At 40.5% G+C, this 60,948-nt stretch overlaps 2 protein-coding genes across 3 annotated transcripts; both read right to left on the reverse strand.

The window, feature by feature from the left end:
* Window positions 1-13,226: 13,226 nt before the first annotated feature.
* CH25H (cholesterol 25-hydroxylase) lies at window positions 13,227-14,615 on the reverse strand. The gene has a single exon (XM_507901.8). The coding sequence runs from the start codon at window positions 14,576-14,578 to the stop codon at window positions 13,760-13,762; it is 819 nt and encodes a 272-aa protein (XP_507901.3). The 5' UTR covers window positions 14,579-14,615; the 3' UTR covers window positions 13,227-13,759.
* Window positions 14,616-20,817: 6,202 nt separating this feature from the next.
* Window positions 20,818-59,362, reverse strand: LIPA (lipase A, lysosomal acid type). 2 transcript variants are annotated; one of them, XM_003312752.6, is made up of 10 exons: window positions 59,039-59,362; window positions 54,913-55,024; window positions 53,048-53,165; window positions 35,459-35,657; window positions 34,151-34,260; window positions 32,335-32,471; window positions 30,928-31,074; window positions 29,749-29,820; window positions 23,185-23,256; window positions 20,818-22,308 (listed from the first exon to the last, which is right to left on the reverse strand). In XM_003312752.6, the coding sequence occupies exons 2-10, from the start codon at window positions 55,021-55,023 to the stop codon at window positions 22,075-22,077; spliced, it is 1,200 nt and encodes a 399-aa protein (XP_003312800.1). In that variant the 5' UTR covers window position 55,024; window positions 59,039-59,362; the 3' UTR covers window positions 20,818-22,074. The 2 variants fall into 2 exon arrangements, with proteins under 2 accessions (XP_003312800.1, XP_521552.3); XM_521552.9 differs by having other exon boundaries at window positions 59,009-59,266.
* Between the last annotated feature and the right edge of the window lie 1,586 nt (window positions 59,363-60,948).

The raw sequence follows: 60,948 nt of genomic DNA on the forward strand, positions 1-60,948 counted from the left end.
CTGTGTTCATATATATATATAAAGGGGAGTTTATATATAAACTGATATATATATTAGTTGTGTCCCTCTAGAGAACCCTGATACATAAAGTGATGCTAGATTTTGTCTAATGCTTTTTCTGCATCCATTAAGATGATCATGTGATTTTTGTTTTTAATTCTTTTTATGTGGTATATCACAATGATTGACTTGTGTACGTTAAACCATCCCTGCATCTCTGGTATGAAACCCACTTGATCATGGTGGATTATCTTTTTGATATGCTGTTGGATTCAGTTAGCTAGTATTTTGTTAAGAATTTTTGCATGTTTGTTCATCAGGGATATTGGTCTGTAGTTTTCTTTTTTTGTTATGTCCTTTCCTGGTTTTGGTATTAGGGTGATACTGGCTTCATAGAATAATTTAGGGAGAATTCCCTCTTTCTTTATCCTGTGGAATAGTGTCAATAGGATTGGTAACGATTCATCTTTGAATGTCTGGTAGAATTTAGCTGTGAATCTGTCTGGTCCTGAATTTTTTTGTTGGTAATTTTTTTATTACCATTTCAATCTCGCTGCGAGTTGTTGGTATGTTCAGGGTTTCTAACTCTTCCTGATTTAAGCTAGGAGGATTGTATCTTTCCAAGAATTTATCCATCACCTCTAAGTTTTTTAGTTTATGTGCATAAAGTTGTTCATAGTAGCCTTAAATGATCTTTTGTATTTCTGTGGTGTCAATTGTAATATCTCCCGTTTCATTTCTAATTGAGCTTATTTGGATCTTCTCTCTTCTTTTCTTGGTTAATCTTGCTAATGGTATATCAATTTTATTTATCTTTTCAAAGAACCAGCTTTTTGTTTCATTTATCTTTTGTATATTTTTGTTTGCTTCAGTTTCATTTAGTTCTGTTCTGGTGTTGGTTATTTCCTTTCTTCTGCTGGGTTTCAGTTTGTTTTGTTCTTGTTTCTCTAGTTCCTTGTGGTGTGACCTTAGATTGTCTATTTGTGCCCTTTCAGACTTTTTGATGTAGGCATTTAAGGCTATGAACATTCGTCTTAGCACTGCTTTGCTGTATCCCAGAGGTTTTGATAGGTTTTGTCACTATTATTGTTCAGTTGGAATAATTTTTTAATTTCCATCTTGATTTCATTGTTGACCCAATGATCATTCAGGAACAGGTTATTTAATTTCCATGTATCGGCATGGTTTTGGAGGTTCCTTTTGGAGTTGATTTTCAGTTTTATTCCACTGTGGTCTGAGAGAGTATTTGATGTAATTTCAATTTTCTTAAATTTATTGAGACTTGTTTTGTGGCCTATCATATGGTCTATCTTGGAGAAAGTTCTATGCACTGATGAATAGAATGTATATTCTTCAGTTGTTGGGTAGAATGTTCTGTAAATATCTGTTAAGTCCATTTGTTTCAGGGTGTAGTTTAAATCCATTGTTTCTTTGTTGACTTTTTGTATTGATGACCTGTCTAGTGCTGTAAGTAGAGTATTAAAGTCCCCCACTATTATTAGGTTGCTGTCTATCTCATTTCTTAGGTCTAGTAGTAACTGTTTTATAAATTTGGGAACTCCAGTGTTAGGTGCATATATATTTAGGAATTTAGGATTGTGACATTTTCGTGTTGGACAAGGCCTTCTATCATTATATAATGTCTCTGTTTGTCTTTTTTAACTGCTGTTGCTTTAAAGTTTGTTATGTCTGATATAAGAATAGCTACTCCTGCTCGCTTTTGGTGTCCATTCACATAGAATGTCTTTTTCCCTCCGTTTACCTTCCAAAGATTAAAGTTACGTGAAATATATTTTCTGCCCACAAAAGAATTAAATTAGAAACCAATAACAAAAAAATTTAAAAATTCACAAATATGTGGAAATTAAATAATGTTTATAGATTACAAATAGGTCAAAGAAGAAACCACATGGGAACCAGAAAATTATTTGAGATGAAAAAAAATGGAAGCATGACATGCCAAAGTTATCATATGCAGCAAGAGTGCTCATAAGGAAAATTATACCTGTAAGTTTCTACATTTTAAAAGGAAAAAGAATAGCCGGGCATGGCGGTATGCACCTGTAGTCCCAGCTACTTGGGAGGCTAAGGCAGGAGAATTGCTTGAACCCAGGAGGCGGAGGTTGCAGTGAGCCGAGATCGCGCCCCTGCACTCCAGCCTGGGTGACAGAACAAGACTCCATCTCCAAAAATAAAAAAATAAAAAATAAAAGGAGAAAGACTTCAAATCAAGAACTTTACACCTTCAAGAACAGGAAAAAGAGGAGCAAACAAAAGCCAAAGCCAGCAGAAGACAAGAAGTAATAAAAATTAGAATAGAGATAAATGAAATAGAGAATTAAAAAAGAACAAAAAAAGGAAACTGATGAAGCCAAAACATGATTCTTTGAAAATATTAATGAAATTGAAAAATCTTGAGCTACGTTGATCAATAAAAACGAGAAGACTAAAATAAGTAAAATAAGAAATAAAAATGAAGATATTACAGCCAACTTTACAGAAATAAAAATGATTATAAGAGAATACAATGAACAATTTTATGACAACAAATTAGATGACCTAGATGAAATGAACAAATTTCTAGAATCATACAAACTACCAAAACTAACTCAGGAAGAAATAGAAAATCTGAATAAAACTTTAACAAGTAAAGATAATGAGTTAGTAATCAAAATATTCCAATAAAGAAAAGTCCAGGTTCGAATTGCTTCACTTGTGAATTCTATCAAACATTCAGAGAATAATTAACACCAAACCTTCTCAAACTATTCCAAAACATAGATGAGGAGAGAACATGTTCTAACTCAATCTAGAAAGGCAGCATAATTACCCTGATGCCAAAGTCAATACAGAAAAGAAAACTGCAAGTCAAAATCCCTTATAAGCATAGATGTAAACATACACAACAAAATACTAAGTAACCAAATCCAGCAGCATATTAAAAGGATGATTATGCATCATAACAAAGTGGATTTATTCCAGTGTGCTTCAACGTCAATCAGATTAAATTAATAGAATAAAGGGGGAAAATCCTACACGATCATCTCAATATATACAGAGAAAGCATTTGACAAAAATCAAACACCCTTTCTTGTCAAAAACACACAACAAATTAGGAACAGAGGGACCATGATAAGGAGCATAAAAACCCCACAGATAACATCACACTTCATGGTGAAAGACTGTAAGTGCTCTCCCTAATAATGAGACAAGGAGGTCTAATCTCATCACTTCTATTCAACATTATATTTGAAGTTCCACACTGTTTTATCAGTAAGAACATAAATAGGCCCGGTGCAATGGTTCATGCCTGTAATCTCAGCACTTTGGAAGGCCTAGGCAGGTGGATCATCTGAGGTCAGGAGTTTGATATCAGGCTGGCCAACCTGGTGAAACCCTGTCTTTACTAAAAATACAAAAATTAGCCAAGCATGGTTTCGGGCACCTGTAATCCCAATACTTGGGAGGCTGAGGCATGAGACTCACTTGAACCTGTGAGGCGGAGGTTGCAGTGAGCCAAAATCGCACCATTGCACTCCAGTCTGGGCGACAGAGACAGACTCCGTCTCAAAATAAATAAATAAATAAATAAATAGATGCTCAACATCATTAGTCATTAGAAAATGCAAATCAAAATCACAATGAGATACTATTGTCCCATCAAAATAGCTATAATATTTAAATTATACTATTTTTAATAAAATGGCAGAATAAATAAAGCCATAGAGGTAGAAAGATTAATGTTCCCTACTAGAAACTAGCAGGAGCAGTGAATGAGGAGTAACTGGTAAGGAGTATGGATTTTTGGGTGGGAGTGATGAAAATCCTCTGGAATTTGATAGTGGTGACAGACAACTTTGTGAATATACTGACATCTACTGAGTTGGGCACTTTAAAGTAATTTAAATGGTGAATTTTATGTTATGTAAATTTTATCTCAATTTTTTAAAAAAACATACAAACTATGGTCTCTGAACAAAATGGAATTAAATTAGAAATTTAATTCTAATTTAATTTCTAACAGAGAGATATTTGGAAGCTCTCCAAATGTTTGAAACTAAATAACATACTTGACATGGTTATGGGACAAAAAATAAATCAAAAGTGAAATTGGAAATTATTTTGAATTATATTAAAATGAAAACACAACATAACAAAATTTTTAGGTTACAGCCAAAGCAGTGCTTGTAGGGAACTTTATAGTGTCAAAATATCTATATCATTAGAAAAGAAAATATTAAAGCAATGACATCAACTTTCTCCTCTTAAATAGCACTTCCTGGAAGAGGCCTCCCCTTATACCCTTTGGGCAGGAACTCTCCCTCACCTCCAGTTCTTCTCCATACATCAACCCAGTTCATGTTTTAAGAACCTACAGAAAGAAGAGCAAATTCAAATCAAAGTAAGCTGACTACAAGAATTAATATAGATGAAAATAGAAATAAGTGAAATATAAAAAGAAAACAATATAAAATATAAATGAAAGCAAAAGCACATTCTTTCAGAAGACCAGTAAAATTGATAAACCTCTATTTAAAGTGATGAAGGAAAAAAGACACAACTTATCTATGTTAGGTATGGGTAGGTGAGATAAATACACATTCTACAGATACTACGAGGATAATAAGAAAATTTCATTTTTAACATTATATCCATTTTTTATTTAAAACTCTCAGAAAGCTAGGAATAAAAGGGAATTCTTCAATCTGATGGAGGTCATGTACAAAACATTTAGAGATAATTTCAGACATAACAGTGAAACAATGAGTGTTTTTTCTCTAAGATTAAGAACAAGGCAAAGATATCCTCTCTTATATTACTTCTAGTCCATTTTTACTGGAGGTTATAGCCTTCTAGCCAGAGCAAGAAAGCTAGAAAAAGGAAAAAAAAAAAAAAAAAAAAGGCACCTAGATAGAAAAGGAAGAGGTAGAATGTCATTATTTGCATACATAATTTATTTGCATACTTCCATTCCATTCCATATCCCAACCTGTCAGAGTTTAGTTATCTTTATTCTGCAGGCTGGGATCTGGGATGGAATGGAAGCTCTTCAGCCCCAAGGGCATCCTACAGACACAGTGCCTCTGCACAAGGCATGTACAACCCTAGTCCACAGTTACTACGGAGGCCGGATACCGCTTTAGAAGATAATCTTTAACTAAGGATAAAACCTGTTATCCTTAACAACTGGCTAATGAGCTTGAACCTGGAAAATCAGAGGTAAGAGAGAAATGGATAACAGGAAAGGAATTTGAATGGCAATAGCCGGAAACAAGGAAGAACCCTTGGACAGGTGAAGCAATGGCAGCTGAAAGAGGGCACGACATGCTGAGTGAACACATTGGAAGAGACTGGAGCAAAATGATAGGACCACCCTGGGCCCCAGCTCTGGCTTTTACCATAGAGCTATTTGATCTTAGGCAATTACTTTAAACTTTCCTTCTTGTCTGAGAAATAGGAATGAACACACAACCTACTTCACCTGGCTGGCTCCCTCTTGTCATTCAGGTCTCCTCTTAAACATCACTTTCTCAAAGAGGCCTTCCCTTATCCCCCTTCTGCAGGAACCCTCCCCACCTCTCAGGTCCTCTCCATCATATCAAATCAGTTCACTGTTTTTCATAGCATTAACATAATCTGAAATTAATTTGTTTATGTATTTGTTTATCATCTGGGGTGGATCTTTGAGGTGAGTTAATAAAGGTATTACTTAACCAAGCAGATTGTTGGCTTTGAAAATAAGATTGTTTTGGCCGGGTGCAGTGGCTCACGCCTGTAATCCCAGCACTTTGGGAGGCCAAGGCAGGCAGATCACCTGAGATCAGGAGTTCAAGACCACCCTGGCCAACATGGTGAAACCCCATCTTTACTAAAAATACAGAAATTAGTAGGGCATGGTGGTCCATGTCTGTAATCCCAGCTACTTGGGAGGCTAGGCAGGAGAACTGCTTGAACCCAGAAGGCAGAGGTTGCAGTGAGCCAAGATCGCGACACTGCACTCCAGCCTGGTTGACGGAGTAAGACTCCATCTCAAAAAAAAAAAAAAAAAAGAAAGAAAAGAAAAGAAGGTTGTTTTAAGGATGAAAAGGAATCATATGTGCAAAGCATTTAGCACAATACCTATGAGCTATAGTCAGTAATTGTTCTATAATAGCCATTATTATCATTATTCTTGTCACTGTTATCATGATTATTTATTATCACACTGTAGGTGCTCATTAAGGTGTTGGTTGAATTGAAGTGCTGAGCATTAGGCCAGGGAGGCAACATAGAGTAGTTTTGAATGGCCTGATGTGCTGGGCTCTGTGCTGGTAACACTGTCAAAGCCCTCAACCAGAGCAGCCCACTAGGAGGGTCAAACCAGAAAGAAGTCCCAACCTTGGACAACCAGACCACAGCTCCTGGCTAGATGCACAGCTGGCTGGCTGCACAGCTACCAGGTCTGAAACCCACCTCTGCAGTCCCTTTCCCATCCCTCTTCATTGCCCTTCAGGAGGTCTCCACCCCATCTGACCAGAATAATGTATGTTATACCTGCACTGTACACAAATTTTTTTTTTTTGCAAACTTTTTTCATTTATGGTCCACTTTTTTCTTTCATCGATGAATACTAGTCCTTCTATCCAATCTCATACCATCCCCGTGAGCAAGTCCAGTAGTGGGTTATATGGAAAAAGCTGCCTATGGTCATATCCCTTTGAATGGGTTGATTCACAGTCTAGCTTCTTGTTATGAAAATATAATCTGTGCTTGTAGCAACTCACCTTTTCCTTGCAGAAAAAGGAACAAGTTCTCAAAGACAAAACTCTTCTAAGCAAACTTTGATTCATTTTTCTATGAGATCATGAGAAGAAGATGTGACAAAGAAAAACTGAGCTCCTGAGGGGATGGCAGAGTCCAGTGATGACAACTGATAAGGGCAGGTTCCAAAAGGGTGTGCCTGGTGTGTACCATGGCTCTGCCACTTACTAGCTAAAAGATATGAGATGAGTTTCTGAATGTCTCTGTGTCATTCATGGGTTGCTGTTAGGAATTAAATGAGTTACTGGATGTAAAATGAGTTGAGAGAATCTTGTACCTAGTGAGCATTTGATAAATGTCAGCCAAGAACAAAACAAAAGAACAAGGCAGCAAAAGAGACACAGCTGGAAACAAACACACTGAGACAGGAAAAATACTAAGAGGTGTCAAGATGTGTCAAATGGAAAGTTAGCCCAACAGAGGAAGTCAAGGTGTGTATTAGAAAGCTGCTAGCATCCGCCGGGACCTCAAACCCATGGAGAACACAATGTGGCACTATAGGACCCATTACCCATAAGAGGTCTGCTAGGAAATAAGGATATGCCCTCCATGGGAAGGATGGGATTGAGATAAAGTTTGGGCTTCCAATTAGGCTTTGGTTCAAAGTCTTTTTTATGAGACTTGAGATGTCTTTAGCAAACATTTGGAATAAAGTCTGTATTTGAATTGCTATAAAACAGCACTTGCTCACCTTGGGTAATAGGAGGTCAAGATGGGGTTGGCTGGTACTAAATAATGTCAGAACGCTCATTTTGTTCTCCACATTGGCCCCTAACAACCACACATAGTCAGTTTGCCTTCCTGGCCTGTGGGGCACCACAGCCTCTGGCTGTCAATTAGGATGTGGCTATTCATTGCCCACTGATGACAACCACAAAAAACCTCCTATAGAGGTTTGCGCTAAGGGGCTTCCTCCTACAACCTAAAGGCAAAAGGACACCACGGAACCCTCAGGTTTTAACCAATGTCCTCTTTACATACAAGAACCAGAAAGGTATTTAACCAGCCCAAGAAGAGGAATCTATTAGAAAGTCATGGAACCCAAAGGCAAAAAGTGTAGCAGGTTTAGGATTGAGAACCTGGGCCTATAGAGCTTCCAGAAACCAGGTCAGTGGTCTGCTCCCAGAACTGCCATTGCCCTTTTCACTCCTTCTAGGGTTATGTGTCTCTCATTTCCCACTCCCTGAAAATCTGCTCATCCTCCTTTCATTCTATGTACAGATGGGCTTTCTTGGCATCATTATTCACACAGTACGAATGGCAGCCCCAAAATGGTCACCTGGATCTGCTGGTTTACATATCCTAAATTCCTGGAAAATAGCCTAATTCTTCCCAGGTGGATCAGATTTCCAACTTTGGTACAGAAAGCTGTGGCCATGATATAGGGATCATACAGTATAACAATAGATACAGGGACCCAATCTGTGTTTGTGTGTGTATATGGTGGGAGTTGAGGAAGTTCTTAAAGAAAGGGGTCTGGGTTTTGCAGGCTCCCAGACATGCCTTCTTCCTCCTGAGAGGCTTTCTCTGGTAGGTCAGGAGAATGGATGAGCAAAGGATGGATTATAGACTGGTGTGTGTATGTGTGTGTGTGTGTGTGTGTGTTTTCATGGTAAATTGGCTTCAAAGCTAAAACTCAGAACATGAGGTCCTAGATTAATTTATCATCACCATCAACATTTGGTCTAATTGACATACTATATACTACACATATTTAAAGTATACAATTTGATAATTGTTGGCATTTGTATACACCTGTGAAACCATCCCCACAATCAAGATAGTGAACATATCCCTCATTACTAAATGTTTTCTCATACCTGTTTGGTAATTTATGTTTGCTGCCCCTCCCTTCATCAAACTACTGATCTACTTTCTGTCCCCATGAATTCATTTGCATTTTCTGGAGTTTTATAGGATTGAACTATATTGAACTATATAGTAAATAATCTTTTTTGTCTGGCTTCTTTTACTTAGCATAATTAGGACACAACCTTATTGCTGCATGTATTAATAATCTTTTCCTGTTTATTGCTGAGTCATAGTCCATTGTGTGAATGCTTTTTTAAACATTTTTTAAACAAAGCTTTTCAGAGTTCACAGAAATAAAAAAAAATGTTCACACTATGTACCCACAAAAGTATGTGGCAGGGTGGATCTTAGCAAAATTTGAAATAAACACTTCACTCAAGTTGCTACAAGTCGGCGAAGCTATTTATGTTGGGTTTAGGCAAATGATTAGCAAAGAATATTGATTGCAGCAATTTCTAAGTAGTGTCCCATAACTGCCTTCTTGATACTCAGCAAGAGACAGTAAGTAACTTGTTCAGGGTCACAGAGTTTATAAGCAGTGGAGCCAGGATTGGAATCCAGGCAGAACTTGCCACGGTCGCCTAACTGGAATCACTGTCACTGTTCACTGCTGCCAGTTACCTTCTTGAACCAGATCTAATATCACTCCCTTGCTTGAAATCTGTGGACCACCCTCCCCACTCCCTCAACAGCCCAAGTCCAGGTTTCAATGCATTTATCCATCTATTCATTATAAATCGACAAATAACAAGAAGCTCTAACATTTGTTTCAAAGCAATTTTACATACAATCTCTCAAAAACCCTGGGACATAAGCAGGTGAGTCAACAGTTCTAAAAAGTTTCAATGGCTTGTGAAGAGGCAAGACAGCAAATGTTTGTTGCTGGGACCCAATTCCAGGCTGTAACTGCCTTGTTAGACATATAACTTGAATACCTTGAGTGTCGGACACATTTCTTCCTTGCTTATTCAGTGCTCAGAGCTTCCTGCCATGTTTCAGGAATGTCAAGTTCTTTCATCCCTCTCTAATTTTGCAACTGCTGTTTCTTCTGCCAGGTATGCCCTGTACCCTGCTTAGTGAAGACACAAATCCTTCATGATTTAGCTCAAATGTCCCATCTCTTTTTGGACTCCCTTAACAACCTGTTAACATCCTCCATTACAGCACTGGCCACATTAAATTAAATGCATTTGCTTGCCTGACTCTCTTTCCCAGTAGAGTGTGACTTCCTCTAGAACAGAGATTTATGAGTGGTGATCATGGCCTGAGTTAGAAATCTGGAATTGACTAGTGATGGAAGATGGAGAAGAACAAGAAGAAATGTTTGAGAAATGCATGATTAATGGCTAAGGTGTGTTTCTAGTTCTTCCAGGATTCATGCAACACTGAACCAATGTTTATTAAGAACTAGGCATAGTACTACAGGCAGAAATAAATGGTAGATAGGACAAAAATAGTTGTGTGTTTATGTTTATGTATGTGAAGAGAGAGAGAAGAGGAGGCATAGTGTGTGTATACACATCTAGTACAAACATAGCAGGTTTGTACATGTTTACATATATAATGTGTGTACATATAATGTGTACACATATATACTATACAGTGTGCTCATACATGTGTGCATATATACAGCATATGTATATAGTGTATAAACACATCTATGTGTACATATAATAACATATAGTCATAGAGTTTGTGTGTATAGTGTGTACATATATAGTGTGTCTACATGTTACATGCATATGCACATATACATGGTGTATGTGAATATACATGCGTATACACATTGTACATATTTACTAGAATGCAGTGCAGTAGGACATTTATAGACTACATTAGGAGATGGTAGGGAGGATATTAATTATAAACAATACAGGTATTTTTTAGTAAAATGAGAAGCACCTTGAGGCTTGCCTCCCTATTGTGGTGAAAGAAGAGCCATTGAAGAGAGAAGGAACAGCTGGAGAATGAGGACGGAAAGGAGTTGAGAGAAACCTCACTAAAGCAAAGCAAGAACCACATTCCAAGATGAGCTGGTTTGAAAATCAAATTCTTCTAAAAAAAAAAAAAAGAAGAAGAAGAAGAAGAAGACGGGGAAAAGTCACTGGATTTGAGAATTAGGAAATTAGCAGGCAACCCAAAGCAAAAGTTTCCAGAGGAGTGGGAGTAGAATGACTCAGAGGTAAAGAAGTAGAATCAAACAAACATAGACTTCTTTCTCTTTATAAAACTTTTGCCTTGGAAGGATGGTGGGAGAAGTAGCTTGTGATGGAAGCAGAACCAACAACTTGGCTTTATTTGATTCCCCAGAATATGAGCGAGCACAAGCATGTTTGTGAACAAAAAGCTTTGACCATTCTGAACTGCAGTCCTAGCACTCACACTGGGAAGCATCAGTCACAGCAAACACGACTACAGCCAGGATTTCGGATTCATCTAGCACTTTGCGTCTAGTAACTCAAAAATCCCTCAGAACAACTCAGCAAGGAACAGTCTGTGATCAACAGATAAGGAAGCTAAGGCAGAGAGGTTAATTACCTTATCCAAAGCCACTCAGCTAGTAAGTCCCAGAACCCAGATTCCCACTCAGGTAATCTGGCTGCAATAGTTGCGTTTGTAGCACAGGTGCAATGAAGGATGCAGAAAACAGTCCTTGACCTGCCTCCTGCTCTCCCAGGGCCTGCTTAGACTGGCCTTGCTCTACCTCCCCTGGCTTTCTCCCCTACCCAGGCAGACGCTTTGGCAGCCATGTGGAAGTGAAGTAGTGGGCCAGGGTAACACTGTTTTAGGGGTAGTAACAAAGGAGGAACAACAGAGGGAGGCCATTTGTTGGTGTTGCAGGGTTTGCAGCTCTCTGGCAGTTATCAGAAGAGAAGCACAGTATACACCACCAGACCTAAGTTTAGTAGAACTGGCTCCCACTCCTCGTATTTTGTAATCTGGAAAAAGGTACTTAACCTGTGTGGGTACCAATCCTCTATCCATAACAGAGGTGATGATGATAATAATAACTATTCTACATCCCTATGGTGGTGTTGTAAGGAGCAAGTGAGAAATTGTGTGACAGCGCATGCGCATATGAACTTTTTCTTTACTATTTTTATTAACAGGTTCTCAAGCTATCGGAAAAATTGCTCATCCTTTCCACTTTCGCGGTTCTACCTCCCAAGGCATTAAAAACTGTTAAGACATTCGATTGTAAGAAAGTGTTTCTAAATCAAAATTGTGCACTTTCCATGTGTATAATTTGCCCAAAATCTAAAATTACCTTATGCAGTGATGCAACATGATACATTTTTACAATTCTCTGAGGATAAGCTGTGATAAATTGTTATTATCCATGATTTACAGGGCAGCTTTGGAGTGCCTACAGCTGCTTACAACTCATAGTTGCACCATAGATTCCACACCTGCCTGTTTATCATTCTCTTCTTACTCCAGGTGCCACGTGCATCATGATAATAATATACTACCGTCAGTGTAGCATTTTCTCCTCACATCTCACTTCCTCTTTTCATGGATTTCACTTTTATAAATCAATATCATCTTTAAATCCCAGCCTGGTCCTGATACAGACAGAGGAGGAGGTAACTTCAGTCAAGAAGCTAAAGGAACACACACGTTGAAGGGAACATGGGAAAACTGGCTGTGAGGTTCCACATTCTGGGGCATTCTGCCAAACATTTGGAGGGCCTAACCATATTTCTTGGGAGTCTCATTTGGCAGACCGTGGAGACCAGGTCTCTAAATGGATGTTTTACCTTTAAACATGACAGTTTGGTTCAAATATAATGAGCCAAGAATTACACACAAAGCTGCCATTCTTTATATTTTGTCTAAATTGTCTTGATTTTTAACTCTACACTATATAAATTATATTCCAAAAACAAAACTAAAATGAATAGGCAGGAGTTAGATGGGGTGAGTGATGGGTGATGGGTGTGTGGTTAATAATAGGAATATTTACTGTCATCTGCAAGAACATCTGGGAAACCTCCTCCTTTTCCACATGAGGAATCAGGGATCCAGGGCCAAATTTCACTTTATCTTTCTTTTAGAAGGGGCTGTACCTGCTGCATGTATGTTTTAATTAAGAAAACTGAATATACAGAAATTCCAGATTTCAGAAGCAATGCTTTGATGTTCATTTGCAGTAGCTATGGATGGATTCATGAAAACAGGGGCTTCCTCAGAATCCCCTTGCACATCTATCAGCCACTCTAGTGTATACTATTGACTCACCAGTTTTGCAAAGCAAGGCATGCCTCCAATTCTGTTCTTCCCCTAATCCATTCCCACAAATAATAAAATGATTGACTGCTCAGCGTTAATCTTTCTATGAAACTTTACAGAGTAATCCTATCATTTGCCTGTTATACAGAAATCAGCTGAAAAGCATTAAGAATATTAGCGTGTTTTTCCTCCATGAAATTGCTAGAGCACAACAAACAGAGCCCCTTCTCCTGCCTCCTTTTCTCTAACAACCCCCAACAGAACACCCTACACCCAGATTCCTCTCTTTCCATGGTGAGGCTGATGGAGGCTTAGAACGACACTCGCTCTAAGCCTCCCTCTTCCCTTTTTTATCAGTCAAAATACCAGTGAAACGGGAGTCAATACTTATTTGATTCATGTTTTTTTTCTTTTTTAAAGCACGAATAACATTTCTTTCTAAATAAATATACAGTTCTATAAAAATATATAAGAAGGTACTATAATTCTTGGTCACTGTCCAGCAGAAACATGTTTGATTGCTTTTAGAGTCAGAAGTCAACACCATCCACAAAAATACATTCTTTTAGCCAGGTTTTAGAACACTTTGAAACATAGAAAATTCCTTATTCTACAAACAAGTCCTTTTAGAGATATTCTAAATATGCCAGTGATGAATGTCTAATTCATATGCAGGATTCAAGGCTATTGAGGTGAGCTAGACTAAGAATACCAAGAACACAAAATTGTATTGATACACAAACAGTATGTAAATTACTTTGTCAGATTACAAAAATGCATCAGGTTTTATCTATGGTTTTCATCGGTTAATAAGTTAGTTGCTTTAAAAAAATATATAGCTCAGGTGTTTCTCTTCATTCAAGTGTGAAAGGCACAGCAGTCCCGAGTCTTAGGGGCACCCACCGCAGCCACATCACCGCGCTGGGACAGATGCAGTCCGCAGCGTTCCCAGTATTTTGTCCCAGTGTGTAAAGTACGGAGCGAAGTTGCAGTTAAAGTGAGAGTGATGCAGGTCGTGGTGCACCACACCCCCGTACCACCCGAAGGGCACCAGTCTGTGAGTGGACCAAGGGAAGTTGTAGCCGGAGTGGTCCTCCACGGAAAGCCAGATGTTGACCACGTGGAAGGTCAGGGTGGTGAGCGGGTGGCACCCGAGCAGTGTGACGTTCATCATGTCGAAGAAGCCCAAAGAAAACAGTTCCCAGACGCTCATATACTGCGTTGCCAGCGCGAACGAGGACGAGTTCTGGTGGTGCACCTTGTGGAAGGTGCGGTACAGCCAGGGCACCTTGTGGTGCAGCAGGTGCCACACGAAGAACTCCATGTCGAAGAGTAGCAGGCAGAACAGGATGTGGTGCAGCAGCAGGAGCAGCTCGGGAGCTTCGTGGGGCAGGAGGGCCGGGCTGCGGGCCCAATGCAGCAGCGTCACGGGGAACACAAACATCACATGCTGGTAGAGGGTCTGCCCCAGGCAAGGTAGCAGCTGCCGCGCGGATGGCGAGAAGTCAGGGTGGATCTTGTAGCGCCGCAGGGCGGGCACCCAGGAGCACAGGATATCCAGGACCACGAAGGGCAGGCAAAAGCCCACGTATGTGGTGATGGAGAAGATGACCGGGAAGAAGGGCGACTGTAGGAGGGCCTCCCAGCTCCTCAGGTGGTCCCAGAGGGGCTGCAGGAACAGCTGCCCGGAGCTGCAAAGGACCTGGGCGTCGGAGCAGTTGTGGCAGCTCATTGCGAGGCTGTGCAAGGCAGCTGAGGCTGCTGCTCGAGTCCCACCGACTTTTCACAGGACTCACGGCCCCGCCCCGAGTGATGTCAGCTGCCTTTCCATCCCTTTCCCGGCGATGCGAAGCTTGAATAAGTTAGCAACCCGGCAGAGGGGCCCTTGATTGCTGTAAATGTGCTCATCTATAGCCGCATCTTACCGGCTTTTAGATATGCGTGTATGCAGTGGCACTTCGTACTTTTCATGTAAGTTCTGATTTTTCAGTTGACGTACAATTAACACGTGATACAATGTACAGATCTACCGTGTGGAGTTTCTATGAGTTTGGCAACTCAGTTCACGTGTGTCATCACGGGTCTCAAACTAGACCGTTTACATTGCCACCAGAAAGCGCTCCTTTGCAATCAATGCAGAATTGTTTGTGTTTTTTAATGCATACGTATAACTGCATCCATGTGCTTTCATAAAGACGCAAGCATAATCACATTTTAAAAACTGTTTAAAGCTACATGCGGTCTGTAGCTCGGGTGTTTTCTGAGAACCCGGTTGCGGTCTATCCAGCGGCGATCGAGAAACGAGCCCTTTGCCCAGGGAACCGCTGGTCCCCGAACGCCGGCGGTGACCGTCACCTCAGGAAATCGGACGGGAAGGGTGGCCGGATGGGAACCTCCGCCAGCTCCAGCTTGTCCCCAGAGTTTTCCTGGCCGGCGGGCAGCAAGCTAGAGAGACCACGCACGCAGGCTCTCCGGGAGAGGCCGCAGCCCGGCCGCGTAGCTACCCTCGGCGGCGCGTCCCGGGGCGCCGGGCCCGCGATCGGAGCCGGAGGCACCGCACAGCGGAAAGAGGGCTCCGCGGCGGCCAGGCTCAGCTTTGCCGGGAAAATGCTGGATTTAACGCCCAGTCTGCGCCAATCTGGCTAAAAAAGCCCGTTGTATCTCAATTTGGGGCGGGAACACTTAATTCAGCAAACCACCTGCGTTGTTCGTCAAGGGAAAGAGATGTGAGTTCCTGAAGCCTCCCGGGAGGCTGTTGAAGGACCAGGTGATGTCGTCACTACCCTGCCCTTCCCCTTGTTGGCTTTGCGGGGCCAACTTGCAGTCGCCCTCTGCCACCGGTCCTTGAATCCACTCCGGGCCCACGGAGCCCGGCTAGGGGGCTAGTCTCTATCCCCTGCGTTCCTCCGCCACCCAACTGGGGTCCTCGGGCCAGGGGCCACCGAGCACAAGGAGGTCGGTACTAGGAGAGCTCTTGAGAGACCCTGGGAACAGCACAAAAATCCTCGAGTTCAACCCCGGGTCTGACACATGACACGATACAAGGGTCCCTTAGGGGATAGACGTTTTAGACACCAGCTTTGAAGCCAGGGAATACTCCTAATTCTTGCTTAGTGTCTTGTATCTATGTGGTTGTGTCCAGCCCTTTACTCCTTGAAGCTTGCATTTTCTTATCCCACCGATTCCCCACAAAGGGAAATTGGAGTATTAAATGGAAAAATAATAAGTCTACCGTGTAAAGCCCACCTACTAGGTGCCACGCATTGGCTAAATGTTTTATTTGAATTGATTTTATCCAATCCTCAAAAAAGCTGGCTTCCTCACCCTGCCAAGAAGTAGGATTATTATTATTGCTGTGGGTTTACAGCAGTAAAATCATAGGTCCTAGCACACAGCAAACACACCAAGTAATATGCATGGTATTTTAAATTTGTACTCCACACGTTACCTAAAGAATAACTGAGAAATTTGAAATTAAAATCAAGTAAGATTATGTAAAGAGAAATAAAAGATATAAAGCCATCTATTATGAGGAAAGAACAAGTATACAAAAATATGGACCAATATATGGGCCTAAAACTAAGATCATATATGGTATATATGCATACATATGATATATATAATACGCCAATTCATAATATGTAATATATAAGATATAGATACATATAATAGGCCAATTTGTAATTCAGAATCTCCTAACTGGTGTGTGTCCACTAACTGCCACTGATGGAATACTGACATACCTTAGATGCTCATTCCCAGGAGCCCTCAGCAGTAGCCTCTAGCCCTACAGCAGCCTTTTTATTTAACCCAGTGTACTATGAAAACATTATTATATTCTGCTGACATATTTGCTGTTGATGAGATAAAGGTTCAGAAGCAGTGTTGAGTTTCTTGACAGCCAATACAAAAAGGGAACAAGGGTGAATTTTTCTAATGCTGCTGCTTTGATTTCTAGATGATAGCAGAAAATAGGTATAATGTAGGCCCCTAGTTGCTTCCAGTTAAACAACCTGTCCTTCCAAGGCTGTCCACCTCTACCGCCCACGCCCCCCCCCCCCCAACAACATCTCCTCCCTTCCCCAGTGTTGTTTTCACTTCACTTTTAGGGTAAACCAGAAACTTTTCTTCTCATTCCGGCTAGACGTGGTCTTGTCCTTGATGCAGTGTTTCAGAGAAGAGCGTCCTTCTCACCGCTCCAAACGGACCATTAGAGCTCACTTTCTCAACATTAAAATTGGATTTCCGCTCATAAGTAAAATATCACTCAAATTTACCCTCAACAGAAGTTAGCCCTCAAATTTCCTTTCAGCACACATTGTCCTTTTCTTGTGGTCTCAGTTATCATGCTTGGGTGCTCTGGTTGCGAGAGCAAGAAAGATTTTTTTTTTAAGTGAGTGGCATTAGCAGGTTTGCTTAATTTGGATTTAGCTGCTAGATTTGCTGTCAAGACTGTCTCCTTTGAGTCCCCAGCCCCAACCAACCCATTCATTTTCCGCTTTGGTGTATCCACCGTCTATCGCTGTTAGAATAATGTCCATGTGCCGATTACAGAAAGCCGTGGGCAGCAAAACTTGAGAGCGCTGGCTTCAGCCTGCTTTGTCCGTACTCTCCCCCGTGACTTTGTGGCACTTTGAAGGATACCAACTAGCTTCTCTGCCATCTCTGCACTTGCAGCTGACCAGGACAGAAGTTTTTGTCTGACATACAAATGCAACCATCCCAGGGAAATTGATGAATTACAGTCGTATTAGTTCTCCACTCTATATCATGTGGAATGCTGAACAATATGTCAGGTAACCAAAAACAGTATCACTTAATGGACCAAAATAAAATTGAACACTATCAAGTGCTGACTAGGGTGGTATCATTTCTTGAATTTGGCACATGCGCACCTTGAAACAGTTTTTATTTGCACAAAAATGTAATAGCTTGCTAGATGATTAGGTCTTTTTAGAGCACAGGGTGTATCTTCTAGGACTTCTTCTCACAGTGCCAAGCATTGCATCTTGTATGTAATGAGTGTTCAAAAGATATTTGTGGACTCAAGATTCATTTTAAAGGATATTAGCTCTAAATTGAGGCTAAAAAACAGATCTTTTTTTTTTTTTTTTCTGGAGTACTGCTTGATGTAGTTTGGATCTACCCACCTGTAAAGATGGTTTTCCCTAAAACGGGGTGTTTTCTGATTAGAACTTTGGCCACTCCATTTCTTGTCCAATTGATGGTTTTCCGCAAAAGGGGGTGTTTTCTGACCGCTAGCATTAGAACTTTGGCCACGCCATCTCTTCTCCAGTTGATCATGGCTTCCTGCATATCGTTTTTATCTTAGTATGGTTTTTCTGGCGGGGTTGGAGGACAGGAATCTTTTATTTTCTGCTTATCACAGGGGTCAAATCACTTTTCTGAGAGTACAACAATCAAGTTTGTGCACACTCATCACAATCTCAAAGTTATATGGCACCAACTTACCAAAAGACTGTGGATGCTGCTCCCCTTCCCCCAGCAAATAGAACATGTAATTAGCAAAGCCTGCCATCAATCACATAATCTTTTTTAAATGACCTTTATGAATTTCTTTTTCTTTCTCAAATTAGGTAAGGCCATTTGGGCATCTGTTTAATCAAAACTGTTCCTGGCTATTAGAGATGTGTAGTGTTGTGTAACAGGGAAGACTCGTAGAGGTGGAATGATCTCGAATATCAAAATCTAATCCTCCATTTTAAAGACTAAAGATTAAAAATGCAGTCTCAGAAAAGTCAAGACAAGGCTAGCTAGGGATAAAAAGCAAGTTACAGCCAAACTGAGCAGAAAAGGGCCAGGGTTGGTTCCAAGGTAAGTATCTCTTCAGGAGGAGTTTGGTATTGGAAGGGGTCATTGAAGCTGCTTTTATGTGACACTTTACAAAAGACTCAGAAAACATTAATTAGCCATGCCAAAAACAGTAGGAGATGCTGATGAAGAACATGGGGATGTTAGCTTCCTCCAGACACTCTCCTGATGCTCCTATTAGTCCAAATACTGGTGCATATTTGGTTTTAAACACTTTCTATTCTGATCCACTTACATGTCGCATTTAAGTGGGCGCTTCTACTCACTTATACTGTTGAAACTCTCATCAACCTCTCTGAAACTTCAAAGGCATATAAAATCATCCCCATTAAAAAGGCATTCCCTTGCCTGTAGAGAAACAAATACTCACCTCACCTGTCAAAGGGGTTATTGCAAATATTAAAGCCTTATGAAAAGGCTTTGAAACCCCGTAAGGCACAATACAAAATGTGAAGTATTATTTTCAGTAATGCTAAGACAATTTGACAAAGAGTTTTGCTTGCTTAATTTGGAATTGAAGTTCAAATCTGCACCTAGCACAACATAATGAAATACTGATTGAGTAACTTTTTAAAAATCAGAATAATTACTAAAGTTGCCTTTCAGTGTCACAACAGATCAGAGTGACTTATCTTTTGAAAATCTCTTAATACATTAAAAAATTAATGACAAGAAATCACATTACAGTGTATTTTTAATGTTTATATTTAATAATTTAACACCTTTAATACACACAAACACAAAATAATCATTATTTGGGGATGTCACTAGTCTAAATTTCAGTCCTATATATGTGTGAGGCCTGAGTTAAAACCTTTTCCTCCTGCCACCCATCCCCCAACCACATCTGAAGTTCTGATCACTCATTTACCTGTTAGGCAAATTTTTATTTTCAGCTTACATTTGAGGGGCAGGTATTCCTTAAGAACGTTTTCCAGATGTTATCCACTAGGCAAGAATTAATTATACTCCTGAACAGAAATAATACTACCATGGCTGGCCATCAAATTCCAACTGGCTCAGAAAGCAACAATGTTCTCTACCTTCCCTAGAGGAAGATGCTGGAGAAAATCTTGGAAAAAGTAGTGAGGACATGAACAGACACTTCTCAAAAGAAGACATTTGTGCAGCCAAAAAACACATGAAAAAATGCTCACCATCACTGGCCATCAGAGGAATGAAAATCAAAACCACAATGAGATACCATCTCACACCAGTTAGAATGGCAATCATTAAAAAGTCAGGAAACAACAGGTGCTGGAGAGGATGTGGAGAAATAGGAACACTTTTACACGTTGGTGGGACTGTAAACTAGTTCAACTATTGTGGAAGTCAGTGTGGCGATTCCTCAGGGATCTAGAACTAGAAATACCATTTGACCCAGCCATCCCATTACTGGGTATATACCCAAAGGACTATAAATCATGCTGCTATAAAGACACATGCACACGTATGTTTATTGCGGCACTATTCACAATAGCAAAGACTTGGAACCAACCCAAATGTCCAACAATGATAGACTGGATTAAGAAAATGTGGCACATATACACCATGGAATGCTATGCAGCCATAAAAAATGATGAGTTCATGTCCTTTGTAGGGACATGGATGAAATTGGAAATCATCAATCTCAGTAAACTATCGCAAGAAAAAAAAACCAAACACCGCATATTCTCACTCATAGGTGGGAATTGAACAATGAGAACACATGGACACAGGAAGGGGAACATCACACTTTGGGGACTGTTGTGGGGTGGGGGGAGGTAGGAGGGATAGCATTGGGAGATATACCTAATGCTAAATGACGAGTTAATGGGTGCAGCACACCAGCATGGCACATGTATACATATGTAACTAACCTGCACATGTACCCTAAAACTTAAAGTATAATAATAATAAAAGAAAAGAAAAGAAAAAAAGTAGTGAGGGAAGAGAGCGTGGGAAGATTTGCAAGCAAAGCCAAGAGTGCCCTCTTGTGGCAAACAAAAAAATGATTTTTAAAAATCACTCGTTACTTGGTAGCCCTTCATTTCCCAGAGTAAACACATTAACCTTGAGAAGAGTTCCAAGTACTGCCAAGAGAGAAAGGGAAGAACCAGATGACTGTTAAATAAAAGAGAAAAAACATACACACAATTCTTTGGGCCTATAAGTCTCACTCAATTTTATTGAAAAGTTTAAGACTTTAAAAGTTACAAAGTAGTATTCACCCTGCCTATATTAACCATTAACAAGCATTGTACTGTTAGTGCAGCTAAAGTAATTATATCAGAAAAACATATCAATTGTCATTTTGTCCACCGGACAGTATTGTAAGGAAATGATGCTGCAAGAAAAGCAGACAAATATGGACTTCCCAACATAGGGACGTGAAGAAGGTGTATTAAAAATAAGGACGCATATAAAACTAAGACACAAAATGAATCCCTGAGCTGAGTTTGCATCCGAAAACATCACGTTCACACTTCATTTGGGTGAAAATGAACTAGGACACTTCTCATGGGCAACCACGGGGCTTTGGCTTCACACAGATGTGATCAATAATGACAGTAGCTGGCTCCAAGAGTACATTAATCTCAGAAAAAATAGTGGTATAGTCTCCACAGGGATTTGCTTCTCAGATAAGTAGAATTATGGCCTGCCATGAAATTGAGAGCTCATGAATATAGATGGTTGAGTGTATCAGTCTTCAAAGCATTTAAAACATACTTTTGTTTTTGTTTTATCAGTGCAATTTGTTTTTGAAGACTCCGGAAAACTATTTCATTTAACCTGAGCAATTAAAACATGTGTCAAATCACAGCTGTCACAGTTAGGTTTGATAAAATTAATTGTAGCATCTTTATTACTGGCACAGCTGTGATATTTCTGGATTTGACTATGCACCTGCTGCAGGAAAACATGATAAAATGTCATTTAGATCTCTAACTACAAGACCGTTAGACTAGAGAGCTCTTTAAGGCAAGGACATGAAAACTGCGTACTTTTATACCTCGCTTAAGTCAGTGACAGATTTACCAATGACAACACAATTTTAAAATTCCAACACATATATTACTTTGTCCTATGAAGGGCAAAAAGTCAATATATTTTAAATTTTAAAAACAGAATGGATATAATGACCTTTTTACACATCAGTGATATTTAAAAGACTTAAAGAGACAATACTATGGTTGAGACACTGGCTTCCTATTCCAGCCCTAATTAAAGAAAAAATAGCTAGTATGTTTCTAATTGAAACTAGAGTGAACTGGGCATCTTCAAAGTTATCATTTTCTTGGATATAAAAACACAAAAGACCTGGGAAAGAAAAACAAGTGTTTTACAGAAATGAAGCAAACACATTTTCACATGACATAATCATTGACTTGGTAGTACACAGCTCAAGTCCAGCTTTCACTGATATTTCCTCATTAGATTAATAATTTTATTATAAAGCCTCCAAGGGGCATCCAGGCCCCAAATGAAGTCAAGATGCTCCCACTCCGGAATGCTCTCATGGAACACCAAGTTGGTGATCTGAGTCAGTAAGATATTGACGTCGTAGACATCTGCAAGCCAGTCGTGACCCCCGCTCCAGACTGCAGTCGGCACAAGCATGTCCTTCACATTGTATGTGGGAGGATAACTCTACAATGAAAAGGAACCAGAGAAAGCCTCGTTGTTGTTGTTGTTTTAATTTTCAAAATCACAATAAGCGCAATCTCCATTAAACATTGTCTAGTAAGTTTGACTAACAGACTAAATTTTTAAAATCCCTTTGAGTATCTTTTCAAGTTGCCATTACTGGCACAAAAAAAGAAATCTAACCCCAAATGAAAGAATGCTAATTATAATCGCCACTAGCTGTGGAGCTGCTGCCGTAGGCTGGGCACCAAAATGAATGTTTAATCCCCGGCAAGGAAGGTGTTGTATTCCATAGGTAGTAGACTCAAGGCAATAGTGGCTGGAAAGAGTTTGGGATCATGCCCTCCTACTTCTTCCCTTTGGGTGTAAGACAAGTCACAGAAATTCTCTAAGCCTCACTGTCCTCATGTTTAAGTCAGAGATAATCACGTTTACATCACAGAGATGCTCTGGGAATTAAATTTAAAAAACAGAGCAAAGTGCCTCACACTTCAGTGCATTTAGCATGCTCAAAAATGCTAATTTTATTAGTGCAGGGAAGAGGCTTAAGCAATGTAATCTGGCCAAGGCCCCATAGCTACCAGATAACAGACATAGGACTGTCTGACTCTACAGGCTATGTTCGTGATTACTCTGAGTAATGCATAACAGTGATGATTCTTATTTAGAGATGGGGAAAGGACAAAGAGAGGAGGCCCAGTCCACAACACCAGCTACAAAGCTTGGATTGTTCTGAATGGACTGATGGAAAACAAACACTAGTCAACTCCTGCAAACATTTCCCACAGCACCTGAGCCTGGCCAGAATCCTGATAGGCCAGGCTGGCTTTCTTGATGAGTTTTCAGGGCCCCCTTTAATGAAAAGACTAAAAACTTTACCTGGTTGTAATGAAAATAATTCTTGGCACTGCTTCCCCAGTCAAAGGCTTGAAACTTTTGGAATTTAACAGCCTAAAAAGAAGATAATTTGGAAAAGAGTTATCTGATACCGAAGTTAGAGATAACATCATAGGTTGCTGGAGCTAGCCACGTCCTCGGAAATCAACTTCATACCAATATCCAGATTTACTCTTCATTTCCAAGGCATTATTTTAAGTGAAATGGCATGGTTTTGTCCTGCTTTACTGAATGACTCAATTTCTCATTGTATGATTGTTAAGCAGCTACCACCTGACACAAGAAAGCAGCTATGCACATATGCTCTCAATTATACTAGATCAACAGTTGCTCCTGCTAGCGGAACTTTATGCTGACATTTTCTGCTGAAATTTGCATCCTAAGCTTTTCAAAGAGTTAGTCATTTTACTTGGGAAATAAAGGTAGACAGATAGATAGCTACATATATATATACATATATATACATAGAGAGAGAGAGAGAGAGATGGATATATATAGATAAAATAATTATAATATACAATTGGCCCTCCATATCCAGTTTTGTATCTGTGGATTCAGCCAAGTGATATTTTGCACATTGAAAATATTTGGAAAAAATAAAAGATAATAAAACAATAAAAAATACAAATTTTAAAACAGTGTAACAGCTACTTACATAGCGTTTACATTGTATTAAGCATCATAAGTAATCTAGGGATGATTTAAAGCATATGAAAGGATGTGCATAGGCTATATGCAAATACTACATCATTTTATACAAGGGACTTGAGTATCTGTGAATTTTGGTTTGGGGGTGATGTCTGCAGCCAGTCCCCAAAGATACTTGAGGGATGACTGTATATTTTCTATTTACCCATTCTACTTGTCTAGTTGTATTAGTCAAATTTTAATGATGGTATTGATTAAACACTTTTTCTTGAGTATTGGTATCAGTATAATCACCAAGTAGTACTGCACGCCAGCACAATTCTAACTAGTTAGGGATACTAGAGCCATGAAATTGAAATTGTATTGAAATTTACATTTATTCATATTTAAAATAGTATAATATAAAATATTAGCAAAATGTCACTTATTTTTAAAATTCAAAATAGTGCAAATCCATATTTCCTCTACACTCTCAAATTAAATGTATGTCAAAAATTAAACACAAAATTGGCAAGCCAAATGAATTTGAAATGGTAAGTTTTGGCCACAGGGTGGCGCCTGATAAAAAGAAATGCTCAGACATTCTTTGTCAAAACTGCTTTTGATTTATGTGAAGTCTGTTCTAATCAACTGCATACAATTCTACTGTTTGATGTAATAAAAGACAGAGTGAGATGATATACTATAGGGGATTGTTACAGGAGAAATATTTGGCATCTGTTTTTGCCGTTGCAAATGACTGATATTAAATACCTGTGGCATATTTAACAAGCAAAACAAAATTTGGATTCACAGCACCTGTCGGTACATCTGTTCCCCATCTTTGTCAGTGAAAATATATTGATGCAAACTATTCTGCCACTGAACACAGACAGCAGTTCATCACTTTGTCACATGTCCTTCAGCATTCATATGAAGCACCAGCGTGAGCACAGAATACAAAGGTGAAACTTGCCTATAGCTCAGACTGAAGTTCTAAATTTGACTTTGTGCTAAGTCACTTAGGACTTCAAGCTATCCACTTGAAAGGATATTTCAAAAGAAAAGTATTAAGATGATTTCCAGTAACAAAAACCTGGAAATAAGCTAAAGCCCAATTTTAATAAGTAACAATCCCTTGTAGTATATCATCTCGCTCTGTGTTTTATTACATCAAACAGTAGAATTGTATGCAGTTGATAAGAACAGACTTCACATAAACCAAAAGCAGTTTTGAAGAGAATGTCTGGGCATTTCTTTTTACCGGGCGCCACCTTGTGGCCAAAACTTACCATTTCAAATAATAGATATTTGGGTAAATATGTTACATAAATATACACAAGGAGTATGCCACTGTCATAAATATAAATAAAATAGAAACAGAAAATGGCTTACAGATAATCTCATAAATAATACTAAGTGGAAAAAAATGAAACCAAATATACACTAAGGTTATACTTCTGTGATAATCATATCACAGAGTATATGTAGATAATGATCAGGAGGAAATGCCTATAGTATTAGGATAAACCGTTTTAAAATGACATTTAAAAATTATATTTAGGTCTTGAATGGTAATAAAAATGTAAACGGGTTCAACTTTTCTAAAGTACAATATGTATTAGAAGTCTTAAAGCTATGCCTACCCTCTCCCTTACTAAGTCTACTGCTATGAATGTATCATCCTAAGAAAACACTCTAACATATAAGGACAGATGATTTATGACTGCAAAACAACTATCACTGCAAAAAACAAAATGATAATAAAATTCAAGCAACAGAAACTGCCCTTTATGACAAATATTTTAAAACTTTAGTTACTGACCCGGAAAGGCATTTTTAATTATGTCAGAGACTGCCACCCATTCCCATTCTTGCCTTCTTCCTTTCAGTAACAGAATCCCTAAAGCTTTCCCTAAGCACATGGCTGCCAAGATAGAAACCACATCCTCATCCTCCTGCGAGCAGCCAGGCTATGGCCATACCGCTCACTTCTAAGCTATCTCCTTCGCACAAAGTCACTTGCCCTGAGCTCCCTCTCCCCTGCCTTCCTGTGAGTTGGAAGAGACATGGAGGTGACCCGGCTGCAACCAGGCAGAAGAGGACAACACCCCGAGGATGGCAGAGCTATAGTATGGAGGGAACTGGGTCCCTGCATGGCCTCATGGAACACAGCCAAAACCCCCTCTATCATCAGTCTGGGCCACCTCTCTCTGAACTTTATTATGAGAAAGAAATAAACTCTTTATTTAGCAGCTGTATTTTGGGGTCTCTAATACAACAGCTTAACTTGTATCTAACAAATATAATGGCATTTCATTAAATGAAAATTTACATAAAAGCAGATGTAGTATGATCTGACTTTTGTAATGGAAATGATTATATTACAAAACTGTAAGATTATACCAAAATATTAATAGTGGCTATTGCTGGGCACTAGACATACAAGTCATTTTTCTTTCACTCATGTATTTTCTAAAATTTCATAAAACATATTACATGTTTAACAAAAATTGTACTGAATATCCTTTTTACAGTGTTCTTTAAAAGCCTACCAAAAGTATGTTTTTTTCCTTTAAAGAAAAAAAAAAAAAGAGCACATCGTAATCATCTAAGGCACTTAACTCAAACATAGATCCCAGGGTCACAGCCCTAGGAATTCAGAGTCTCCACAGGTCTCAGACAGGCCCAAGAACCAGTATTTTTAATAGCACCTTAGGTAGTTCAGAACAACACTGGAAAACTACACTGGGATGGCCTTCTTCAAACAGGTGAGAGTACCTGGGCTCTGGGCAGGGCCAGTGAGAAAGTGAGAAGTAATATCAAGTCTTGGCTCTGGGGAGCTCCGAAATTCATCAGGTTTATAAGGAGAATGGAAAGACGAGTATGCTATATTTAAAATCCCACTAAAGAACAAGGTATGGAATTTATTAACAAGTTAATCCTAATTATTTAAACAAAAAGTAAACTTCTGAATGTACTGTAAACAAAATGGCCTTTAAGGTCAACCCCAAACTCATACCATAAGAGCCCTCTAATGCCACACCTGAATTCTAGCCCCAGCCTGCCCGGCATCCAGGCCTGCCCACCTTCCACAGAAGCCTTTTCCTGCACTGCCTCTTGGAGCCTGCAGCCTGCACCAGTGGCAGCCCCTGGCCAACAGCCCAGAGGAGGGAAAGCCAAAGGGAAGATCCGATACAATGGCTGCACAAAGCAACCAACCATTTTACTGACAAAAGATGGTACAGCAGGTAGAAGAGCAAAGGCCCAGGCTGCCTTGTACAGCAAATCTGGGCTTTGCAAATATTCTGGAGATATATTCCAGGGTAGTTAGAATCTAAAGTCACCAGGTCACAAATGGGGCACAGAGCAGTGCTCTGGCCCTCACCCTGCAGCCTTTGACCCTGGCGAGCTGCTGGATAAGAGGGCTGGAACAAGACCAGTAGCCTAGATGATAGCCGATCCAATGTCTCTACTGCAAACCCCATGCCCAGTGGAGGCCCAAGACACAGAAGGGTGAAGCACCACAGGTCTGTAATATAAAATAGAGTTGGCCTAGGACAGCCTTGGTTTCAACATTCCCAAGGGCCTCTGACATCCCAGGTCTGGTGGCCATTTGTACTTTGCTGAGGCCTGGCGTGTACTGTGCGTGGGCTGCTGGCAGTCACTAAGCTGGTGGGAAAGCTCAGGATCTGCCTCCAGCCAGCTGAGTCACCCTCCATCATCTCTGGGGGTGCAATAACTGCTGAGGTGACAGACATTGGGCCTTTTAGGAAAATGTCCATTAGGTAAGAGGTCCTAGGCATCCTCAAAAATGTAGGGGAATTCTAGTGACAGGGTATATGAAGAAAACAAGTGACTATAAGTATAAATGTGACCAAGGAGAAAAGCAGAGACCTGAACCAAGAACCAAAATCCTCAATCTTTGTGAATTTGAGGATTTTTGAAGGTTTGGGGGATTTCCTTAAGTGGTAAGCATGTGCTGTTCAGCACGTCATGAACTATTTGCATTCCAGATACCCCTCTTTTAGGCCACAACAAACTCTGCCCCTGAGGAACTGACATTTAACCCTCAGCCTTCTAGTTACTATAAAGGACCAGGAGCCTGAGGCCAGGCTCTTCCTAGTTCCTTAGAGACGAGCCCCAGGGAAAGGAGAACTATAGCACTGTTAGAGTTCCTGGGGCAACTGAAGAAGGAGATGAAAGTATCAGGATGTCTCGACCAGGTTTGCTCCCAAACCTGGTGGAGCAAAAGAATCTACCAGGCAGATTTTTTAAAAATGCAGATCCTCAGAAATAAAAAGGAATGAACTACTGACATATACAACATAGGAAAATTTCAAAACAAGTATTCTGAGTGGAAGAAGCCAGACAAAAACAAGTATAAACTGCATGACTGTTCTCACGCAAGCTCTAGAAAATGCAAACTAAGCTACAATGACAGGAAGCAGATCAGTGGGATTGAGGGGAGGGATGGGGGGAGGTATCACAAAGGGGCAGCAGGGACCTTTTAGGATGATGATATATTTGCTGTGTCGATTATGGTGATGGTTTCACAGGTGTATACAAACACTGAAATATATCAAATTGTACACTTTAAATATTCTATGTCACTTATACCTCAATAAAAATTTTTTTAAAAAATAATAAAACAACTTGGGAGGCTGAGGCAGGAGAATCACATGAAGCTGGGAGGCGGAGGTTGCAGTGAGCCAAGATCGCACCACTACACTCCAGCCTGGCAACAGAGTGAGAGTCCGTCTCAAAAAAATAAAATAAAACAAAAAAATAAAAGTACAGATTCTCTAGTCCAAATGATTGGGACACAGGAGTATTTGTTTTATAAGCCTGGATGGTAGCCAATCCAAGAATTCCACTATAATTCCAACTCTCATTACTTTTTTAATGCAATGATTTATTAAATAGTGTACTTTTTAAAGCAATTTGGTGATTCCGATGCAAGCAGTGACTGCCAGGTGTTTGGAAATTACTATTCAAGACACCTACAGTGTCTTGGTTTAGGGCTTAAATGGTGAGTTGTTTCATATTAAAAATGAAGTTAGCTGAAAAATAAATGGCACAAAATTATGTCCTGAGGTAGAAAGAAGTCCCTGACATATTGTCAGGTGAAAAAAGAAAAGCAAGCTGTAAAACAGTAAGCAGGAGAAAAATCAATCTATTTCTACATCTACTATTTCTATCCATGTCTTTAACAGCATCTTTTTGAAGAGGTATAGGATAGAATGCAGAGACATTCAATATCTATGGATATGCATTTCCTCTCTGTCTAGGGTTATAGAATGATTTTATTTTCATTTTAAGATAATTTTTTTCTAGATGTAGTTTCTAAATTTTCTAGAATGAACATGACTTATTTACATGATAAAATAATCAAAACTGTATTTCAAAAGTCAGGGGCCCCCATTCACATCTATCATTGGTTTAGCTGCAGTTTATTCACTGCTATTCCAAGCATATTGTGATCAGGGGTTAGTGTTGAAACAGCGGTTTCTATCTCCAAAACGGATTTAAAATCACTCTTTATGAAGCAACACAGAAATAAAAAGAATCTAGGACTCAATGAGAAGCAGATGGAGGGGAGGAAACAGGAGGAGGAAAAGAAAGCTGGGGGAGAAGGAAAGGGAGAGAATGTATTAACCTGAGACTTGAGGAAGGGACAGGAGGGAAAAGAAAAATGTCAACCCCAGTAGCTGTTTGTGAACCCATGTATAACACAGTGTGCCCCACCACAGGTATCAAAAGCAACACAAGCACGATGACAAAAACCCAGGACTCTGGGGAAGAAAACCAGATCAGATTTGTAAGCAGGTTGTCTTTCTATTTGGAAAGGGTTTGCATGCCCAGACCTTTCTGATGTTGATTTTACATGAACCCCAAATGCACTCCTGGAATGCCTACCTGGCTCCAGTGTAACATGTTTTGCACAGAAGTTCCAGCAGGAGAATGTGTTGTATATACATCCACTCTAGACTGCAAAATAAATACATTGAAATGAAGAATGAAAACAGCATTAAGGTGGCATTGATAATAAACATTGTATTTTGCCCTTCAAAGCACTAAAAACTAGAGCCATAATCTCAAGTATATGAGATGAGAGGTAGAAAAAAATTATTTGACTAAAAATCTGTCCTATAAAAATACATACAACCACATACAAAGTCCATATGAAGGAGGTGCAACAACATGGTAAGCACGGGACTGTGTGGGTTTCATTTACAGGGCATTTTCATTTTCTTCTTCATGCTTTCCTGAATTTCCCAAATTTCATATAACCATCACACCTTGCTTTAATTATCAGACAAAAGAAAAATGGCACTGAAATTCCTTAGGGCCTTTATTCCAGGATTTTAACCCTTTTTTTCAAAATGCCACATGACAAACTAACAAACATATTTAGAAACACGGGCATAGTATTGGCCAAGGGTTTATATTTTATAAAATAAAATGGGTTTACATTTTATAAAATGTACTTTTATGAATACACACACACTGCAAGCATACACATATGTGTATGTAAATGGCCATTCCAAATTTAACTACTTATAGTAATTTTTGAAAATTTGTGTATTTTAGATTCAGGGGGTACATGTGCAGGTTTGTTACAAGGGTGGATTGCATGATGCTGAGATGCGGGCTTCTATTGATCCCATAACTACAGTACTCAATATTGGCTATAGTACTCAGTAGGAAGTTCTTCAGCCCTTGTCCCTCTCCCTCCTTCCTTTTGGAGTCCCCACTGTCTATTGTTCCCATCTTTATGTTTACTACTTATAATAATTTCTAAAAGAAACAAATCACTAGAGTAATTATAAATATTACAACTTAATTTGTGACAGATCTCCTCATTCAATAGTCTCCATCTAGGTACAACATAAGAAGGTGACCACAGTCAGCCTGAGGATAGCAGCAGGTGGTACCATATTCTAGGCATTGGCCAAAGTTCATGATTGTGCCTCTCAAATGAAAGACTCTTTAGAGTTCTGATGAGGTCATTCCCGCCTCTCCCATATCATTCAACACAAATAAGCACATTCACAGATAAAAAAAAAAATCAAATCTTACTATAAACATGCATACCATATTTAAATTTCTCTCATTAAATCCACACAGAAGAAAACAGAGATTTCCACAGAGCTCCTTCAGTATGACATGAGTGCAAACGTGGGTACCCAGCCACTTCAAAAACGCACTCTGGGGAAGAAATTCTTTGTCTCCAAATAAGTCCTACAAAATAAAAAGAAACCCAAGAACATCTCAGCATTTCATTCTGGTGCATAAGTCTCCATGACTCACCTCAGAAACAGAGACAAGTACCCAATGTCTCCACGAATGGCCTCAGAAGAGAACGGCAACCAGTGGGCATCAAACCAGGATGCTTTTGCACAAGTTTACCAAAGCAAAAATCACACACTACAGAGGTGTATTTAAATTCTCCAAATGAAGAGAAGGAGGCAGAAAATCAAATAAGTTTTCAGCAGACTTCTACAGTGGGAAAGGGCCTTAATGATCACCCCTCCCAGGGCCACCCCCAAGTAATTTTCATCTGACTCTGATGGATCGGTGGTTACTTCTAAGAAACAGTCAAGGCTGTGATTGATCAGTAATGTCTGCCAGAGGTGTGCCCATCTAATTCAATGCTACTGGCCAGCAGGCCAAATCCAGCCCATCGCTTGCTTTTTTATTTTGTTTTTAAAATTTTTTTTATTGGCCAGGCATGGTAGCTCATGCCTGTAATCCCAGCACTTTGAGAGGCCAAGGCAGAAGGACTGCCTAAGCCTAGGAGTTTCCATCTTTCCTATTTAAGTCTTCTAAATGGCCCATGAGAGACGTTATACCTCATTTCATGTATATATTTCTATACAGGATTTCATATGTGTGTGTGTAAACATATATTTCATAAAAGACATATAATGCATGCATAATAGAACATCTGGTCTTACCTAGCTTAAAACTCTTTTTCATGAAATCTATTTCCTCCCTGAACAGAGGTTCGGGTGCCACAGCTTTAGGGCAGAGCCCTGATGAAGCTACTGGCTGTGTTTAGGAGCCATATTATAAAATACAATAATGATAGTGTTGTTAGGTCACCCTCAGTGTAGCTAGGGATGGGCTTTTGGGAACATTTCCTATCTCCCATCTCCTACATCCTCTGTGCACAGGCTCACCTCATGGGATAAAGGGCAACTCCACAAATGCTTAAATTATTTTCTCCCAGACTCTCCTTGCTCTCCCTGTGAGGTGGGCAGAGCTGTACTGACACATGCTAACCATGAGTACACGTGGCACCAGTGTGCAGGAAATGACAGGCGTCCCCGGCCACCCCTGGGTCTGGAAGGAGGGGTAAACGGAAAAAGAAAAGCCCACTGCTCCACTGATATCAAAACGCAGGGGAGGAAGGCACAGATTATCCCTCCCCTTGCCAGTTCTTCAGATCTGAGGAGGAAATCTGCGGGGAGAGGAGAGGGATGGGAGGGGTCCAAGTACCTTAATGAGATGATCTGGTAATCGTCCTAATTTGGCCATAGGGCTAGTACAGAAGGCGACAGAAGCCACAGGACCCAGGGCAAAAAACATTTTAATCCTTTTAGCCAGCTCAGGGATCTGTGAAAATGCTATAAAACCTGTGAGAACAAAGGAAAGAAAACAGGAATTCCATCATCTGGGATTTCCTTCTCAGAAAACACAAAGGCCGTCACTCGCAACGCCCTCTCGCAACGCCCTCTCGCGGAGGCCTGAAACCCACGCAAACAATACCACCAGCAGGAGCCAAAACACTTGACATGGGGCACTCTGAACTTCCGTGTGCCCTAACACTGAATTTGGTTAAACTAGGAAATCAAGCATTTGTTAATGCTTGTTCCAAATCTCAACCTAGATAAGCACTGGAAGAAATCCAGTCTGGGAGAATCAGAAAATCTTCCCAGTTCCTTTTACAATGTAAATAACAGACTATTTCCAAGAGCCTCACCCCATCACCTTTATCCCCCCCATGCCCCTCCCCCAAAGAACAATTTACAGACACCACGTTGAAATAAACCACCAATGATTTCAAAGGAACTCACACATTTAGAATCCCCTAGCTTTAAAATATATTTTAACCCTTGATATGGTTTGGGTGTGTTCCCACCCAAATCTCATCTTTAATTGTAGTTCCCATAATTCCCATGTGTTGTGGGAGGGACCTGGTGGGAGATAACTGAATCACGGAGGCTGTTTCCCCCATACTGTTCTTGTGGTAGTGAGTAAGTCTCACGAGATTTGATGGTTTTATAAGGGGAAACTCCCTCACTTGGCACTCACTCTCTCTTGTCTGCCACCATGTAAGATGTTCCTTGCTCTTCCGTCATTATTGTAAGGCCTCCCTAGCTCACAGTCCATTAAACTGTGAGTCCATTAAACCTCTTTTTCTTTATAAATTGCCCAGTCTCGGGTATGTCTTTAGTAGTGGCATGAAAACGAATTAATACAACCCTCTCTGACGTCTTGCCACCTGGCCCCAGAATGTCACTTTAGGAAGCAGTGGGGCAAAGGTCCCAAGCAGGCAAGTCATGAAAGAAGAAATATAAATAAAGAAAAATGCTTAACTCCATTTTTTTTCTGGCAATATAACTACATGTTTTGAGACCCTTCAAAACATTCATACCTTTCATATAGTAAGGCTCCTTCTAGGAATATATTGTAAGGAAAACATGTGACGGGAACACTAAGGTGTTAGTCATAGTAAACATTAAAAGGGAGAATTAAATAAATTATAGGACAGGTTCCTAGCCCCTAATTACAAAAACTCTTGCTGACTAGAATTATGGGCAATTTTTATTTTCTTTAATTTTGCTAAATCTTCTGTTCTTCTATTTTTCTACAGTGAACATGCATTACTTATATAATCAGCATAAATTAAAATGCATATAACTTTTCAAAATTTTTTGTAAACCAAATGTACCTGTAGTTAGTTATATTCCACTTAACTTCAGAAGGCAGTATATTTTCTTGTTTTCTTTATGTAAGTCTCTGAACTTAGAAACTACTTGTTTTCTATCCTCTCACATCCCTATCTTGCTTTATCTAGGAAAACATGTAATATATTGTGGCTTACATTAATTTCTTCAATTTCAACCATATACATGAATTTTCATAGAAGACTAAATGTTACCAACATTCCTTATCTTATTCATTATTTCTGTTTGGCATTTAAAAATAAATGGAATTTGAACTAACATCTTTTTATATTTCACTTTTAAGAAAAGTACAAACTCTGTAATGAAGAATTTATATCAACTTCTGATCTTATTTACATACATACCTATAGTGGTGCCTTGAGAATGACCCACATAATACACTTGTTCTTGGCCAGTTTTATTCAGAATGAAGTTAATGGAAGCTGGTAGGTCATATTTTGCCATCTCATCGTAACTGTAATCCAAGAAAGGAACTCTTTCATTGAAATAGTACATAAAATAGAATAGCACACACATACTGAGTATGCAGTTTGATGAGTTATCACAAACTAAACACAGCTGGGAAAACCAGCAGTGAGTCCAGGAAACAACACCAGCAGGACTGCAGAAGCCCCCTTGGGCTCTCTTCCAGTTGTGTCTCCCAAAAGTAACTATTGTCCTCATTTTTCACACCAGAAATTAGTTTCACCTGTTTTTAAATATTTCTGTAAGTAGAATTATACAATGTGTATTCTCCTGTATCTGGCTTAATCCATTTTTTGCTGCATATAATTGTAAGTTGTTCATTCTTATTCTACTATATAAATATACAACACTTTATCCATTCACTGCTGACATGCATTTGGGTAGTTTCCTGTTTTCCGTTGTTACAAATAGCGTGACAATAAACCAATTCTTGTATATGCCTTTTGTTAAAAGCTCTCATTCTTGTGTTTCATGTCCTTAGAGGTGCCTCTGGTTTTAAAAATGGGAAGCAAGCCCGGAGGCTGCTATAGTGCTGCTGACTTTCTCTAGTACCTGGTACCAAAACATAGACCAAAACCCAAGTGTGCATATGGGTACATGCATGCGCATGTTGCCACTGGCAGGAGAAGAGCCAACCCCTAGCAAGTTCATACAAGGTGCCAGGTTCTGTGGAGGCTCCTTCTCTGCATCCTCTCCTTTAAGCCCCCAGTGACCTTATGAGGTAGGTGTTTATTATGCTCCATTTTACAAATAAGGAAACCGAGACACAGGAGGCTTATGTAAGATGTCCAATGTCATACAGCAATTAACTGGTGGAGCCAGAAGGAAGAGGGAGGAAAGGATAATTTCTGGAAAGAAGAAAAGTGAACATCTGGATTACATATTTATGGAGAAAGGAGGAAAGTTATGGAATAACATTTACCCAGCAGCACCCACACCACCAGAAATGCCAAAATAACTTAAGAATTCCTAACTAAATGTAAATCTTAATGTAATCATTTACTCATAATTTACCTTACTGCTAGTCATTAAATTCCTAGCAACATTTAAAACCTTTCAAAAGACACTAACTTCCCCTCTCATACAACTTCAGAGTTACCACCTATCTGCCTCTTCTGCTGGAAGCCTGTTGTCTGCTTTAAGAGTACTAAGGAAATACATCCATGCCATTATCAATTCATATATACCTGAAAGCCCAGAATTCATCCTGAGAAACTGAGAGTGTCTTATGTTTCCGAGACCAGGTATTTCCTCTGCTGTTGCCCATCCACACGTCAAAACCAGCATCAGCAAGAATGAAGCCCAGGCTGCTGTTGGCAAGGTTTGTGACCCAGTTACTAGAATCTGCCAGCAAGCCATGTTGCAGGAAGACAACTGGTTTGGGACCTGAAAAACATTCATTGTTTAGGAGGCAGTAGCACCAAGCTTCAAAACAAATATGACATGATATCTTGCTAAATAGAACATTCGTAAAAGATCCATAAGCAAATAATGAACTAGAAATAAATTGAAAGATTGACACAGTGATGTACTCACATATAATGTTAGTAAAGAATTTTTTTAAAACAGCACTGGCAAGGTAGCAGTGAAACTGGACCATTTTTTGCATGTCCACTAATAAGACACACTTATGTAAGCAGCAAAAACAAAAATCAATATATTTTTAAGAAATTATAAAATGTTTTTACAATTTGCTTTCGTAATTGCATTTCTCACAATAATTCCTAACAAAATAAACCAAAGGAAAGAAAAAGATCACACATAATGAGACATCACTATACACGTATCAGAATGAGCAACATCCAAAAACGCTGAAAACACCAACTGCTGAAGAGGATGTGGAGGAACAGGAACTCTCATTCATTGCTGGTGGAAATGCAAACTGGTAGCACCACACTGGAAAAGTTTGGCAGTTTCTTACAAAACTAAACATACTCTTACCATATAATCCAGCAATCACATTCCTTGGTATTTTACCCAAAGGAGTTGAAAACTTACATCTACACAAAAACCTGCATACAGATGTCTATAGTAGTTTTACTCATAATTGCCAAAATTTAGAAGCAACCAAGATGTGCTCCAGTAAATGAATGTGTAACTAAACTGTGCTACATCCAGACAATGGAGTATTACTCATCCCTAAAAGGAAATGAGCTATCAAGCCACGAAAAGATGTAGAGGAACCTTAAATACATATTACTAAGATCTGTAAAGGCTGCATTCTATATGACATGCTGGAAAAGACAAAACTATAGAGAGAGTAAAAAAGATCCTGGTTGCCAGGGGTTAGGAGGGAGGAAGGAATTCATAGACAGAGCAAAGAGGATTTTTCAGGGCAGTAAGACTACTCCGTATGATACTATAGAGGTAGACACATGCCATCATACATTTGTCCAAAACTATAGAATATACAACATCAAGAGTGAACTGTAGTGGCCGGGTGTGGTGGTTCATGCCTGCAATCCCAGCACTTTGGGAGGCTGAGGCGAGTGGATCACTTGAGGTCAGTAGTTCGAGACTAGCCTGGCCAACATGGCGAAACCCTGTCTCTACTAAAAATACAAAAAAGGTAGCTGGGTGTGGTGCCCCACACCTGTAATCCCAGCTATTCAGGAAGCTGAGGCAGGAGAATTGCTTGAACCCGGGAGGCAGAGGTTGCAGTGAGCCGAGATTGCACTGCTGCACTCCAGCCTAGGGGACAGAGGGAGACTCAGTCTCAAAAAAAAAAAAAAAGGGAACCCTAATGTAAACTACGGACTTTGAGTGAATGTAGGTTCATCAGCTGTAACAATTACAATTCCACTCTGTGAGGGATGTTCATAACAGGGGAGTGTGGGGGCAGAGGGTGTATGGGAAATCTCTGTACCTTCCACTCAATTTTGCTATGAACTTAAAACTGCTTTAAAAAATAAAATTTAATAAAAATTTTTAAAGCTGAATAAAAGTTAAATAGATAAAAAGGCTCACACACACAAATTCATAAAGATATGTGTCTGTGTCTGCCTGTGAGAATTTATTTTCTACTCACCTGTACCCGAGACAGTGATATAGCAGAAAAAACAAAGATGTGGGAGCCAAAGAAACCTGACCTAAAGCTGCTTACCTAACGCTGAGACCATTCAGTTATTCATGAAACAAGCCTTTATTGAGTACCAATTATGTGCCAGGCCTTCTTCTCAGCACTGAGAACACAGCAGAGAACAAAAACAAGAGGAAAAAAAGTACCTCCATGGAGCTGACATTATAGTGACCATGAGTTTTATCCACTTATTTGATTGATTGATTGATTGAGATAGGATGTTGCTCTGTGACCCAGGATGGAGTGCAGTGGCGTGATCTCTGCTCACAGCAACCTCCACTTTCTGGGCTCAAGTGATCCTTCCATCTCAACCTCCTGAGTAGTTGGGATTTCAGGCGTGCACCACCACACCCAGCTAATTTTTGTGTTTTTTGTAGAGACAGTGTTTCACCATGTTCCCAGGCTGGTCTCAAACTCCTGGACTCAAGCGATCCACCCACCTCGGCTTCCCAAAGTGCGGGGTTTACAGGTGTGAGCCACCACGCCCAGCCTGATCATGAGTTTTAGACAGCTCAAACAAACCTAGGCTCAACTCTGTCCTCTCCAAGTTCTAACATGACACCTTGGGGAAACATCTCCTAAAATTAATATAATTCCCTGAAGAGTAGAAATGATAATACACATTTTATAGGACACAGTGAGATATGAGATATTATATGAAAAGTAGGTAGCAAAGAGTCTGACACAGAGTAAGAGTTCACTATATATCAACTCATACTACTAAGTTGCTTAACCAGTCTGCGTCTCAGTTCCAAAAATAATTGTTAAGAGGAATAAGTGAGGTAAGTATCCAGTATAGTGACTGACACACGGGTCACAGTGAACAAATGAGAGCTTCCTTTGCCCTCTGCTCATTCTTTATAATAGTGAAAAACTGGAAATAAGCTAATTGTCAAGTGGTCAAATAATTCATTGAAATCCACTTGGTATAATAATTATCCATCAACCATGACAAGGACAGTGACAGCATAGAAAAGCTTATAACATACCTTGCAAAGGAAAAAAAAGCAAAATACAAAATTATAGACTACTCTAAATTACAGCTATGCAAAATTAATGTACACCAAAGAGGAGTGTAAAATACCAAGGAAAAATGAGAAGAATGATTTGTCCAGATGATAAGACTATAAGTGAATTGACAAATGTTCATTTCTGCTAATGTCCTAATATAGATTTGATAACTAGCAAATTGTTTTTAAATGACAGTTCTGCTGCAAGGTAGCTTCCGTAGACAACTCCGGAAGGCACTGCTCACATACATGAAAATATACATGGTACTCCCTGGAGTTGTACAACCTGGGGTTGCTGTACCCTCGTGTTGTTAAAATAGCAGGACCCCAGGCCAAGAGTATAAAATGATTCCTATAACTTTTTTTTTTTTTTACGAGAGAAAAGGTCTCATTCTATCGCCTAGACTGGAGTGCAGTGGCATGACTGCTCACTGCAGCCTCAAACTCCTGGACTCAAGTGATCCTCCCACCTCAGGCCCCTGAAGAACTGGGATTACAGGTGTGTACCACAACATCCAGCCAATTTTTTAAAAAACTTTTCATAGAGATGAGGTCTTACTACGTTGCCCAGGCTGGTCTCAAACTCCTGGCCTCAAGTGATTCTCTTGCCTTGGCCTCTTAAAGTGAGGGGATTACAGAAGTGAAACATCATGTATGGCTGCTGTGATTTTCTAATCACAAAATAGAAATGCCAGGGCCATGCAGGTGAACTTCTACCCATGGGGAGAAAATAGAAAGCAAATAGGACAAGATTAAGGCTGCTTTATGTGCTCATCTTTGCCTTCAAAGGTTCATTTTAATGCAATATTAACAAGACTAAATTTACTACGAAAAATGTAAGTGGAAGGCATTGCAGTAGATACAGCGTCTTATGCACAGGCTTCTTGGCTTCAGTGAAGAAGATGATAATCCAGCTGGGAAAATATGAAAATTGATCATTAAAAATCCAAAATTATAAACTGCAGTGTGACAATTATAATTACCAAAATTAATTTATCATTAAATTATAGTTGGAAAATGTGTAACTACAGGCACCACCATCATCTCATGGTAACTGTACGTGAGAATGGTGACCGGGCGCTGTACGATGCAGTGGCTCTGCTGTACTGATGGTGCCCAACACTTTCTAGAAAGAGGGGCTTTCCTGCTCATGTCACAGCTCTTTAGGTATGTTGAGGCACTTTTCACCCACCAGGAGTGATCGGGAGCTAGGCCATGAGTAAGGCGACTTGACTTTGAAAGGCCAGGAACGGGCTGCTCCCACAGGTCAAGTCATTTCCAACAAAAACGACTGCAGTCGTCTTCCCTCTGGATGCAGAGTCAGAGTGAGGCAAGAGGAAGGCTCGGTAGGTGGCCTAATTCCTTGGCACTTGTTCCAATCTGTGCCTCTGTAGTTAACACGGAAAACACAGGACTGCCTAGTCTACTCCTCAGGGGAGAGTGTCCAGAGAAAGGCAGCAATGGTTTGAAACCAGAGAGGGCCCTGGGGCAACGATAATTGAGAGAGGAGGAGGAGGGTGATATGTGGCAGCCAGTCCAGGACAGAGGCTGGAAGGGGAGATGTTGGCCAGCACATGGGACCAGGACTCAGCTCCCCACCTTCTCTCGATGGAGAATGTTTAAAATTTCCCTAAAGTCTCTGTACTTCCCTCTGTAACCTCCAGAGCTTTGAATGGGGAAATGTGGAAGCTGACAAGTTGAAGATATATCAGGAAAGTCTTTAAACATCCCCAAAAAATAACTCCTGGATTCCCAAGGGCAATGAGGAGCTGCTGCAGTTTTCCTGGGAGGTGAGTGTGAAGAAAGGAATGGCCTGTGGACAGCTGGAGCATGTGCTACCCAGGAGACCATGCCTAAGGTGGCTGTGCAGCTTCTAAGAACATCGGTAAATACCCTTGCTCCACCCAGACCGAATTCACACCTGCACAACGCTTTTCTCAGGGAATTACTTTATCCTTTGAAGGAGGCTTCTAGAGAATAAGTCAAAGACACTATTTTTCTAATTGTCCTTTTTTGTTTGTTAGGGTTCTTCCATCCCCTACTTCAAGCTGAATACAAAAGCTCAATGAACAACAGGCACAAAAGATGCACCAGATGGGAAGGAAACAGTGAATCTATTCTTTACAAGCGAAATGTTTTCAAATCTGGAGAATCTGGGCCAAGCACTGCAAAGGGTACTGCAGACCACACTGTTTTCTCATGGGAAATGCTGGCAGATGAGGAAAAGGGCTGATGAAGAAAGGTAAACATCTGACAAATGGCATGGCTTTAGAGCAATGGAGGCCACTCAGCTGTGTCCTCCACATTCAGGTGAAAAGTTTTTAATGGAAATCTGCTGTATCTTAAGCAGTGCACTAGAAGGTAAAATATCAAGAAGTGATTTGAAAACATACATTACGTTTCGTGCAAACCTTTAGTGGTGCCTACTGAGTACCAGCCACTGCTATTAGGTTGTTGCAAAAGTCATTGTGGTTTTTGCCCTTAAAAAGCAATGGCAGGCCGGGCACGGTGGCTCACGCCTGTAATCCCAGCATTTTGGGAGGCCGAGGCGGGCGGATCACCTGAGGTCAAGAGTTTGAGGCCAGCCTGCCCAGCATGGTGAAACCCTCGTGGTGGGTGCCTGTAATCCCAGTTACTCAGGAGGCTGAGGCAGGAGAATTGTTTGAACCCAAGAGGTAGAAGTTGTGGTCAGCCAAGATCACACCACTGGACTCTAGCCTGGGTGACAGAGAGGGATTCCATTTACCCCCACCCCCCACAAAATAAAAAAGCAACGGCAAAAACCACAATTACTTTAGCCCCAAACTAATAGATGCTAGGAATGCAAAGATGGGTAACTCACACTCCGTCCCACAGGGAGCTCCATCCTCGAGGGAGACAGACACACGATGGCTGTCTAACCCAGCAAGAAGAAGGCTAGAACACCATTCAGGAAGGCCCAGAAGAAGGAGAAAGTTACTTGGTCAGTGGGACAAACATTTGACCTGGGTTCTAAGTAAGACACAGATGTTTCCACAAAGGGTTCTGGAGAAAACATAGGAGCCAGATGAATAGAGAGCTGACACTGCACCCAGGCCTTGGCCAGATGGGACCAGTGCGCACATGAAAGCCTCCCTGCCTGATTCTGATGCGCAGCCAGGCTGGGGAACCACTAGGAAAAGTCCAGTGCCTTGTCTGACCTGGGGACACAGGGAATAGGAAGGACTTCATGGGGTGCACATCTTTCCAGGCTGGGCCAGTTTCCTTTCATCTCAGAACAAAAAAGTCTCTTCTGAGGAGGGAGATGCAGAGGATATAACTTACTGAACTTCTAGAGATGGCAGTTCCATTAGGCATGACGGATCCTCAGCAAAGAAAATAGTATCGAATCCTCGGGTGAAAAACCTTTAAAAATGGCTTCCAAACCTCTTGCCCCTTCCCTCTGGCATTGGGTGAATACAAAAGGGAATGGAAAAGACTGGACGCTGGAAGCAGGCCCAGCCAACTGTTGCCAGCTTCTCTCACCTGCTCCCACCAGGGGGAAGAAAGGAAGGTACAATGTGGTTCTTTCCCATCCCACCACCAAAGAAGGATTTAAGGATTGACTGGCAAAGGATGTTTCTCTCTGGGAAGGTAAAACCTATTGCTGTTCACATCTTCCAGTGAACTATTTCAGATTTCACTTCACCTTGCTGAGAACAGCTGATTGAAATGATAGCTAGCGCCGATTGCACGCTTGTATGCTGTAGGTACTGTACTGAAAATCCTTTGAAGTTGGCACTACTGCCATTTAACAGAACAGGGAATTGTGGTAAAGAAGTCAAGTAACTTGCCCAAGGCTGAACGAGAGCTAGGAAGCGTGAGGGTTGGAGTCTAACCAGGTGTGTCTGACACCACAGGCCATGCTTTTCAGTGCTTTGCTAGGGAAAGAAGGTTAACAAGAGAGAAGTCTCTAGAACACACTGAGGCCTTCCGGCTGAAGGCAGGAAGCTATTTTTGAAAGGATGTGGACAAAGTGCTTGAAGAAAGTAATCTCTAGTAGATGGAGGGGATAGGGAATGAAAGGAGGGGCACCCACTCAGCCTCGCCTGGTCAGGCAGCTCCTCCAAGGCCCAGCCTGCTCAATGCACTCAGGCACCCTGAAGCCCTGTTTGTCAGAGTGACAAACCAGCATGACAGGTCAAGGGCTGCCTTCCCCAGCTATGCCCTACGGGTGGCTCTGGGAGTTCTGTGCAAATGCAACTTGAAAAAAAAGAAGCCTCTAGGAGGGCTGGGGATTAAGGGAAAAGACTAAAGGACCATTTCTCAGCCTGGAGATGGCAAGTGATTTCATTATGGCCCTAAATAGGACAAAGCTGACAAAGAAGCAGCCCAGTGGCAGTCCACCACAATGCTGCCTTCCCAGTGTGGGTGGAAGCCAGGAGGCGATTACTCAAGCCCCGAAACTGAATGTGCTGAGCCCACAGTCCCGCAGGAGGAAGATGACTGGGTAGGTGGGGAAGTTCCTCCTGCCTCCCAAGGCACTGGCCTTCTCTGCCAGGATGCTGAGTCCAGACAGGACTCCGTCACACTCCAAAACACATGTGAGAAAGCAGCTGAGGGCCAGGGCAGAACCAAAACAGAGAACAAGGAGGAGGTCAGACACCAGGGCGTTAGCATGAAGCAGACCTCAGTTCTTACTGGCTACAAAACTTTGTAGGATTTGCTCAACTCTGTCTGAAGTATAGGTGTCCTTTTCTAAAGTGAGAATGACGAAGTAGTTAATACATAGTAAAGCTGAATAAATAATGGTCCCTGATAGTAACAATAATGAATCTATACAGTTGGTCCTTAACACAGGTTTAAACTGCACAGGTCCACTCATACATGGATTTTTTTTCAATAAACATTGAAAATTTGTTGGAGATTTGCAACAATTTGAGAAAAACTAACAGACCAACTCTGTAGTCTAGAAATAATAAAAAGTTACTAAAAGGTTAGGTATGTCATGAACGCATAAAATATATTTAGATATTGTCCTTTTTTTATTTATTACCATAAATATACACAAAGTATAAAAAGTTAACATTTTCAAAACTTAGACACACACTTACAGACCAAACATGGTGCCATTGACAGTTAAGAGAAATGTAAACAAATGTAAAGATGCGGTATTAAATCATAACTGCATAAAATTAACTAGAGTATATTGTGTACTACTGTAATAATTTTGTAGCCGCCTCCTGTTGCTCAAGTATTATAAATATCTGCTTAAATTTCCCATGACACTAATCATCTTCACGTGAGCAGTTTCTCCAGTAAATTGCACATTGCAGTAAAAAGTGATCTCTTGCAGTTCTCATATGTTTTTCATCATGTTTAGCACGATATCATAAACCTTGAATAACACCATTGGACCCATACAAAGAACTAATAGTGATCTGGGAGTGCTCCCAAAAAGCAGAGAAAAGTCCAGACAAGAAAAAGTTGAATTGCTTGATATGTGTCATAGATTGAGGTCTGCAGCTTCAATTATCTTCATTTCAAGATAAATGACACATAAAGACGATTGTTAAAAAAAAGGGAAAGAAAATTTGTGAAGCCATTTGTCATTGCAGCTACGACAGCAAGTGCCAAAACCTTGCACTTTTTCTGAAATACCTTTTATCTCATATTGAAAATGCAGCTTTTATGTGGGTGCAGGATTGCTCTAATATGATTCTAGACTCTAATATTCAAGATAAAGCAAGAATAGATTCTAGACTCTAAGATTCAAGAAAAAGCAAAGTCATTATATGACAACTTAAAGAAAAAAGAAGGTGAAGAATCTAAAGTTGGAGAATTTAATGCCAATAAAAGATGCTTTGATAATTTTACAAAGAGGTTTGGCTTTTAAAATGCCAATATAGACCAGGCACGGTGGCTTATGTTTGTAATCCCAGCATTTTGGGAGGCCAAAGTGGGAGGACCTCTTGAGGCCAGGAGTTCGAAACCAGTCTGAAAAACACAGTGAGATCCCCATCTCTATCAAAAATTGTTTTAAAAATTAGCCAAGTATGGTTGGCACATGTCTGTAGTCCTAGCTACTTAGAAGGCTGAGGTGAGAAGACTGGTTGAGCCAAGGAGTTTGAGGTTACAGTGAGCTATAATGGTGCCACTGTACTCCAGCTTGGTGACAGAGCAAGATGCTGTCTCTGAAAAACCAAAACTTAATTAATTTTAAGAATTAAAAATTTAAAAAACTTTAAAAATATGTCAAGATAACAAAAGAAGCAGCTCCTGCCAACCAAGAGGCTGCATATAAATTCCTAGAGGAAAATGTATCTGCCTGAACAGGTTTTTAATGCAGATGAAAGTGTTCCATTCTAACAAAAAAAAAAAAATATATATATATATATATATCTATATATATATATATATCTATATATATATATATAGATATATATATATATCCCACAAAGGACATTTATTAGTAAGGAAGAGAAACAAGCACCAGGATTTAAGGCAAGAAGGGATAGGCTAACTCTACTGTTCTGTGCAAATGCAGTAGGGTTGATGGTCAGGTCTGCCCTTACCTATAAATCTGCTAATCCCTGAGCCTTAAAGGGAAAATATAGACATCAGCTGTCAGTCTTTTGGCTGTACAATAAGAAGGACTGGACAATGAGAACTATTTTTCCAGATTGATTCCATTGATGCTTTTTTCCTGAAGTCAGGAAGTACTTTGCCAGTAAGGGACTGCCTTTCAAAGTTCTTTTGATATAGGACAATGCCTCTGGCCACCCAGAACCCCATGAATTCAATACCAAAGGCATCGAAGTGGTCTACTTGCCCCCAAACACATCTTTAATTCAGTCTCTAAATCAGGAGGTCATAAGGACCTTTAAGGCTCATTACACACATACACTATGGAAAGGATTGAATTGGAAGAGAACCCCAACAGAGAGAACATCATGAAGGTCTGGAAGAATTACACCACTGAAGATGCCATTGTTGTTACAGAAAAAGCTGTGAAAGTTATAAGCCTGAAACAATAAATTCCTGCTGGAGAAAAGTGTATCCAGATGTTGTGCATGACTTCACAGTATCCATATCCATGACTTAGCCAATCAAGGAAATCAAGAAAAAGATTGTGGATACGGCAAAAAGGTGGAGGGTGGGAGCAGGTAAAGAGTTTCAAGATATGCATCTTAAATAAAGTCAAGAGCTAATAGACACACCAGAGGAATTAACAGAAGATGATTTGATGGAGACGAGTGCTTCTAAAACAGCACCAGACGATGGGAAAGAAGACATGGGAGACGCAGTGCTAGAAAACAAACTGATATTAGACAATTCAGGAGAAGGGTGGCAATTGCAATTATTCAAGACTTCCTTTACAACACTGACGCTTCTATGACACAGGCACTGAAACTAAAGCAAATGATGGAAGAATTGCTATTCTATAGAAACATTTCTAGGGAAATGAAAAAAGGACAGAAATTACAATGTATTTTCATAAAAGTTACCCTGAATGTGCCCACTTCTCCTGTCTCCTCTTCCACTTCCTCCCCCTCTTCCACCTCTGCTACTCCTACAACAGCAAGACCAACTTCTCCTCTTCCTCCTCTTCCTTAGCCTGTTCCAACATAAGAATGAAGACCTTTATAATGATCCACTTCCACTTAATGAATAGTAAATACATTTTCTTTTCCTTATGATTTCCTTGTAACATTTTCTTTTCTCTAGCTTACTTATTGTATATATGGAATATATACATATATATTCCATAAGTATATATACACAATAAGTATATATGGAATATATACTTATTGTATATATGGAATATAATACATATAACATATAAAATATTTGTTAATTGGCTATGTACATTACAGGTAAGCCCTCTGGTCAACAGTAGGCTATTAGTTAAATTTTGGGAAATGCAAAAGGTATATGCAGTTTTCAATAACTCTGGGGGACAGCACCCCTAACCCCCATGTTGTTAAAGAGTTAACTGTAAATGTAATAAAATATTATTAGAACATAACCACTATGAAGAAGGATAGAGTGAAGTGGCATTCTTTGGCCCAGGTAATATAATCATAGTAACAGCAAGCGCATACTAAGTGTTCACAATGTGTCAGGCACCATGCTAAGCACTTAAGCACTTTACACGCATTATCTCAGATAAGTCACCTAACAGCTCTCTGAGTTGCTGTAGTAGGCACAAGCAGGACATCTAGCAGATGTAGGACATCTAAGTCAGATACTTTCCACTTTCCACAGTGTGACTTTCTCAGGGACATCATAGCTGTTCTCTAGCCTGAGAAGAGGGCCAAGTGGGCAGAGACAGTCACGGGCTGTGTGACTCCTGCCTTCACTACCCATCAGCTGCTTTATCTTGGGCAAGTTAATTAACCCCTATAAACCTTGGTTTCCTCATCTGTAAAACAGGAGGTAATAGGAGTTCTTACACCCTAGAATTGTATGAGAGTTCACCTGATGATTCACACAGGGCACAGCGCTTGGCCTGTCCACAGGACGCATTCAGGGAGTCATGTGGCCTTTGCCACTGTGCAGTCCACTGCACTCACACTTCACTGTCACCCTGCTGGGGAGCAGGTGACCTGCAGGAGTGAACACAACAAAAGCGCCCTGCATCACAGAGCAGGGAAGAAAACCGTTCCATGCCTCAGAATGCTGTTTTCCCCAAAACCAGCAATAATCACTCTGATCACCAGGCAACACGAAGGCAGTAATGTGGTCTGTCTTTTTCACTGCAGAACGTTCCAGGACATTATCATAATTAGAGTTTTCCACGCACCCAGGATGGTGCTGGGCCATTTACATCATTCTTCCTCCTTTGGGGCCTCTGAGGCTTAGAGAGACTAAATCATTTGCCCTAGGACACACAATTAGTATATGATGCAGCTGGGAATCAAACCCAGGTCATGTGACAAATGTGCCCATCATCTCCATGCCAAATTGCCTGTCTTCCCTGCCCCTCTCTGCCACCACGGCCTGTCCTCAGACAGCTTTGCAGCACAGCAACTTGAGTTCCAGAGCTTCACAGTTGAGCGAATTTTGGGAAATTATCCAGCTCTCATCCAAAATTCTCCCTCAACAGAAGGAGCAGAGGGTCCACAGAAGAAAGCACCTGCAGGGGACACAGGGCTAGAAATGACACAGTGCTTGTCACCTGACCCCCAGACATAGTTCTATGACATTTCTTACTTTTCTTACTTCTGTCCATTGTAAACAAATGCATCTTCCTCCTGTCCATACAGTTTAGAATACATCCCTGTCATGGAGGGCTTAATCCTGAAGAAGTCAATATCAGAGACCACCATCAAATCCATGTTGACATTTCAAAATTAAAAACAGAGGCTGGGCACCATGGTTCATGCCTGTTATCCCAGCCCTTTGGGAGGCTGAGGGAGAATCATTTGAAGCTATAGTAAGCTATGATTGTACCACTGCATTCTAGCCTGGGAGACACGGTGAGACTTTTAAAATATTTATGTATTTATTCATTAATATCTTAAATAAATAAATGTTGTAAAAGAAATTGTATCACCTGCACTTACTATACTGCATATATTTCACAGGCCTTATCAAATTTTCACAACAGCCTACGAAGTAGCCAGTATTATTCTTCCTGTTTAATAATTGAATAAGTCAAAACTTCGAGAGGTAAAGAAAATTGCCAAGGTCACACAGCTAGTTAAATAGTAGAGCCAGAACTTACACCCATGACTGGTGGCTCTTCACATGCTCAGCTCAATCATGAGGCAATACAGCTTCAAGTTTTACCCACCACAGGAAGCATTTAAGTTGTGTTTGTGGACTCCTAGGAGCCCAGGAGTAGGAAATCCTTAATGCAGTGTGGCCTTGAGCAGGGGACACTATTAAATCGCAATGTCACAGGAGGGCTGCAGGAGCATGCTTGGGTAGACTGCAGCCTGGAGCTAAAGCAATTTACCAAGTAAAGAGAATCAGAAAAGTCTTCATCCCCGCAGAGTCTGGTGGGGATGACAGAGGTCACACACATCATCACCTACATAATAATATATTGTTTATTGTCTTAATTCCGATGGAGAAAAACACAGAGGACTATAAGAATATGTAGCCAGGGGCCTGACCTGGTGTGAGAGGCTGAGGAAATCCTCCCTGAAGATGTGAAAATTAGGTTGAGAACAGAGGACAGGTCAGAGCGGTTAACCAGAAGGAAGAGGAGGGAAGGGGACAGGGCAGAGCACTATCTTCCTTTCCACTTGGCTTTCTGCTCTGATCCCAACCTGGGTCTATGAGATAAGCTTTACAGCTGACCTCACTTATGCTGCTCCATTAGGCAAAGGTTCTGAATGCAATCCCCTACCCAATGCGCCATCAGAGTGCTACATGAGCCTGAGCTCAGCCCAAGTCACCAAGCTCAGGCATTGATTAATGAACCCATGTCTGTTCGGCACCACCAGGGGTGAGGAATTACATCCCAGATTACCAAGGCCTGTGTGTAGCCCGTTAGAGCACTGCAGTGATTCAAAAAATAGTTTCTTTAGAAGTGAAGGATTTTTCTATAAGGAAAGAAAAATCTAGAAATCAACCAGAATTCTAAAATAAACAATCAAAGCAAAATACAAGCTGATGGTCTCCTTCTAAAGACTTAACTCACAAGCCATGCTGTGAATTTTCAGCTATGACTCTAATAGCTCAATGGACAACCCCTGGGGAATCTTTGCTGAGGCCACAGTTGAAAAGCCTGTTTCTGCACGCTGAAGGCAGTCATTCCAGGCTTTCACAGTCTAGAGCGCCACTTCACCCACTCGGCAATCAGATGCATAACTTTCAGATACAAATCTGCCACTCTTGGTGTGTGTATATATATATAAAATATATATTGTGCCTATCATGGGATCAACTTGGTTAATATTTATTATGTAAGGCCACATTCTCCAGTTCAAAGATCACTGAATCTGTAGTCAGACAGGTCAGGACATGACCCTCCAACCTGAGACAAATTCATTTCCCTATTTGAACCTGGCTGTCTTATCCAACAAAATGAGGATGTTAGTCTAGAACACAGGTTGCCAAAACCAAGAATTCTACCTTGGAATCCACCAGTGAAGTGTGTTAAAAAAAAAACAAAAATCCCTAGCCCAGGCAGGAATCTGAGATCCCTCCAGTGCTAACTCCCCATGACTTTCTGAAATAAGGCTGAGCAGATGAAAACAGAGCCACTTCCCTATGAAGTGTAATTTCTGAATTTCAATTCCCTTCGGGAGCAAAGCGTTGCTCAACACTTCCTAAGAAGGTTGCTTAATGGTGGGAAACAGCATGCACATACTGCACGAGTAGCCAAGGGCTACTACTGTGCAGAATGGAGGTGAAAGGTACAAATACCAGCTGGACAGAATATTTAAGGAACAGTGTGTATCTTCATTTCTGAGACCCCTAAAGATTGCTGAATGGCAATTTCACATCATTATAGCTGAGCTTTAAGAAACTTAATCCTGCAAAACCACATAGGATGAATGAGAACAGGAAGCCTGGCAGAGAAAAGAGCAGTTAGGTAAAGCTTTTAAGCAAACATGAGCAGAGAAGCCATGTGGCCAAGCCCTGTGTTCATAAAAAAAACCTGATCTCCAAGTGAGGCTACACAGTCAGTCAAAGAGGCCCATGGCAACAGGACTGAAAGATGCTCACCATTCAGCTGTAGACTCAGGTTCCACAATGAATGTGGTACCAAAAAATGAATAATGTTTAATACATTTTGTAATTACTTGTCAATAGTATGAATGTATAGCAGTATTTTTGTGTGTATTAAAAGCATTAATTTCTTAAACTATATAAGCAAACTGAATTTCCATAATCCTGTCTTGAAATTCTTTCTTTCTGTTAGTATACGAGGAGCCTTGAAAATGGAAATGGCTCAAGACTCTCTCAGCTGCTGAGCTTATTTCAGGCGCCCAGTTAAGTGGTAACAAGAGCCTAATGTAGGCTGGTGGTCAGGGAAACAGAAGAAAAAGATGAACTGAAGCAATTTAACGTGGGTGGCCTAGAGAGGACCCGTGGTCAAGAATGATTCTGCAGATTCCAGGCTAGGTCATTAGGAGGATGCTGGTGCTATTAATAATAGAGGAGGAAGTCAGGAGGGGAAGTGGGATGCATGAGAAGAGGACGCGTTTCACTTTGGGTGTGAAAGGCCTTCTCCATTCTTTTTATCTATTTGCCTTTAAACACCGGAAATAACACCAGTGGCAACAACCTTGCTCTTGAATAGGAGTGAAGGACAGTAAAGAGCCTCTGTCCATGCTCTGTTTTAGAATGTGGAAATGCAAACCATCAGGAAAGCGCCTATGCAGTTCTTAGGAAAATCACAATTCCTTTAGAGAACTGAGTTGTTCACTGTAGACTTCCTTGAAGACTCCCCACTGAGGTTAGCTCATAGCAGGTATGACATACACATCAGTGATCCCCTACAGGGAAGGCCTCTCAGAATAGAGAAAGAACATGAGGACCAAATGCTATGAACAGATTTAGCTTAGAGTAAATACTTTCAGTCTATATTCCCCCATTCTAAAGACCTAGACTCTCCACTCTCCCAATCCCCAACCCTCTTGCCAAAAATAAAATAAAGTATATATAATATATCCCACAGAGGTTAAAAAAAAAAAAGAAAAAACAAAGCACACAAGAAGTCAGGGGCAAACCCAGGTGTAGCACCAAGGTCCCCTAAGTCTCCTTTCTATTGCCTGGGAGCATATCAAGACTCATGCTCACTTTCTTCATATTCCAGGGCACTGCACCTTCCCCTGCAACAGTGTGATACACACAGGTAGGGCATGTGACTCTGAGTGTTTTAACCACTGTATGGAGAGAGAAGTCTGAAGCTGGATATAGGAGGAGAGCTCTCAGCAAGTTTTACTGAGATTCTAACCATCGTTTAACAGTGATTCACGTTACTAATTAATCAACTATAATTTTAAGAAAAATAATATAAAGCATTTTTCTTTATACAGTGTCTGAAATCAGTATACAGGGGTTATTCTTTGGGGGAAAAAAAAGGAAGGAAACCAAGATCATATGCTCGCTCTAGCATAAAATATATGTTTTGAGTGTTTTGAGCACAGGAAAAACTAAAAGCTCTCACTATAACTCATCACTCATTTTATAACATATTTATAAAAAGGAAGCTTAATGGCATATATCTGTAAACCATAAAAATCTCAAGAGTTAGAAATCAAATTTCAAAAAAAATGGTTGTTGTGGCCACCTAAACATTATTAAAATCTTATTACAGCTAGAACACATGGAAGAAAAAAGTTAAACTAGGATAAATTAAGAAAAAACAAAGCAAATAATAATACAATGCTCACATTAACACAAAGGGTGTTTAAGTTTGTTTTGAATAACAATTTGGGCAGAAATTGAGGCAAAGGTGGCTCTTTTGCCCGTATAACACTTAAATTGAAGAATAAATAGCTATCTAACTACCTTAATCTAAACCTTAATTTCCCCAAGAAAAGTCTCCAGAAACAAAAAAATGTTAGAGAATAAGCTACATCTTACTTGAACCTGGGAGGCGGAGGTTGCAGTGAGCCAAGATTGCACCATTGCATTCCAGCCTGGGCAACAAGACCGAAAATCCGTCTCAAAAAAAATAAATAAATAAGCTACATCTGGAGAGATAATTGAATAAAGATTAGATCCTTCTTCTGATAACTGCTTAATAATTTCAATCAGTCTGTCTAGAAATTCCTTTATCTGCACTGGAAACTGCAGTTTTGCTTGAGTTATAAAATGAGAGAGAGAAAAAAGATATACATATATATGTATATATATACTTTTTAAGCCAAAGCTACAAGAACTTTCATATATTCATAGTGATAGTAATTATCAGGACACGTGCACATGAAAATCAGCTTGGCAATATATATCAAAACCACAAATGCATATATCCTGTGACCCAAAAAATCTATTTCTGGACATGTATCATGTAAATAAACTTGCACACACAAAAGCTTATTTACAGCAGCAATATTTGTTAACAGAAGACTGAAATAGCACAAATATGCATTAATAGGACACTTGGTAAATAAATAATGATACAGTCATATAGTGAAATATCATGCACTTCTGGAAGATGTGCTTTATATATGTATTGTATGGAAAGATCTCCAAGATATTAAGTAAAAAATTCAAAGAACAAAATAGTGCCATCTTTTGCATTAAAATGGAGGCAAGGGAAAAATAAGAATCTGTGTGTGTATTTGTTTCTAATGAGATTTTTGGAAATAAAAAGATTTTAAAATGAAGCTATTTTTAAAAGATACACAAAAAAGCAGGAAGTAGGGAGTGAGAGAGAAGGGAGGCATTTCACTGTATGTCTTCTAATTCTCTGATTTTTAGATTATGTGAATTCAAAAAAATTAAATAATTTTTAAATAGCAAAAGCCATCTATTTAATGCTCAAAACATTTCATTAAATACACTTCCTTAAAAAAACAAAGCCTCAGAGATTTTAGCATATCCTCAAATGAATCTGGCCTTTGAACAAAAAATTAGATGACTCTTGTCCTTACTTCTTTAAAAGAAAATTATTTTTCTTTGCCTTGCAAACCTCAACACAGTTAGTGCTTTCGTTTAAAAATAATCCCATTTCAATGTTTTTAAGTTAAATCTGAACTTGGTTACTAACACAAAACCCAGACGAATTCTGGTTTTTACTTTTAAGGGCCTTCCCATACCTTTGTCAGAATGGTTCTTCCTCCCATGAGGAATTCGGTTAAGGCACAGAATATATCCATCTTCTGTCTCAACTAGGTATTCCTCACTAGGGAATCCCCAGTAAGAGATAATTTCACTCTGTAGAGAAAAAGGACGATGGAAATTGGGTGGACAGAATCTGAAACAGTCTCCCACATTAACAAGCAAAGGAGCAGATAAACTATGTTCTCCAGGCTTTAAGAAAGCATTTGTCATTGAAATTTTAGTCTGCTAAATCTAGTAGCCAACTTCCCATCACAAGAGTAAATCCTCCCTTGTTTCACGCTTGTGTTCCACCTACAGGTGTCTGGTTAAACTTCAGTTTCATCATTCTAGCATGTTTTATACCAAATTTGCCTAACTTTACCACATCTTGGGCCTCTTTGTTTCCATCCTGCCTACCGGGCACAAATAAATGCTCATTTCTTTCTTTTCTAAATATCCCAGCTAGAACTGTCAATGTATAAAACACTTTCTTTGTTTTGAGAGATCCCCTGCTGGCCAATAAAGTATAAAAAATATTAACTTGTTTTTATCAATGGACTAAAATAATTACATAGAATGTCAAGGTGGGATGGAAGAAAAGTTGAACAAAATAGGGAATTATGGTCACATTCACTTCTCTATAAGGAAGGATTCATGGGACAATTGTTAATCAGGAGCTCAGTGGGATATGGATAATTCAATTATCCAGGGGATTTAATGTAAATAAGTGCACATACCCTCTCTACCATAAGTACTTGAAAGAATTTAATTTTATCATTCTTATTTAAAAAATTATTTTAAAAGTTGGAAAAATTGGGAGGCAAAAGAAAAGAAAAGCTTTGAGCTAAGAAGTAAAACTTAACTTTAAGACCCTGTTATCAGGTCATACTCTCCTGGCTCACTGTGAATTTCTCTCCGAGTCCCTAAGCTTGCCTGATTCTTCAGCTGGGTCACTGCAACATCTATTTTAAAGTTGCTGTTTTCTTTAATAATTTGTACTTTACTGATATTTTGTGCCTAAATGAGGTATTTCCAGATTTTATTGTTTACTTACGATTAATAACTTTCAGATGTTTTAATTAGTCGAGTGGTTATTTTTGCATATTTTTTCTAACAAAATTTTGCTCAGATACTTTGACTTCTGTATAGAAATATGTTCCCTGGACATTCTTAATCACAACCTTTGTTCAATGTATTCTAAAACCAGCCCTCAATAGCGGTAATGTTCTTGCAAAGTTTAAATACTTTTTTATAGTTTAAACAAACTTAGTGAGACTTAAAAATGAAATGAATTAATAAAAAATCATAATTTATCTTATTAAGAAGTATATATAACATTAAACTGAGGTTTGTTAGCTACATATTACCTGGTGAGAAAAGCCTAGCAAATTGAATCTAAGATTCAGAGAAATTGGGCTGGGCACGGTGGCTCACGCCTGTAATCCCAGGACTTTGGGAGGCTGAGGTGGACAGATCACCTGAGCTCAGGAGTTCAAGACCACCATGGGCAACATCGTGAAACCCTATATCTACTAAATACAAAAAAAATTAGCCAGGCATGGTGGCACATGCCTGTAGTCCCAGCTACTTGGGAGGCTGAGGCTCGAGAATCACTTGAGCCCCTGAGGCAGAGGTCGCAATGAGCCGAGATCGCACCACTGCACTCCAGCCTGGGCGGGCAGGTGACAGAGTGAGACTCTGCCTCAAAAAAAAAAAAAAAAAAAAAAAAATTCAGAGAAATTGAAAAGCAAAGGAGTTATAAAGAGATGAATGTATGGGTATGGCTTCATGTAGCTCACATAACTGGATCGGGGAAATAGATGCATTTTAAAAGTACATTACATAACTTTGAGAAACTTACCACATTCATGTTTGTTTCAGGATCCACAGCTGTCAGTTTCCCTCCAGACCCCTCAGAATGCAGGGTCCAGAGAACCAAACAGACCACCAACCCCAAGAACCGCATTTTCATTCTGTATAATAAAACAGTCTATTATTATTTGCTTGAATTTTACTACACAAAAATATTCTGGTAAATTAATGCTCCCACAAAAAGTTCTGAACCAGATTTAGGGCAAGTAAAAGGTGAAAGGAAAATATGAAACAAATGACTCCAGCCATATCTGAAAGGAGAATAAGGAATTTTTAAATTTTATTTATTTATTTTTATTTTATTTATTTATTTATTTATTTATGTTGAGATGGAGTCTTGCTCTGTCACCCAGGCTGGAGTGCAGTGGTGCAATCTCAGCTCACTGCAACCTCTGCCTCCTGGTTCAAGCAATTCTTCTGCCTCAGCCTCCCGAGTAGCTGGGACAACAGGCACGCACCACCACGCCTGGCTAATTTTTGTATTTTTGTAGAGATGGGGTTTCACCATATTGGCCAGGCTGGTCTCGAACTCCAGGCTTCGTGATTTGCCCACCTCGGCTTCTCAAAGTGCTGGGATTACAGGCGTGAGCCACCGCGCCTGCCCAAGAATTTTTTTTTTTTTCGGAGTCTCGCTCTGTTGCCCAGGCTGGAGTGCAGTGGCACAATCTCGGCTCACCACAACCTCCGCCTCCCAGGTTCAAGCGGTTCTCCTGCCTCAGCCTCCAGAGTAGCTGGGACTACAGGTGCAGGCCACCATGCCGGGCTAATTTTTGTATTTTTAGTAGAGACGGGGTTTCACTGTATTGGCAAGGCTGGTCTCAGATGACTTCGTGACCTGCCTGCCTCCGCCTCCCAAAGGAATTATTATTATTATTATTATTTTATTTTATTTTATTTATTTTGAGGCTGAGTCTCGCTCTGTCGCCCAGGCTGGAGTGCAGTGGCGCAATCTTGACTCACTGCAAGCTCCGCCTCCCAGGTTCAGGCCATTCTCCTGCCTCAGACTCCCAGGTAGCTGGGACTACAGGCGCCCGCGACCACGCCCGGCAAATTTTTTTGTATTTTTTTTTTTTTTAGTAGAGACGGGGTTTCACTGTGTTAGCCAGGATGGTCTCGATCTCCTGACCGAGTGATCCGCCCGCCTCGGCCTCCCAAAGTGCTGGGATGACAGGCGTGAGCCACCGCGCCCGGCCCAAAGGAATTACTTTTAACTAAGAAACCTCCCACCCACCACCTCCCGTTAATATATGACCTTTGGAGTCCAGCATACCCATTCACCTCCTAACCCCAAAGTTAAAAACAAATTGGTCATGGAGAAATAACAAAAGGCAAGACTTAGAAGAGGATAGTTTGAGAAAAAGAAAGAGACACAAATTTTCTGAGCTTGCTTATTTCCCACCTCTTGCCTTCCACCTATGATTTAGACATGTTTAAGTTCAGCCACTATTAGCTCTTCCTCCTACTTATCTAACCACTTCTGTTCTTGCCCCAAATTATACATCAGCATTTAAATTTGTCATTCATGGGAAAAAAGCGAAATGAAAGAAAATAGAGCTTTCAAAAGAAACAGAAAGGAAAAATTTGACCCGTCTCTCTCCTTCTGAAATTCTCTAACCATCAAATCAACAAAGATCATCTTGGTTTCTGGCAGTGATGACTCAAAATCACAGCAAAGACCTTGAGGATGCTGAAGGTAAAGTTAAATCCTCTCCTAAGAACACGCAAGTGGTCAGAGAAAAACCTAGGACTAGATCCCAGAACTTCTACATTTTTAAAAAATAAATAGAATCACTTAAAACGATGCAGGCATGTATGCCCATACAAAGACTTGTACATAAATGTTTATAACAGCTTTGGGTGTAATAGACAAAAACTGGAAAAACCCAAATGCTTTAAATGAATGATTGGATAAATTATGGTATATACCTACTACTCAGCTATAAAATGGAAGGAACACAAAAAAATATAGATTAATCTCAAAATAATTATGCCAAAAGAAGCCAGATCAAAATAAGGGGAAAAAAAAGTACTGTCTGATCCCATTCATATAAAACTCCACAAAATGCAGTCTAATCTATATTCACAGAAAGCAGATCAGTGGTTTCCTGGAGAGAAGGGGCAGTAAGAAAGGATCACAAAGGGGTATGCACAAATAATATTTTGGAGGTGATGTACAGGTTCATAATATTGAATGTACTGATGGTTTCACAGGTGTGTACACATGCAAAAACTTATACAATTGTACAATTGAAATATGCCATGCTATTGTATGTCAATAATACTCCAATACAGCTGTTTGTTTTTAGTTTTGTGTTTAAACTGAATATTCCACAAGTCTTAAGAAATTGATTCTCAGGAGATTGCAAAAGTGAACTGACTCCCTTCTGTTGATGGAATTCCTCCTGGGATTATTTTTTTCCAAGAAGTAGTGAACTCTGAAATTCTTTTTTTTCTTTTCTTTTCTTTTTTTTTTTTTTTTTTTTTTTTTGAGACAGTCTTGCTCTGTCCCCCAGGCTGGAGTACAGTGGCGAGATCTCGGCTCACTGCAAGCTCCACCTCCTGGGTTCAGGCCATTCTCCCGCCTCAGCCTCCCAAGTAGCTGGGACTACAGGCGCCCACCACCACGCCTGGCTAATTTTGTTTTTGTATTTTTAGTAGAAACAGGGTTTCACCGTGTTAGCCAGGATGGTCTCGATCTCCTGACCTCGTGATCCGCCGGCCTTGGCCTCCAAAAGTGCTAGGATTACAGGCGTGAGCCACCGCGCCCGGCCGTGAACTCTGAAATTCTAAACAGGAGCAAAGTTATCCCCTTCAGTGTGCATTGGCAAAGCAAGGCCACTGCTTCTACTTACAACTTTGTACTTCTTCATGATAGGAAGGATTGTACAGCCCCAGGCTATTTTTTATCATAAATGCAACCTCCCAAAAGTCTATTATTACTAGAGAATAAGGAGTAAATTGAAAGGGAAAAAATTAAAGGAATTACCACAATTGAAAACAGAGTAGCATCTGCAGGAGCTGCTTTCATTCAGCGGTTTTCCTACAGAACCTGTATCAACTGCCCAGAGGAAGGTCCATGAGAGTAACAGCTAAAGCTACTCTCAGCTGAAAATCTCACCCAGTTAAGTTTTCCTTCCAACACAACACTACATACTTAGTATGTTTTTCTCAACATACTAAGCCAAGCAATTCTTACTAAGAAGGAGATACTGTGAAAATCTCGAAGGAGGGGGGAAAAAAAAACCTTCCAGGCTGAATTAAGTGTGCTTTTCTGGACTGTATTAACACCTTTATCTCAGTTCTTTAGACTTTGTAACAATCTGACTCAGCTTTGTACCCCCAGGACCAAGCAAAGTGCCATGTATATATTAGATGCATAGTACAGATTCTGAAAAAAGATAAGAGCAGTCCAACAGTTCAGTGGCAGAAGAAAAGGCCCCAACGCAGCATGCTATTTAACTTTCTAATAACAACAATTATTACGACTCCCATTTAAGCTCTTGCGAGGCGCCAGCCACCGCAGGCAGCGCTTCTGATCTACTATGTCAATTACTCCTCCACCGACCCTATGGCAGTACCATTAATTCCATTTTTCAGGAATCTGAGGTTCACCCAGGTGAAGTACTGGAAGCAAAGTGTCAGCTGTTTAAAAAGCAGTATCGCTGGGACTTTAACCAGGATTGATGCCCAAGTGTGCTTTCGACCACGCCGTTGGCTAACAAGAGAGGTAGGATGGGATGCCTGGAGGAGCTAAGGGGAGAGCACGAGGATGCAGAGAGAGGAATCAGACATCCCTGCTGTCCTCGCGGTCCAGGAGCACTGGGCAGCTTCACTGACCGGAGACCGCGCCTGTCCAGGAAAGTGGACAGCGCCCAGGGAAGAGTGGGCTTCTCTCTGAAGTTGCTCTCTGAAGTTGCCCTGGTTGATTGGCAGATGCCTTGAGCCAACGCCCGCAGAAAAAGCACCCGCAGGCACCCCAGGCAAGACTCGCTGGGTCCAAACGCAGAGGGTCTTGCCGGCCGGCAGAGCCTCGGGGCGCGACCCTCCCCTTGCTGGAGGCACCAGCTTCCACGCCGCACCCGCACCTGGCAGCGCCGCGGCGCCGGCACTCTCACCTGGAGCTGTCCTGCCGGGCCGCTGTCTCGAGTCACAGTGCCAGCTCTCAGGGGCCGGGGTGCGGATAGGGGACCTGCAGGGGGCCCGGTCTGCCTTGTCGGGAGGGCGGGTGCCCACCACCCTCGGACTATTTGTTCAGCCAATCAGAGCAGCCAGCCACCGGGAAGTGCCTCGGAGACTCCGCCCCAGACCAGCGCGGCTGCTTGCCAGCCCCCCAGTTGACCCCATAGAGCATGCGCCGTAGGCGTTTCTAAGAGATGGAGCCCGTCCTCCGCCTCGCAGGCTGGCAGGTCCACAGCTCTACCAGCGCGTCGCCTACGCATGCTCTCTTAGCAAAGGCTGTTTTAGGCGGCCTTCTGCTCCGCCCCCGAAGCTCCTGCAGGGCTGGCTGGCACCTTCTGCGCCTGACAGAGAGCATGTGGGCTCTATAAATGAAAGTGAATCATGGGCTCCATTTAAAGCGCTTATCATTGTGCCTGATGCAAAGCAATCTTGCTGCTTTAAATTTTTTATTATTATTAAATATTTGTTAAAAGAGGAAACAATATTCAATATGCACATATTATTTATTAATCATTTTCTAAAACAAAGATTTTATTGAGCACCTACTAAATGCCAGGCATTAGTAAGACAGTGGAGGTATAGAAACCAACCAAACAAGGTTCCTGTTCTCTTGTATATATTCTGATGGGAAGAGACACATCATGAATAACTATATAATACATGAGGTGGTGATAAGTGCTATAAATAACAACAAAAACAAACAAACAACAACAACAACAAACAACAAGGGGCTGGGCACAGTGGCTCACGCCTGTAATCCCAGCAGTTTGGGAAGCTGAGGAGGGCGGATCACCTGAGGACAGGAGTTCAGGACCAGCCTGACCAACTTGGTGAAACCCCGTCTCTACTAAAAATACAAAATTAGCGGGCGTGGTGGTGTGTGCCTCTAATCCCAGCTCCTTGGGAGGCTGAGGCAGGAAAATGGCTTGAACCAGGTAGGTGGAGGTTGCAGTGAGCGGAGATCATGCCACTGCACTCCAGCCTGGACAACAGAGTGAGACTCCATCTCAAAAAAAAAAAAAAACAGGGATAAGGAGGATGATATGTATATGGTAATCAGGAAAGGACTCTTATGAAGTGACACCTGAGCACAGGCAAGGAGGTAGTTAACAGCCTTAGATACTGGAGAAAGCACATTCTGGGTGAAAATAGCAGGTACAAAGGCCCTGTGGTAGGAATATTCCTGGTGGGTCCTAGCCAGAGTGGTGAGGTCTTTGAGGCTAAAACAGAATGTACATAGTAGAAAGTAATAGAAGATGAAGTCCTAGAAGTCTGGTGCCTTGGGAGCCACTTGTCAAGATCTTACCGTGTCTTCTGAGTAAGATGAGAAGCCAGTGTAATATTTTCAATAGAAGGGCAGCATAATCTAGTTTAGAAAGATCATTCTGAACTACAGAAGCAGGGAGACTAATTAGAAGGTGTATTAGCCTGTTCTCATGCTGCTAATAAAGACATACCCAAGACTGGGTAATTTATCAAGGAAAAAAGTTTAACTGACTCACAGTTTCACAGGACTGGGGAGGCCTCACAATCATGGCAGAAGGCAAAAGGCTTGTCTTACATGGCGGCACATGTGAGAGAAAGAACCAAGTAAAAGGATTTTCCTCTTATAAAACCATCAGACCTTGTGAGACTTATTTACCACCACAAGAACAGTATGGGGTAGACTGCCCCCATGATTCAATTATCTCCCACCGGGTCCCTCCCACAACATGTGGGAATTACAGGAGCTATAATTCAAGATGAGATTTGGGTGGGGACACAGCCAAACCATATCATTCTGCCCTTGGCCACTCCCAAATCTCATGTCCTCACATTTCAAAACCAATCATGCCTTCCCAGTAGT

Source organism: Pan troglodytes, chromosome 8, assembly GCF_028858775.2.
Source record: "Pan troglodytes isolate AG18354 chromosome 8, NHGRI_mPanTro3-v2.0_pri, whole genome shotgun sequence".
NCBI lineage: Eukaryota > Metazoa > Chordata > Mammalia > Primates > Hominidae > Pan > Pan troglodytes.

Bases quoted from the DNA above. Each gene is read 5' to 3' on its own strand.
- CH25H (XM_507901.8), bottom strand. From the start codon at position 14,578: ATGAGCTGCCACAACTGCTCCGACGCCCAGGTCCTTTGCAGCTCCGGG.
- LIPA (XM_003312752.6), bottom strand. From the start codon at position 55,023: ATGAAAATGCGGTTCTTGGGGTTGGTGGTCTGTTTGGTTCTCTGGACC. The intron at 23,257-29,748 runs GTAGGCATTCCA...TCTTCTTTTTAG, and splicing joins ACATGTTACACTGGAGCCAG to GCTGTTAAATTCCAAAAGTT. The intron at 22,309-23,184 runs GTAAAGTTTTTA...TTTTCATTGTAG, and splicing joins ATTATTTTCATTACAACCAG to AGTTATCCTCCCACATACAA.